This window comes from Zonotrichia leucophrys, chromosome Z, assembly GCF_028769735.1.
Source record: "Zonotrichia leucophrys gambelii isolate GWCS_2022_RI chromosome Z, RI_Zleu_2.0, whole genome shotgun sequence".
NCBI classification, from domain to species: domain Eukaryota; kingdom Metazoa; phylum Chordata; class Aves; order Passeriformes; family Passerellidae; genus Zonotrichia; species Zonotrichia leucophrys.
The window spans coordinates 2,713,623-2,785,032 of record NC_088200.1 but is presented as its reverse complement, the minus strand read 5'-3'; the positions used below and the strand labels follow the sequence as shown (position 1 = coordinate 2,785,032).

Below are 71,410 nucleotides of genomic sequence, written 5' to 3'. Positions count from 1 at the left end.
CTTTTCCACCCCAGCTCTTGTCCAACTCTCCTGCCCTGCCTTTGTCACTCTCCCGACGTGAGTGGTCTGAGACAAACACCCACTCAGATTTAGAGGAGTTTAGGGACAGATGAAACTGATGCTCTGATTTCAGATTCAGAGCCTGAAGCCATTGAGGACAAACAGTGAAGCACCAGAGCTGTGGGCACCTACAGCTCTCCCTGCTGCCATGAGCTGCCCCACAGGACTGCTGTGCAAAATCCATCATGGACCACAAAAACAGGCAGTGTGTAAAAAGAAATAAAATAAGAAGTTAATGAAAGGTTGCGTGCACAGACAGCACAAGAAAATATGGGTGAAGAAGCCTGAGGAATAGCCCTGTGCACCACGGTCTCCATCAAAAAACCTGTGCTGATTGAACCAGCAGTGTTCAAACTGGATAATGAAAAACTGTGAATCATGCAAAAAGCCCAGTGCTCATTTCACTGCCCTGCAGTTGTAGCACAAGGGCTTTCCAAGAGATAAATATTCCTATCATGATGAGTGATCTTTGAGTCTGCAGCTACGTCCCTCCCTTGAAAAAGGAAGTTATGGAGTGCTGTTAGCACTGCCTTGTGCCCCTTTGATTTCAGCTCTATAAATATTTCCCCTGTCACTGGTACTGGCCACAACAAGGACTGGCTAAAAAAAACCCTGTCTGAAAATCAAAAGAGCGGAAATCATAAGGAGCGGGTTTGGGCTTTGCAGTCCACCCAGGACACACAGAGCTTTGAGGGCCAGATCCTAGAAAGAGTGGCCTGTTTAAAATCAAAACACTGATGTTTTTATCACTTCTTAGTCTTGAATTAATGAAGAAAGACAAGAAGAGAAAAATAAATCTAACTAGGCTTTGAGTGGGACGTTGTCTTGAGATGATATATTCAAAGCTTTATTATAGAATCACAGAATGGTTTGGGATGGAGGGAATCTTAGAGATCACCCCATCAGGGACACCTTCCACTGTCCCAGGTTGCTCCAAGCCCCATCCAGGCTGGCCCTTGGACACTTCTAGGGATTGGGCATGCAAAGTTTTTCACCATTCCTTCAAGGAAGAAAGAGGACGTGTGAGTGAGAAAATGAGCTTGCACCATTGATGTTTCTTTCTTGTATAAAGATATAAAACTGATGGGTTTTTTTAAAAATATCTTATTTTCTATTTTTATTATGTCTAGTGTAAAGCACTATCTGATGACAGAAAGTCTACTAAAGTACAAGATAAGAAAAAGTAAAGTATCTAAAAGGGGAATTTTTTGTTGAGTGTTTATACAACACCAGTGCTTAACCTTTGGTCTTCAGAAAACCTGTCTTAATATTTAAATACTGGCACTTGAATTGATTCACACAGTCTTTACAAAACAGCTCAAAGATTATTCACTGAAAGTCTTAGCAAGGACAAGCAGAGAAATACTAGAATTGAAAATGCGAAAGCCTATTGCTGAGGTTCTGTTTGTCAAAAGGATGCACAACAAGAATTTAGAAACTTGTAAGAGAAAGAAGGACAATTGCTGAAAAACCCTCATAGGTTACCTCTATACACTGCTTCTCCTGTATGTCATAAATAATTCAGAGAGGAGAAGCCAAGTTGCATCCCTTTCTATCTTACCCCTTTCTAAGATAGAAAAGACTGTAAAGATTTCCATAAATAGTCATTTTCTGCATTAAAAGCTGCCTGTGGAGAATGTTTCTGCCCTGCTTTCCAAAGAAAACAAGGACTTACATGATCCAATTTATGTGTGTATCATCTCTTCTCATCTCTTCGTGTCCTCTTGACAACTTTTGAACCTGTTTCAACAAAATTTGTTAGAATTGTACATATTTCATGAAAATTTACTGCCTGGGGGAAGACAGGGACTTGATTAGTTGCACCAGACAGAACAAGAGAGGCTCCAGTTACCCTTTATCAAAATGTGGAGAATCTGTGTTGGGTGGAGACATTATTCATATCACAGCTATGGGAAAATCTCAAATTGGCACCCTAGTTTAACCAGAAAGTTCAAACCTGAGACACACATCCACAAGAAACATGGTTTTGTTAATTCTGCTGCTCATGGAACAGCTTGTTCCCACTTACATCTTTAGTTCAAGATATTAGCAAAGATGACACTTCTTCCATTAAAACTGTAGTTTCCAAAAGCCATCAGCTTTTGACAGCAAAAGAAAAAAAAAAAAAGCCTTTTAAAGACTTTTTAGATGTCTTTAAAAGGTGACTATTCTGGACCATCTATGCAAACGAACTCCTCACACAAGCATATGTCTGTTTCATTGTGCTAAAATATGAGTGGAGAGAATTTGGGCCAGCAATCCAGAGCTCCTCTGAGTGCAGGCTGGGTGTGCTGTACACAAAGAAAGGCACCAAGGAGTTTGTGTGGACTCTGAGAGATCCTTTGAAGTCCCAGCAGAAAGGAACTACTTTCTGTTCACCACCTCGGAGTGGAGATGCCAGAACATCACAGTGGTCCCAGCAATGGGGTCCTTTATCCCATGGGCCCTTGGTGCTTCTCAAAAGTTTTTTGCATCTAGACAAGTTGTTGGTGTCTTGCCCTATAAATACTTTCACATTTTATTTACTGATCTCCCATAAAGCCTTTGACACCGTTCCCCACAACATCTTACTCTTTAAACTGAGATGGACTTAATGGGAGAATTATTAAACAGATCAGGAACTGGTAGGATGGTTGCATCCAGAGGGTTGTGGTGAATAGCTCAGGGTCCCAGGGGATCCTTCAGGGATCCATCTGGGCACCAGTGTTATTGAATATCTTCATTAATGACACAGACAGAGGGATCCAGGGCACCCTCAGCAGATTTGCAGATGGCACCAAGCTGAGAGGTGCAGCTGACACACCTGGAGGATGGGATGGCATCCAGAGGGACCTGGACAGGCTGCAGGGGTGGCCCAGGGAATTTCATGGGGTTTAACAAGGCCAAGAGCTGGAGCTGCACCTGGGCCAGGGCAAACCCTGGGACCAACCCAGGCTGGGGCTGAGCAGGGGGAGCAGCCCTGGGAGAAGGAGCTGGGGGTGCTGTGGGTGAGAGCTGGGCCTGCCCCAGCCTGAACCCCCTGCCCTGGGCTGATCCCCAGCGTGGGCAGCAGGGCAGGGGGATCCTGCCCCTGTGCCCCTGGGCTCAGGTGAGAGCCCACCTGCAGAGCTGCCCCAGCCCTGGCTCCAGCAGCACATTCTGGAGGGAATCCAGAGAAGGCCATGGAGGTGATCAAAGGGATGGAGCCCCTCTGCTGTGGAGAAAGGCTGAGAGAACTGGGATTGTTCAGTCTGGAGAATGGGAACGTTCAAGGTGTCCTAATTGAGCCCTTCAGTACCTGCAGGGAGCTGAAAAAAAAGATGGAGAGAGACTATTTATAAGGGTCTAGAGTGGCAGGACAAGGGGGAATGGCTTCCCATTTCCCAGAGGACAGGATTAGATGGGGTGCTGGAAAGAAATTCTTCCCTGTGAGGGTGGGCAGGCCCTGGCCCAGGGTGCCCAGAGCAGCTGTGGTTGCCCCTGGATCCCTGGCAGTGTTCCAAGGACAGGTTGGACAGGGCTTGAAGCAACCTGGGACAGTGGAAGGTGTCCTTGCTCATAGAAGCGAGGTTTGGAACTGGGTGATCTTTAAGGTCCATCCAACCCAAACCATTCTGTGATGGTATTCTCCTGCTGTCACACTTGTCCTGTAGCTCTCCAGCATTTCAGACTCCTGTATCTCTTTGCTTTAGGAAGACGTGTCCAGGAGCCATCCCCAGTTATCAGCACACTGCAGGCTACACCAGACAGGCTCAACTCTGCAAGAGGACAGATCGTCCCACGTGTTCCTGGTGAGTTCAGGCTCCCTGAGTGTGAGTGGGTGTGTCTCCCTGTCCATTGAAGTATCTCATCAGAGTATGTTGTTCACCTCCCTGCTACACCAGACCCTTTCATAGAGGCCAGAAACTCATTTAATTGGCAGGGAAGGCAGTTTCTTCCCAGCTGCCTTCCAAAGTGGTTTCTCAGCTGTTCAGGGAAGCAGAAACAACCATACCCCTTCACTGGAGGACACCCTGGCCGACAGCACACAGGAGGATCCTTGATGTTTGCAGCACCATGAACACATCCAGGCCATAGCAAGGCTCTCAGTCCACCCTGTAGTTCTGACAACCTCAAGGTTCACTTTCAGAATGTTGTAAGGAGAAACTACTCCCCCAAATTAAAATATATTTAGTTCCTTGCAGGATATAGGGGAAATGGGGTGGCAGAAGAGCTATGCCATAACTAAAAAGCCACCACTTCTCACTACAGTTACTACTCAGAGAGGGGAGAGTTGTGTGCACACATTGCCTGTAGTAGCAGAGCTTCACAGAATGACAGAATGATTTGGGCAGGGACAGCTCCCACTGTCCCAGGCTGCTCCAAGCCCCATCCAGCCTGGCCTGGGGCACTGCCAGGGATCCAGGGGCAGCCACAGCTGCTCTGGGCACCCTGGGCCAGGACCTGCCCACCCTCCCAGCCAGCAATTCTTCATTCCCAATGTGCCAAAATCTGTCCCTGCCCTCTGGCCCTGGGAGCCATTGCCTGGGTGCTGTCCCTGCCTGCCTTGTCCCCAGGGGCTGTGCAGCTCTCCTGGAGCCCCTGCAGGCCCTGGCAGGGGCTCTCAGGTGTCCCTGGAGCTTCTCTGGTGCAGCTGAGCAGCCCCAGCTGTGCCAGGCTGGCTCCAGAGCAGAGGGGCTCCAGGCCTGGCAGCATCTCCGTGGCCTCCTCTGCACTGGCTGCAGCAGCTCCAGCTCCTTGTGCTGTTGGAGCCAGGGCTGGGGCAGCTCTGCAGGTGGGCTCTCACCTGAGCCCAGGGGCACAGGGGCAGGATCCCCCTGCCCTGCTGCCCACGCTGGGGATCAGCCCAGGATTTGGTTTTCAGGGCCCAAGTGCACACTGGTGGGCAATGTTGAGCCTCTCTTGACATGGTTTATTCTCTAAAAGGTAAAGCAGGGCATGAGCATGGAGGTTATTCCCTTCAGCAGGGATTCCATGAGGGTGTAACCCACAGCCTTTCAGGAGAAATGGATTCACCTCTTACAGCCAGTCCCTGAGGGATGCATATGGCCCCACTCAGTGAGAGATCCAGTCTGTGACTGCTAATGGTCACATCTGAATTGTGGATTACCTTAGGAAAGGCCATGCCCAGGGATTAATATAAATAATATATCACTGTAGCCCATCCCCCTCCCTCTCTATCAAACAACAAATTATCAATTCAAGAAGAGTCAAGAAGATTCCATTTAAATTGAAAACAGCAAATATTGGCTTATTTTGAGCTAGTTGGTATGAATTAGCAATCGCGTTAAAAATTTCTTATTTTTTTGGAAATACATTTCATCTGCCTTTGCATGATGGCAGCCAAGAAAATTTTGTTCAGATTTTCCAAGGTGATTCACTTCCTGGCTTCTAACAAACCTGGTAAATGTCAGGTGCCAAAAATTTCTTCAACAAGATTTTTGAGCTAGAATGAAAGTTCCATTAGAAAGAATAACTTTAATAATTGTTCATGCTACTGTTTTTCTATTTTTGGGTCTTCTTAAGAAGACTTCACAAGAAATAAATTATTTGGTTGATATCTTCAGTACATTTTCAGACTCCCAGGGAAAATGTCAGATGCCATTTTGATTTTGAAGTTCATTTAGGGACATGAACCTCACAGTTGTTGATGTCCTGGTTTTTCCTATTCATTCCTTCCAACACTGCAGCACAGAGGCAACACTTGCAATGTTTTCAGTGTCTTTTTAACCCTTCTTAAGTGCCTTTTTTGAAAGTAATTTCACCAAAGGCCCTAATTTTTGGAATATGCTAGCTATCTTCCTCATTAAACAGATTTGCAAATTGGAATTCCAAACAGTAGGGTGCATAAAAAACATCTGATTCCTTTTGTACCACTGATGGGCCTGAGAGACAAAATCCTCCAAGTGTGGCAATAAAGCAGAGACAGCAAAAGCAGGCTGCAGGTGAATAAAGGTGGTCTGCAGGTGAATAAAGGTGACCTCACTGTAGAGAAAGGAGCAGCTTTGCCATTTCCCTTCCCAGTAAGAGCTGCAGAGCTCTGTGGGCTCTCTTTACAGATTCCATTGCCATGTGCACTTGGCTTATTAATTAAAACATATTCTTTACTGTTTTCAATACATTAAATTGAATGTGTCTAATGAATATCCAGCTGCACTCTTCTTTCTTTATACATAACAATTTAGAATCATAAATTGCACTCATTTCAACCCAGGAACATTTTTCCCATTATATGGCTGCTGGTGATAATGTATCAGACAGCAATAATGATGCTTGATTTTCATAAGCTGCACTAAATGGTAAGTGCTCAGAGCTACATGTTTTGATTAGCAGACTAAGCAAACCATGACATGAGAATCCTTATTTACACTGACTACTGAGGATTTTTCCACAAGGTGATTTATTTAGGCAAAGGGACAGTTTAAGTGCGCCTGACCTGCCTTAACAGAGTTCTAGATCATCTCAAGCTGGACATCTGTGACACACAAAGCACTTGAGTGATTGTCTTATCTAAGCTAGATATGCAAAATCATATTCTGGAATTCACTCTGTGCAAGATTTACCAGGAAAAATCAAGTCTATTTTGATGCTGTGTGTGTAGAAGTCCAATCATATGCAGAATATACTCTGGAGAGGCCTGTAGACAAGAGAAAAGCTATTTTGTCCCAGATGTAGGTCTCTATGCCCTCCATTCCTTTTCCACCTCTCCTCCTGCAGCAGCCCCGCGTCCCTCATGCCCTCCCTTCACCGCACAGCCACACTGCTTCCATTTCACAAGTGCGATCCCTTCCTGGCACTCTAAAAAAAGCAAACACACCCATGAGTGCCTTCCCTCGCTCGCTGTGCCTCGTTCCTTCAGCTCCATCTATCGACGTGCTGAACACGGAGCGGCCGGGGCAGCAGCTCCGTCCCGCCTGCCCCTCTCACCGCGCTGGGCCAGCAGTGTCAGGGGCTCTGCTGGCCTCCGTGGGCTCAGGACAGCTGCTCAGGCAAGCTGGATGTTTATCTGGATATTAGGTCTTTGGGCTGTGACAGAGAGCTGTGATTTAGTTAAGAAAGCAGGATGCAAGCCGGCCAAAATGAGGAATTTTATTGATAGCATCGTTACCAGATTGCTTGGTCTGAAGGGTGTCCCAAAGCCTACAGGAGGCAATCAGTGCAAACTACAGAGAGGTGAAGAAATGAAGATGAAGGGATGTGTAGCCACATTAAATCTGAGCTCTTATTTGGCTCAAATTTACTGCTAGTGTTTGACCTTGATTGCCAAGTACTTTTTCACTTCCAGTATCTGTTAGCATCTTTCGCAGCTTTTCTGCACTCATGTTTGAAGGAGTGTGTGAGATCATCCCTATCTTACCTGGAATGGCACACACCCAAATAATTGATGGCAAGTAATGTGACAATGGAGAGATTTCCTCTTCCAGCAGTTGCAGTGCTCCAGTCCATGTCGGGAAATCACCTCTGGCTCCCTGGTCAGGCAGAGGTGGAGGTGGCAATGGGTGATTTCAAGGGGTTGCTCTGAAACACTGAAATTATTCATACTTCTTAAATAACTTCTTGATCCCTGGTTGGAAGCAAAATGTGAAGTTTTAAATATTCTTTTGAAATAAGGACTGGGAAACTTTTCTCCAGCGATATATTTGGTTTAAATTTGGTTTGGTAAATAGTCCAAACTACTAGAAGTGCCTCTAAAAGCATTACTGGATATGACTCTTGAGTGTTGGTTGTATTCAGAGACAAACAGCCCTGCAGGTCTCCAAGCATTATTTGAACCCTCCCTGACTACAGACTGATGCTGGGAGTCACAGAGAAATGGGCATTTCCATCATCTCTGCTAGGAACACCTTGACAACAGACTCTCCATTCCTGTCACTTGGGGTTCCAGAAACTTGAGATGGAAGTGGAAGGGAAGGGGGAGATTACAGGTATTTTGTTTCCTCCATCATAATGAAAGATTTTGTCAGATACATACAGCACATTCAGAGAACTGAGCAACACATCCATCATGGAGTTCTGAAGGGCAACATTACAGCTTTTATCTTCTCCCCAGCATATCTAAAGTTTATAAAGTAATTTGGCAAGCATTTCTGAAGATAACCTGTCACCTGGAAGGTTTACAGCCTCGCTTCTGCTCTGCACTACCCAAAGAGGGGAAGGAGGTGTACAAATCCATCCCTGTGAGCTCAGCTGGGCTGAAGAGAGGTAGCACAGGGAACTAGCTTGGCTTGCAGCTTGCTCTGTCTGATATGAGCTGTGAGAACTGATAGGATGTGATCCAGCTCAAGGCTCTGCAACAGCAGAGGCAAAAATTGCATGCAGGCATTTTGGGAATGAGAGACAAAGCTAAGAGAGAAAGTCTTGTGGTGGATACCCTGGAGAACTGGATTTGCAGCTCCTCCTGCTGCCACTAAAAATTGGTACTGTTCCTATGGGAGCCTGACATCTCCTGGGAGCAGTTATAACCCTAGAGACCCCAGTCTCTCCCCAGCAGCAGTGTGAGCAGCCAGAGTCCAGCCAGAACCAGACAGACAGGTACCAATATCACACAGCCATCATGCCCACAGAGCATGCTGCTTCCAGCCATCTATTTTCTTTATATCTGGGCCCGTGGTGCCTGCAGCTTGGAACTGTTGCGTCTCTGCTCAGCACTTCCCTGCTCTGAATTGCTCCTCGAGCATGTAGCTGTGGGAGCCACATTTTATGCCAAGATGCTGCAGTCGATAGAGACACGTCCCCACCCTGGGCACTTGGACAGAGATTTTTACTCACTCTTGCAGTAATTTTTTGTTTTTAAAGATGAAGCAGAAAAGCAGTTCCAATGAGAAGGCTGGTGTGAGTATGAAAAGAGGCAGAATATGCTTGTTCCACTGGGGGAAGCAAAGGCTGAGGAAATGCAATGTCTTCTGTCTAGGAGAGATGTCCCAGGAGCGAGCAGCACTCCTGGGCCCTGCACCATAGAATGGTTTGGGTTGGAAGGCACCTTAAAGCTGATCCAATTCCACGCCCTGCCATGGGCAGGGACACCTTCCACTATCCCAGGTTGCTCCAAGCCCTGTCCAGCCTGGCCTTGAGCACTTCCAGGGATGGGGCAGCCACAGCTGCTCTGGGCATCCTGTGCCAGGGCTTTGCCATCCTCACAGCCAAGAAATCCTTCCAATTATCCCATCTAACCCAGCCTTTATTCAGGGTGAAGCCATTCCCCCTTGTCCAAAGTCCATTTCCAGCACTCCTATGGTTTCTTTGGGTACTTGAAGGCTGCAGGAAGATCACCCTGGAGCCTTCTCCTCTCCAGGTTGAACAATGAGATATGGCTGTGGCCACAGGAACAGCCTGCCAAGGCAAGGCTTGGATACCTGCAGTCAGAAACACCAGATAAGGGTTGTCCTTTTAAATAGGTACAGGGTCCTGGAGCGCTCTCCAAGGCAAAAACCTCACAACCCATGTGTTTGGTTGAAGTCCAAACCAAACTGCCTCTTTATACAAGTCATGAGGCTGTGGACTTGTTCTGCAGCCCCACGCTATTTCTGCATTTCTTCACACACATTTAAGCAACCAGTGCATAATCCCCACAGCTGCACATTTCCACTGTAAATTTACTGTCTGGTTCACTACCCCCTCCTTACACACACACACTCACTCACACACACACATGCACATATAACTGTGCTCAGTCTGTGCCAAGGCTGCAAAACCAATTCATAAACCACTTAAAATTAACACAGAAAATTTTACCCTCAGCCATCAAGTTTCTGAAGAGTGACAGACTTGGTTCAGGTACAACACAGGGGCAGAAATGGTTTAGATTTTCATGTAGAAATGAGTTTGTGGGGGTTTTGTGTTTGCTTTGGTAGTGGGGAGCACAGCAAGTATTCCAGGAAGCTTCTATCAGAAAGTTATGCAAAACAACAACAATCATCTCACCAGCTTCCAAACCTTATCCTTCCTCTTCCCCCATCATCTCTAAGTTATTATCTGTTAGCCGCATTTTTAAACTGTAACAAAGAAAACAGAATAAAATCAATAGCTCTCTTTGCAGCTAGGAGGACAGAAATTTTCAGCTTCCCGGTGGGAAAACTGGTTCTTTCTTTCTTCCTTTCCTTCTAATTTTAAACTTCACTTAAGGTTCAGTGATTGAACAAAAGCAGACAAAAAATATTGCAGTTATCTGACGTACAGAAGTGTAACATGAAGTCTGCTCATTATGGATAATATTTATGGCAGATCATAACGTTAAATTACAACTCAGCCGCCTCAGCCAGAAATTTGTAACACCACACATGTGCTTCTAATTAAGGGCTTTTGAAGTTGCCCTGGATATTTATTTTCAAGGGATTTAGTGCACTGAACGATTAAAGTTTGCTCTTGTTAGGAGTTCTGCAGTCAAAAAAAAAATTAAGAGAGATTGCAACTGGACCTCAAACTAATATATACATTCATTTTTGCATGAGTGTATGCATGTACATCTGTTTATCTATTGCCATAAAAAAATAAAAACGTGTGTGCTAACATAGATAAAAAAATATATTAAAAGAGGGAGACAAAGGGCCCTTTGTTTCAAATGTGGTCCGAGTCCAAAATTTGTGACTGTAATTTTGTTTATAGGAAATCCTTTATAATGCTAGTTTAGTGTTTCCATATGGAATTCTCACAGGACTCTTTTCTCCCTCCCCCTCAACCCCCCCATGTCCCTCTTTTATTTGGATAAGGCAAGAGAAAAGTGAATGTACATTCCAAAGATGCATAGTCATTCCGGATCAAATTCAATGGATTCTGGCAAGAGTTGAAAAACACAGATGCAGTGTTTTAGGTCTCCTGCTGTGCAGCCTCCAGCCATGAGTGTCTGGTTGAAGCACTTTGTAAAATCATGAAAACCCCATTAAATTCATGAAATATGATATACTGCATTTTCGAGCTAACTTTCCATTGAACTGTCCATGAAGATGGAATTTGGCTGGCTCGCTTATGGTGCTCACACACACACACACACACACACACACACACACAGGCATCTCTGAGTGTGCATCCCTGCACACCAAGACACAGCCAGGAGCTCCTGCAGTCCTTTATCCTCTGCTTCTCCAGCTGAATCCTCCTCTCCAAACCAGCAGAGCCTGGATCAAAGCTCAGGAGTTCCCACCAAGCCTGCTCTGTCTTTGCACCACACGACTCACACAACGACCCCCAAAAATTAAAGAGGTCCTGATGTTTAGGTAGAGGGAAGCGAGCGTCCAACACAGCTGCCCCTCTTCCAACTTAAAACACAATCCCTTGCTAGGAAACTGAAAGCAGCCCGATATTCTTACTTCATTTCCTATTGGGTTTCACATAATAAAATTATCATATGTTTAGGATTGGGTTTCCTTTCTCCTCTTCTAAATGAAAAAGTGAGAGCAGTCCCCTGAGGAGAAAGGTCTTGCTGTTAAAATTGTCCTCGAGACACGGGCAGTTGCGGCCCCTTGCATGACTGTCAGAGTGAGAAAAATATGTATTTTAGTAAAGCTGGCCTGGCCCTGCTTATTTATGTCTAGGCACCCACGTGGCTGAAAGCTGTAATAAGTTTAATGAGATGTGGCTGTACCTGAGCTCACCACGTGAGGTTTTCCTTACCTCCGTGAGAGGCAGACGGAGCTCTCCCATAAAATACATTGTACTTCCAACTGTGTCTTTTATTCAAGGATCTGTAGGTACTTTGGAAACACTGAGATTCATATATGCTCAGGCCAGACAGGAGATTTGAGCATTCAGCCCACGTAACATTGACTGTAAACTTCATCCTGTAGCTGCTGTATTGAGCGCTGCAATGTTGACTTGTAGTTTTGAGATGAAAACTTCAAGAGAAGAGGGATCCACTGCCTTCCCTGGTAGTTTGCTCCAACAGCTAATCAGTCCCTCTGTTAAAAACATTACCATGCAATAAATAAGCCGTAAGGTTTAGGAGGATCTAAGTTGTATGTCTGTGGTTAAGATTATCTACAGGAGTCTTAACTCTGAAGTTTTTAAGTACAAATAGTGATAATGTGCATCCTTTTCTGTCCATGGTCTCTACCAAGTTCTGCTTCACCAAATCCATAGGTAGTTTTTAAGATTTTGTGTGGAAATGGTGATGATATTTGAATATCTCTTCATGATTTTGGCACAAGGTTTCCCATTTTTGTTGTATACATTTGCTGCCAGTAGATGATAGAAAGATGTAGGTTGGATGATTGTTAATTGCGTTCACATTTTCTGATGAACAGTGTTACTGCAAGCAGTAAATCAGTTCAAGACTAGAAATTGCTTTGCAAGTCAAATATCCAGAAATTTGTCCATGTAACTTTAAAATTCCAGATCCCTTTGGAATGGAAATAAAGGCTTAAATTTCAGGACCACAGCGCAAGTTTGACACATTTGCTGGCCTCAGATATGCCAAAACAGAGACAACAGGATGTCTGCTATTTCCCACTACAAATAAGAAGGGAAAAGGAATGCCTAAAGTCCCTTAAGTACCCACTTTTTTTGGTATAAATAGTTTTGAACTTGAGCTTGTTTCAATATTGTTGTTTGCTTAAGGGTTAGATGTGAATTCTATTAGGTTTTGATTAGATGATTTACCTTCTGTAGGTGCCTTTATATCTCTATTTACGAAAAAGGGAAGTCTAGACTAACTTATCTGGACCTCCATGTCTTTTTAGACATTTGTTTTGGGTGAGAATCCCTTTTTCTTTCCTTACAAAAACACATTGAAATAAAGACATTTGCCCAAGTCTTGCTACAGCAGTAATTGTCTAAGAACATAAACAAAAATGGGTGTATCAGAGATACGACTTTTTTGTTGATGAGGTTAGACTGTGTTATAATTCTATATCACGTACCAGCTAAGCTTTTTTACATGTCTTTAAATGTCATTGATATTATGATTCATAATACAGTGCTCTGTGGTCTTCCAATTTCCTTTAAAAACTGAATCATACATTTGCAGACACTGAAGAAACATTAATTAGCAGGGTTTGTGTTAACAGACATCTTGAGAGGATTAATGTGCAAAAATTAGATAACCAAGTGCATGCCATTAAGGCTTAAAGTGCTACTCCTGCTGTGTCATGTGAACATTTTATGTGGAAAAACACCTGTATTCTCCATCATGCAGCAAAATAATGGGGGACTTAATAAGCTTTACTAATTCGATATATAAAGTGGCAGCTACAGGAAGCATGTATTTACTGGCAAGGAAGACTGTTTAAAAGAAACAGACAGAAATGGCCTGGGAATGTTTTACTGGATATCTGTGATGGTGCTCACAGGGGTCTGAGGATAAGGGAAGAGACGAGGATCTGACTCCATATTTCAGAAGCCTTGATTTATTATTTTATGATATATATTATATTAAAACTATACTAAAAGAATAGAAGAAAGGATTTCATCAGAAGGCTAGCTAAGAATAGAAAAAGAAAGAATGAATAACAAAGGTTTGTGTCTCGGACAGAGAGTCTGAGCCAGGTGGCTGTGATTGGCCATTAATTAGAAAAAAACACGAGACCAATCACAGATGCACCTGTTGCATTCCACAGCAGCAGATAACCATTGTTTACATTTTGTTCCTGAGGCCTCTCAGCTTCTCAGGAGAAAAAATCCTAAAAAATCTTTTCTGAAAGGATTTTTCAGAAAATATCATAGCTACAGATATCCAGTGAGCAAGCTGAGTGAAAATAAAATTTGGTATGCTCTTGTCATAGCCTCCACACTCCAGCTCCAGCCCTTGCTGGTTGGAGCCATCATCACAGGGTGCAGATCCCCTTGGATAGGGACACATCTCTTGCAGGGATACCTTTGGTGGCAGCAACCAGTGTCCATGCCTTGAGTCCCTGTTATTCCAAAGCCCCCTGACACAGGAGGGAACATGAAACACAGGTGACAAAAGGATGCCTGGTGCCCTCATTTCCATCTCTGATCAAGATGTCACATCCTGCCTCACAGTGCCAGAGCTTCCAAATTCCCCAGTCGTGTGAGCCAGCTCAGACCAGAACCTCATGAGCATGGATTTACAGGCTGTTTCCAGAGATGTCATGGAGGTGAGGAACACAATCCACAGAACTTACAGAGGACTTTAACCTTGTTATTCTTTACTTACACAACAAAGTATACAAAAGGTCGTGGGCCTGTTGGAGCAAGTCTGGAGGAGGGTGACAAAGATTCTCTGCTCTGGAGCCAGCCTGGCACAGCTGGGGCTGCTCAGCTGCACCAGAGAAGCTCCAGGGACACCTCAGAGCCCCTGCCAGGGCCTGCAGGGGCTCCAGGAGAGCTGCACAGCCCCTGGGGACAAGGCAGGCATGGACAGGAAAAGAAGATTGTAGACTCCACATTCCTGGAGATGTTCAAGGCCAGGCTGGATGGGGTTCTGAGTGACCTGGTCTAGTGGAAGATGTCCCTGCCCAAGGCAGGGGTGGAACTGCATGGTCTCCCAATCCAAACCATTCTGTGATTCCAGGATTCAAAAATAAACAGAAAGTCCCCCAAGAAAGAGCAGATTACACACACTTCTGCAACTAAATTCTCTCCTCATTTCTGTATGAGTTAAATTTGGATCAAAGTCTCTTTGAGGAACCAGGATGCTCCTTACCTCTGGAAAGGCTATATCTTGGTTCTACATTCATGTAGTGTACTGCAGACCACCCAGCTCCATGACCAACACAGAAAATTTTACCACCATGCAAATAACAGTACCTGATAGAACATTATCATTAGGATTAGCAGCAATAGCCAATAGCTCCATACATTTTCATTTCTATACCCACAGCTGTTCATCGCTTCAAATCCCATTTAAGACACTTTTGGATCACAATTTTTCTTCCCCCTCTCCAACAGCAATAAGACTGTGTAAAGAGAAACATTCTGCTTATTGCTGAAATGCAATTAAATGCTTTATCCATCAGTACCAGATCCCAAATCCTTCCCTGCTGCCCAAGGCAAAACTCCAACAAGAGAGTTCAAAACAACCATATCATTACTGGCAACCATATCATTACTACACATCAGAGGGGTGTTTGCCATGGAGTAAAAGGGATGGCACAGTTCAACAGTAATTTCCTAAAATTCCCATTTTGAAAATTTGTAAGGTAAAATGCTAGTTTTTCAAAATACGATTCCCCATCCACTTGTAAATCCCAGTAAACAAGAAAAAAAAAAAAAAAAACCAAAAAAACCCCACCAAAACCCACAAAAAACCCCCCTACTTTAAATTAATCTGAACTTTCTTGTTGGTGTTTTATTTTTAGATGTAGAACTTGTGTTAGCTGTTCTAACAAGCTTATATTCTTCAGTATTATTATTCTTACTATTCATTCTTAACATTATTCTTACTATTCATACTGGGCTCCTTTTGGAAGCCTTAATAATATATCCCACTAGGCCACGTGTTCCCAGTCCAAAAAGATGGCTCTGCTCCAAAATAATTTGGGATAGAAACATGGAACAAAGGAAAAGTTTGATACAGACAAACATGTAAAAACATGAGCACAACACAAGGCCAACCTGGTCAGCTGAGCAGGCAGGAGCTCAGCACACCAGAAACTGCTACCAAATGTTATTGCTCACACCACTGGGCTGATTTCATTCAGTTCACTTATTCCTAACAAGACAATTATTCTCACCACCATGGCTCCAATTTCCCAGTGAGCCTGGAAGAAGACTGGGACAACAAGAGAAAGTAGGAAGGAACTGATTAACATCAAATTCCTCAAAGCTCTAGAACAGACTTTACTTTGAAATACCCAGGGAGAAACACAGCTGGCTCTTAGATGCAGAAGGGGCTTGTCTGTAGGGTTATAAACTGGATTTATGGGTGGCAACCAGGAGGAGGACTTGGTATCCCAACTTGTTCTGTGCATACAGCATAAATGGTAGCTTTAGATCCAAAGGAGAAAAATTGCATAGGCATATGTTTCAGAACAGCAAAATTATACTAAGAAAATAAAGGATATTAAAAACAAAATCTATACACGCAAAAAAAAATTACAGAGAACAGAGGCCACACATTACTGAAAAATGCCAGTTAAATTTATCACAGAATCATCACAGAGGTTGGAAGAGACATTCAAGATCAGATAGTTCCACCATCAACCACCACCATAATCACCCCTAAAATCCAGATGCCCCTAGAACAGTTCCAGAGATGGTGACTCCACCACCTCTTTGGGTAACTCATTCCAATTCTTGACCACTCTTGAAGTGAAAATGTTTTTTCTAATATGGATCTGAACTTCCTCTGGCAGGACTTACAGCCATTTCCTCTCATCCTTTCACTTTGGACATGGCAGCTGAGGCTGACCCCTTACCTCACTCTATCCTCCTCTCAGGGAGTTGTGAAGAGGGAGAAGGTGTCCTTGAGCCTCCTTTTCTCCCGACTAAACACCTCCAGCTCCCTCAGCTGCTCCTCATGAGACATTTCTTCTAGACCTTCTCACTCACAAGCTTATGAACAGCAATTGCAGATATACAGATGAACTGCAGATAGACAAATGAAACTCCTATTTTCTATCTCCAGCTCCTGGGACATGTTCAAGGCCAGGTTGGATGAGACTTGGAGCAACCTGGGGTAGTGGAAGGTGTCCCTGACCATGGCAGGGGGTGGAATGAGAGGATCTTTAAGGTCCCTTCCAACCCAAAACATCATGTGATTCTGTGATTCTGAAGTAGACACACTTCTGTTTGGTGCTTTGAAAGATTCCCAATAAGAACCAGCTACACCTACAGGTCCCACAGCATATTTGGGAATATGAATCAGTTAAGATCCACAGTGACAATCAGTGGCTAAAGTTTGCTCAGGTCCCAAAAATCCTGTGAGGCAGAGACCCTCATACTGGAACCCCTGAAGTCAAGGGAAAGTGTTCAAAATTAATTCAGTAGGGTTTGCACACAGCTCACAGGGATTTGATTTCTAGGGCTGTTGATCTGTTGCCTTCCATGAGCACTAATTTTCCTCACATATCTTTCAATGTAGTTCAGCTATCTCTTGGATAATTTCAAATCTGCCAAGTCAGATGGATGTGCTGCATGCCCTGGTCCATAAAAATGAAAGGCCAGCTATTAATTGGTTTTGCCTTCAATTTAGTGACTTTGGAAAAGTCCCTCTTGCAGCCACAACATTTAATTTATTGAGAGATATATTCAGATCTATTTATTCCAACAACGAAATTGTCTGGTTTGCTGCCATTTATTTTATAAAAGAGATAATAAAAATGTAATGAGCATGGAGATTCAAAAGTGGAAATGACACAAAGAAAGCAATAATCATTAAAATAAAAATATAAACAAGTCTATAAACCAAACCCTCAAGACATTTGCCATGTATAATGTAACTTTTATACCTCTTACTTCATAATGCATAACTTTACAAGAAAATTAATTTAATGCTTTTGCTAACCTTACTCAACCCCAATCAAGTAATAGGTAGCAAGAAAAACAATTATATGCACACAGAGTAAGCTTTCATTTAGTTCAAGTGGTGATTCAAGTATTTCAATAGCATAATAAAGACCTGAAATCTATTTAACCAATGGCAATACCCTGAAAATCAGTTTTTCACTAGAGACTCCTTGGATATTTAAATCCACATAAGCTTCTGTGTCAGGGCTGTTGTGGGATACTTATCTGTGCCGACCTCTATAAATTTCATCAGGTACTTCAGCCATGATACAGAAATAAACTCTATACACAGGAGGAACAGGGCTTATGGCCAAAACATGCTGTCAATAACAGCATGGAAAGGAGAAGAGAGGATCTTGAGTCCCAGTCTGAGAGGGCAGGAGGAAAGGACTGACACCCATCAGCCCACCCCAGCAGGATCACCCACAGCAGAGGGTTTGGCCATGGCAGCTCACACCACCGGCCCAACCCATCCCTGGAAGTGTTCAATGCCAGTTGGACAGGGCTTGGAGTAACCTGGACTAGTAGAAGCTGTTCCTGCCCATGGCAGGAGGTGGAACAAGATGTTCTTTGAGGTCCTTTTCAGCACAAACCATTCTGTGATTCGGTGATCAGAGGCCTGCTTGGGCTGGCAAATCCTCACCTTGCCATCCATGTGACATCATGACACCTCCCGTGGTGCTGGAAGGGGTTGTCAGAACAAAGGCTAAGGGCTGAAAAGCTCTTTAAACCCTCACCTCTCTCGCTGAGGTCCTGCCCCAAGCTCCCAGCAGCGTGATTCCCATTTCACCGCAGAGGGAAAGGCTGAATCGTAGAGGTATTGAAGTGGTAGGTTAAAATTGGGGCATTTAGTCCTTACATCTACTCAGAGATAATTGGCTTAATTTTCCCTGTTGTGAGGCCTTCCTGCCTCCTGCTGCCTTCAAAAGACATCAGACTGCACACACACAGATTAGAAAATAGCACTGACTGTTAAAATGTTTGATTACAGATATTTCCATAATCACAAGCAAACATGTCAGACTTAAATGATCCTACTCTTAGGCTCCCCACCTGTAAAACACGAAACAAGGCACTTCATCCACTTTTCCAAAGCAACGACAGGGTTATTTCTAGAGCTGACTGAGTCTTTAGGCAATGGAAGAACCATGCTCAGAAAGTGGAGGGATACATAAGTATATGCTGCAAAAAATATTTTAAGAGGCTTTCAGAAGCAGGAAGAGTTTCTCTGTACTGATCAATCCCTAAAGGTTTTGCTGCCATTGAGGTCAATGACATGGCTGAGATATCCATGGTCACATAAAGATTGCAATCCTCTAAGCAGCTTTTTGGGTAGTCAAAGGCAAGATCTACAAACCAGTCATTATCACAATTCATATCAATCACTTCTAAAACTGATGAAAAGATGAAAGCTTCAGCTCAGTAGGTGGCCTGTTCCAGAGCCTGATCCAGAGAGGACAACAGAGCAATCCATGTGTGCCCTGACTTCAGCAGGGCTTGGACAGGGACTTCATGTCTTTGAGTTACAAATGTTGGAGCTTTGGACAGACCCTGATGGGCAACCAACCTCACTGGGGACAGAGACTTCAGGCACTCATATTACTGCAGAAAAGCAAGAACTTAATGCAGGTCTGATAAAACAATGATGTTTCCTTCAGCTGCCCTCATCTTCAGCTCAACCAACAAGCACAACATTCTTCCACGCTTGGCTGGAAGACTAGGAGAAGTATTTTGTGATCAAGTCGCATCCCAGCTGCCAGCAGAGGTGGAGCAGCTCATTGTGCCTGGGACAGGCGTCAGGGAGAGGCAGCTGCCAGGCTGGATGATGTTTTGGCAGGCTGAATGCAGCACACAGGTCATTGTCCTCTGCCTCATGCACGCCTATTCTCCAATGAGTCAAAATTCCCTTGCACCAAGGGAAAGAACAAGGCAGGAACAGCAGCGCCCAAGGTCCCCTCACACCATCCCGTGTATCTGGCTGTGAATGACTGCTGAACTTCAAAATTAATTTTTTCCACATTCTCAGCTTCTTAAACTTTTACGACCTAAAATACTGATCTGTCCCATTACCTCAACCAGCTTGTTGATATGTCAGTTGGCAAATTGGATGCAAATGTTTCTTCTCCTTTCCCTACCATGTCTAAACCATACAGTTACACCATCCTGAACTCACATAAACTCCCAACTGTGTTTATTTCAGAGCTGTAAAGCTGATTTGACTGTTTAAATTGATACAAGGAAATAGAAACAAATCGCTTTACAGCCTCCAAGTTGGCTTCTGCTGCCCAAACATCCTTTTTTCTGCCTCAGGCTTCAACAATTCTCCACCAAATGGATCTGAGCACAAGTCATGTAGATGAGTTATTCCTAGCACATGTATTTTAGGGGTTTTTATACTCAGATGTTTTTTTCCTTCATTTCAATTCCAAATATCTGGTTTTCCTTAATCATTCATATCCTTATTAAGGACCTTGCCAATGTCCATTTAAAACAAATGATGACTTCTTGAATGGGTCAGACCATCCAGAAAGCTACGACTTTTTCCTCCAGTAAAATCTATAATGAGAATTGTGTGAATAACTCTTTTTTGTTGTTGTTTAATGCTTGAACTGAAAAACTAAAAAAAAAAATTAGTATAGAATGAGTCTTAAAACTGTTTCATTTTTCTCAAAGGAATGACAACAAGCACAAAAACACAATAAATGTTTTATTGTAGTACTTTTCTCCTTTGAAAAATTATCATCGAATTTAGCTAAACTAGGCTTTAATACATGCAGACTGTAACTCTTTTATTTTCCCTTTCTGCATTTGATCTTTTTTTATTTTCTTCTGACAAAGTACTCTGCTAAACACAGCTGTTACTTCTGGATGTGGAGTGACCTGAAACTGCTCTTTTAGCAATAAAAGGCATCTTTCTGTCTAAAATTATTCTTTTATATCCAAAGACAGAAAGACATCTAACCTTTTCCTCTCTCATAGAGCAAACCTAAGTATTTACTCATGGTGGGGCATTGGAATCAGCCATGGGATTTGACTTGTGCTGCAGCCATGGAAAACATAACCATGGCACAGAAGTGACATATCTAATGCTAAGGGCAAAATTATTTGAAGTGTGTTTCTTCAGTGACTATGTCACTACAGCATTTCAGCCCTTCCTGGAAACACAGGAAATCCCAGAGCAGCCTTGTGGAGAGGTATTTTGATTCACAGCAAGGAACCTGGGGTGCATCCCAAGCATAACCTCACCTCAGATGAGGTTCAAACTAAAGGACTTAAAGCAAGTGGAGGCAGCCCTTGGCTCTTCCCTTCGCATCAGGAAAGCTTCAGCCAAACCCCTGGCTTTCCAAATCAACTTTTCATGACCTCCAAACTAATCCCAACCTTTGCACTGGACTCGGTACAACTGGCAAATTTATATTGTAAGCCTCATTAAGCCTCCTTCGGTCTCATAAATCCTATATTACCCAAGAACTGGCTATGCAGAAAGCACTCAGGGTCACACAAGACTAGGAGTGTGGCATTTAAATAACTCACACTAGTTAGATGCTTCCTCTACATAACTGGAAGCCTTCATTGAAACAAAATGTTGCATTTTGAGCATTACAATAGAACCCGGCTCTAAACCTAACCTTGGCTGCAGATAAGGCATATCCCTCAGGGTGAAAATTTACTGTGAGTAAAACAAGCTGATGCAAACTCTGTATTTTCCTTCACCGCTGTGCCAAAGTTCAGCAGCAAGGTTCTGCAATGCATCTTTCAAATCCTGTAAAAATAACTCGTACTAATAATACAGAGAATTAAAAAGGCATAAAGCACATCAAGAGGCCAGAGCTTAAAGTATTCAGAGTGATATCTCCATCACAGGATTTGCAAACTTGAAAATAGCTCTGTAGTCACCAGTTTCACAGAGGTTGTCCCTGATCTAAGGGCAGGAATACATACCAAGAAAAAATTCAGAATAAGGCAACCAAATCTACTCAGAGCAGCACACAGTTTTTTTCTATGTGTGAACAAAATTCAACCCTAACCATCATTCTGCAGCAAATCATTTCATATTCATAATCCCACCTGAACACTATCTTTTTACATGCTCCTACTGCTAAACAAAAAGTAGCAACATTTTTTTTTAAATGCCCGTACAAATTGGCCTGAACCAATTCTACAACTCTGATACTGTTTTTAATTTTAAAAAATACTTCAACAGATAAATTTAAATTTTGAAGTCCTAATACCTACCTCCACGTTCTTCCAAATCACTTTGCACCGGCAGCTGACTCCCAGCCTCAGGCAGTGTACTCAGCTCAGCCTAAAGGTGATACCCAAATTCATTCACCTACCCAGCTGTGAGAATGAACCCAGTGTTATTCTCACACACAGGGTGAAATTGGGAGTACCTTACTCAGAGACACCAATACCACATTTCCACCTCTTTTCCACTTAAAGAATTAGCTGTTAATTGCAGAAATTGGCTATGACTTTTTCTCCAATTCCTCATTTCAAAGAGTCCAATCTGTTCCTATATCCCAGTCCCTCCATTCCTCTCTTCTGGAAGAGCCAAACCTTGACCTTCCCCTGGATCTCCAAGTTCAATTTGAACACATCTCCAAGCCTTGTCTGGGGAATTCACAGCGCTCACACTTGTAAATGATACACAGAAGGAGATCTGGCAAAACACTCTTTCTTTTTTGCTTCCCTTTCCTTTCCTCATGAACATGGGCATTTCACCTAAAATATTTGATTTCATAGATTTTAGTCCCATTTATCCCCCATAGAATGGGCACTAATTCCCATTCCCAATGCTAGATGTGCACAGGGCATCCACTGGCCCCAGCTGCCACCACAGCCACGAGAAACTGGTAAAAAATGCCCTCTGTACAAAAGTAAATAAACCACTACACTGGGATCTGCTGTGCTGAAGTTCACAAATCTTAACCCTGAGACTGTTTCTAAATCCATAATTCAGTCAGTCTCCAGAAGACAAAAGGCAGATTTTGGTCTGAGTTGAAGTTCTTTACCAGAAACATGTTTGGAAAGAGGAGACAGCACCACCTGCATTGGTGGGTAAGGCTGAACCTTAGACAGCACCTGACACAACTTTAGACAGCCTCAGATTGAGCCAGCAATGTCCCCACTCACCCTGCAGCCACAGGGCACATTTACATGTGACATTGTAGATAAGTAATATTAGCTTCTAAAAAAAAAATTAAAGCAAAATTAAACATTTTGAAAGATGTATATTAAATATATATATATTAAATAGCCATATTAATATTTTTGGTTGTTGAAAACATCTGTAAAAGAACACGTCTGCTCTGCACACTCCTTCAAAATCCTCAGCAAAAGGAAGAGCAAGAGAAACCTTGCTCCATCCTGCAGTAAACAAGTCCACACTTGAAAACAGCACTAGAAACATTTTTTATGTACAGCAACAAGAATCCAGAGCAGCTCCACTGAGACTGATGGATATGACCCTTCTCTCACTTATATAAGCGATGTTTTATTAACTACAGAGAAATGAAACCTGAGATGACAGCCAGACTCTATCACATAAGTTTTTATCTGCAGCCCTCACTCCTGTCCATCTCTCCATCTTAGGTCTAATGAAAAGACCATGAACATTTTAGGGGAATCCCTTGCATTGCACTTCCAAAAGACATAAAGCCATTTTTCCAGTGCACAAATCCAATCCCATGGCACAGGAGCAGATAAGATGCCACAGGGTGTGGAGACAACAATTAAATTAAAGAATCCTTGAAAAGTTTGATTTAGAAGGCACCTTAAAGGTATTTTAGTTCCAATCCCCCTGTTGTGGACAGGGGCACCTTCTGCTGGACTAGGTTGCTCCAAGCCTCATCCAACCTGCTCCTGAGTATCCTGCAACGTGCCACCACACCACACCATTTTATTCCAATAACTCTGGAGCCAGCAGCTTGGGAAATTTGTCCTGTCGTTTACAATCTTTGAAGTGCAAACTTGAGGCTCACACAGAACAGAGAGCAGAAGTCTCTCTGTTTGTGTCTGTGTTTTCAGGTGAGCAAAGCTGCAGACTTCAAAGGTTTCGCACTAGTCTGTGAAGCCTCTTAAAGATTGTCACCTGAGTTTATCAAAAGCTGGCAGAAAACGCATCCATACATCCAGATAAATGCATTCTTTGATCTGAGTGATAAAAACAACTGTTTTTCTTCATGTAAACTCCTTTTTTGTAAATGTTTATGAACTGTGGGAAATTATGTCTCTGCCAGAATTTAAAATAAAGTGATTCAATGGGTTTGCCTTACACTTACCATTCATTATGCTCACAAACATTGCAGGAATCCCAATGGAGTTTTCAAGGAAGGTTCACAATGTTGTAGTTACCAGGGAAACACATGATAAATTGTTGTTATCTGAAAAAGAAAATCCCCATTAACTTTCTATTAAGGAGCAAGCAATGTGAACTATATGGAGAAATGCCTTTACAGTTTCCATATTAAAATGCTGAGTCCTTTGTCCCAAGATTAACCAAATAATGGCCATGCTGTGACATTTCAAGCCACTGTGAACAGCACCTAGCACTTCACATTCTGTGGTTTACCATGCATTCCTAAAGACAGCCCAGTATTTAGCTGGATCAGCCCAGGAACAGCAGACACCATGTGATTGTGTTTGCAGTTAAAATATTTACAAGCAAATCTTTGCTAAGCTAAGCTAGAAAAAAAGAAAACAATGAATTTCACACCAAATTGAAGGGGTTTTGCCAGCTCCCCAAGGCTTGTACAGGATATCCAACCCCAGATGAAGAGCTTAAAGGTTTAACAACAGGGTAATTTTGCATATAATAAACAAGGTTTCTCAGTGTATGTTAACATCAGCCATGTGGTCATGGAGTACAGGTGTTGCAGACCACCAATCACCTGTCTGCAGAGCACTGATGGAGTCATGGATGCTCCAGCCCTGCCTTGCCCTTTGTGCTCCCTGGCATGAGAAAACCACACAGCACCACCACAGAGAAAACCAGAAAATATTCCTTGTTCAAAGCCCTCTTTGAGCTCTTGCAGTCTGGGTGGGCAGCTGAGGCAGGAATCATCACCCTTAACCAGTGCCCCTCTGACTGAGCTAATGTCCCTGCCATCCTTTGGTCACTCCCCAACCTTTGAGACTGACCACAAGACTGCATCCAACCTTACTGCAGCATGAGCAGGCTGCCTAAAATCACCTTCAGCAGAAGCTAAATTAAATCTGCCTTCTTCCGTACTAAAATGTCCTAAGGCACATTTCCTTCCCTGTCCTCTCTTTCACACCCATCAGTTATAGTATCTCAGCCTGGCAGAAGGTAGCCCTCAACAAAGAACAGTAATTTCTCTGGCAGCTCCAAACTGATTCACATTTGGCTGCCCATGTCTGTCACACTCAAGCCTCACAGAGCAAGACCCTGAATCACCACAGCGAGTTAAAAGGATTTATTCTCATTTAAGAGGTCACCTCTGAATTGAGGAGAGACATTCAGTAGCTGACTTGCCCAAGTTTTCACTGTGAATTAATAAGAAAGCAGAGACATTGTCCAGTTCCTTGCTGTATTATTCCCACCTCGCTCCTCGCTGGATTAAAGAAGGCATTCATTTCACTGGAGCTCATGTTAGGATGCCTAAGCTTTGCACCACAGGAGAGGATCTTTAGAAATGCTTCTGACAAGTAGAGGCAGCTTTATGGGATGTGGGAGTTAATTTTTCCCTCCTGATGAGACGGAGCAGTGACTGGTTCTGAAAATGAAGACAGGCAGCTCACGGTCAGTGTGGAGGAAAAAGACAGGGAAACATCAAAGTGAAACTCAGGAAGATGCTGACACAACAAGGCAGGTGTGACCAGCAGGACAGATCCTGTGCTGAAGGAAAAGAGATAGGACAGGACAAGAGGACACAGGAATTCTTCATGGAAAGGGTTGCTAAACATTGGAGTGCCCAACAGCACTTGGAGGTGCCCAAGGGAAAACTGGATGTGGTACTCTGGTCTGGGTGACAAGGTGGGGATTGCTCAAAGTTTGAACTTGATGATCTTGGAGGTTTTTTTCCGACCTTTATGATTCAATGAAAGAAAATGCAAGGTTTAGATACAGCCTGAAAATGAGGGTCTAGACCAAACTGAAAGAGCAACATGAGCTGAAGGTGGGTGACAGCAGAGAGAAACAGGAGAAAAGGTGGGACAGGGAAGGGACAGTGAGCCCAGGAGCACTATTGGCAGGGCTTTTCCTTGACATATCTGCAGGACCATTCCTGCTCCAGATCAGACAGGATATCTCACGCTCCCTGTCCCCTCTCTTGCAAGAAAAGGCTGATCCTGGTGATGGTCACATATCTAAGGGCATAATGCTCCAGGGAAGGAGGGATATTGGGTTCTCTCTAAAGGCCGAACAAACATCCAACCTCACTTCCTAGCTGTCAGGTCATCTGGCTGGTTTCTCATAATATCCAGAGGCACAACTTTACATGAATGTTTGACATCACACAGCTTCACACCACAGATTTAGCCCTCACTGTAAATCAGTGTCAGCAGGATGCAAAATAACGGAACAAAAGTCTCATTTTAGTCTGTTGACCTGTTTTCTTTTTCCTTGCCTTATTTTTACTTCTACTGCTCTGCTTCTTAAATCCATTCCTAAAACAAGCAAACCCTTTTTGTTTCCATTTGCAAAGGATTAAAAAAAATGAAAAAAAAAAAGGAATGAGAGAGACTCACAAACACAAAAAGCCAAAAAGAAACAGAGGAGAGGTATGTGTTATTGGACAAGTGTTTAATTTATGGAACTTGGCCGGCAGAACAAGAGTTTGAATTGTGCTTCAATAAGTGGAGCTCTTAGAATAAATGTGGCTTGTAAAATTGTTTTACAGTCTGCTTTGCTGAACAGCCAACACCTCATGGAAACCTTTGAAAAACATTCTGTTTAGAAGCTACGGTTTTTATATTTCATATTTTCTCTATTTGTTTTCCCCTCTGGTTTTATAACTGGAACCATATGCAGGAAAACAGGATTTTTGTGTCTTAAAATATCTACCTGACCTGACTACTTTTATTACTGAAAAACAGATAGCATTTTGAAAATTCCTCACGTATGAGGCACTTGGTTCAAACGTGAAGGTGCTCTTGTTTGATATCCCGGTGAGCTACAGATTTCCTGAATAACCTTAGGACAGTCACTTAGCTGAGACTCATCACGCCTCTCCCTGCGTACACGTGGTGCAGCTGTGTGCATCTGAGCTGTCTGTCTTTCCCGTTATAGACAGAAAATGTGACAGCATTTGGGACGTGATTCATCTGTGTAGGATGGGAGAGGATGAATCATGCTTTAGATGCATACGTTGACCAGCTCTTTGCTGCAAGTCAAGGCAAGATGCTCAGGTACAGACATCCACACTGCACACGCCAACCCTCGTAGGTCCCACCTCAGCCTCTCTGTGTCACTGCAAGGATGAGGGAACCACTTCTGGGAGTCTATCCATCCCATCCCAACAATGATGTCCCACACACCTGGGTGAGCACTCTGGAGATGATACTGATCATCTCCATGTCAGCCATGGAGAGGCAACAAAATGATAAGCCTTTAAATGGTTATAGAGAGTCAAGAGGAATAGAACAAGAGTCAGATAATATGTTACAAAGAAATCCTTCCCTGTGAGGGTGATGAGGCCCTGGCACATGTTGCCCAGGGAAGCTGTGGCTGCCCAATCCCTGGAAGTGTCCAAGGCCTGGAAGGTGTCCCTGCGCATGGCAGGGGGTGGGAGAGGATGAGCTTTAATGTCCATTTCGACACAAACCACTTTATGAGCCCATTAATCCCTTTCTAGCAACACCATTCAGGAGATCTGTGGTAAGGACGCCAAAGCCTCCTCCTTCAGAGTTACACACATGTGCACATGTGTGTGTGTGTGACTGGGGCGGTACAGACAATCCAAATACAAATGGTGCCAGCACAGCTCCTACCACAGACACCAATATAATCCATTAAATAAACTCTGTGCCTCCATTGGCAGAATGGGACATACTGCTGCAGCAGAGGGGGAAAAGAGAAGTAGTAAACTCGTGTCTTGGAGCAAAATATTGCATTACACAGTACAGAGACTGGGAAAGGAAGACACAGAAAGACTCCAAGACCACACTGTAAAAGCCAATTATCTAAATAAGGATGTAAGAATTATATTTAGCCCCATTAAACTACTCCAACTGCTAATTGTTGTAGCTGTGCCTGTAAAGGTATGATAGAACTGCTGCAGGATGTGGCTTCTTTTAATGACTGTGATAGGAAAAAAGGTCACCTGAGCACCTTTTTTTTCCTTTTGGATTTTTTTTTTTTTTTAGTTGGTTGGTTGGTTATTTGGTTTTTTGTTCTTTTTTTCTTATTTTAAAGGTCTCAGAAACTATTCTCAGAAACTGTGCTGCATGCATCCTCAGCAACTGTTCTGAAATGCCCTGATTTTTTCATTTGCTTTCAACATCACAGGTTGATCCCTGGTAGAGCCTCACTTGGCAAAGTCATTACGACTCAGCCAAGCGTTCTGTCACCATCCCAAAGTTTTTCCCTCTAGCTGTACATGGTATTTCTTCTCTATTCTTTTATGGCTTCTTATGAGAGAAATGTGCTTTTGCAAACTGTTTCTTTTCAAGGCCCTTGTGAGGCCACGTCCCTTGAAGTCAATGAGTTTCTGATGACTGTGCTTTCAGCACAGAAGTGGAAAGATAATTTATCCAGGCTTGGCTTCAGGTACCTTAACACATGGCCAAGCTCCCAACACAAACAGCAGCCCTGTAGAACACTTGGCTCAAGTGATACTCATCACCCACCACGCTGATCATACACCATCTCACTGTTCTGACCAAAATATTGGGTAGTTTTTGGTTTTTTTGTTTTTAATTTGCGTGAGGCCACCAGATCACTGAAGGCTTTGTGATACTGGTATGCTGGGAACGTTTTCTTTAGCAGCACAAGCCAAAGAGAAACCCAGAGCTTGATGTGGAAGGCTTTAAAAATACACATCTCTGCGCCTCCAAAGCAGGCTGCAGCAGCTGTCTGCTGGGATGAGCAGGCGCAGGTAGGTCTGGAGGTGAGGCCCAACCACCTGGCACTACCCTGCAGTCTGGAAAATGTTCTTAACAAGCAGGACTGCTCATTACCACGCTGATGAATTGGTGTTTGCTAACAAAAGGCCCTTTCTCAAGGAATTCCTCATCAGCCCTAGGTGTGCCGTAAGTGATTCAGGCTCTCATTAGCCCTAATTAGATAATTGTTAGAATGATTTCTCTGTTATTCATGCAGCCTGTGCCACTGAGCACCAGCCCATCGATAGACTGACAGGTGTTCCCTGCAAATAAATGGTGTTTTTTTCCCAGGGTGGAATGATCCTGCAGGGATCACTGTGCCCATCACAACCCTCCAGGGTCTCACCCAGCTGCTGCAGCCCCTTGGGCTGTTCTTACATAAAGCCCCACGATTCACCGCAGCAGCACTTCAGAGGCTTTCAGCACCCCCAAATCTCTCTCTCTTTTTTTTTTTTTTGGTTTTTTTTTTTTATTTTTTATTTTTTGCACTACTTCTTTCCCCCCAAATCTGGTGATTCTTCAGCCTTCTCCTCCAGCCATGTCCCAAGTTGCTCTGTGCCTTCTGAGGAGGGTGAGTGTGCTCCATCCAAGATGAGACAGTTCCCATCCAATCCATAAGAAGAAAGCAAGCAGGAATCATAAAAAGGGGCAAGTTTTGGCGCAGTTTTCTTAGCCCCAGAACTTCAATGCCCGACTTGATGTCGATTACAGGCCTGCTGCAGATGGCTCAGTGATTTAAAAGCACTAGCTTGGGACTACAGATCCCATTCCCAAAATATTCAGGGTTGACCTTGGCAAAGTCTCTTAGGCTGGAACTTTTCTTGCATGCAAACAGACCTCTAAAAGCTCAGCCACCAGGCTCCCTCTGCAGACAGTGGAAAAAGAGAGGCAGAACACCTTTTTTTTTTTTTTTTCCTTTTTCACAACTCAGTTAGGTATATTAGGAAAAAGAGATACCAATCACTCTCTGGAGATATTAATGTCTCCCTACAGAGAGGAATTGAGTGGAAAGGAGTCTCATATGACTACATTGCCCTTAACCCCTGACAGTTAAATGATGTGAGCAAGACAAGAATTTTAAAAATACACAGGTCCCACATCTCCATTTCAGAGGGAATTGAGCTATGCAGCCTTGTAAGTACAGGGTTTGGGAGCTCTGAAGTCATGTTTCTGCTTTGTAAAACCCCCAAGTAATTTTTCCTGGTGGGGTTTAAAATAAGCATAAGCTTTTCATATGCTGTGATGACTTGGACACAGCCCCTTGGCATTTATTCTCCCTGCTGGTAAGAGCTGTACTGCACAGCTCGTGGAGGTTACTGTTCACAGCAAAGGGACCACTCACCTTTCTTTATTGATGCATCCCAAAAAAACTTCAAGACTGTAAGGCATACTCTAGTCTTCTTTACATGCATCCAGAGCAGCTCTCTGAGCCCACCTCAGCCCTTGAAATCCTTTGGAAAACACTTCAGGGAGAACATAAGCAAATAAACAAAGCAGACAAAATGGAATAGGATCACAGAAGCAAAGAATTGTTTAAGTTGGAAAAGCACTCTGAGATCATCAAGTCCAACAATAACCCAGCACTGCCAAGGCCACCTCTAACCCATGTCCCCAAGTGCCACATTCACACAGCTTTTGATCACTTCTAGGGATGATGATTCCACCACTGCCCTGGGCAGTCTGTTCCAGTGCTCACCAGAGAGTTATCTCTGTTAGCAGATCAATGGCTAAACATGGCTGTGAATCTCAGTGACAGCCAGGTGCTGGCCTGGCATTGCTCTGGAGTCTCTTCCCTGCTCGTGCTGTTGACTTCAGACCCTGTGTCCCTCCCAAAAATTATTGGGTGCCCCAATAGAGCACCCAGGTTGAGCTGTCTGTGGGAATAGCAGGAACTTTCTGTTGGCAGCTGTGGGTTGAGATGCCCTGACTTCCACCTGAAGGCTACACCCAAAGCTACACCCAAGAAAATTGTGCATCTTACAAAGCCTCACTGCTCACTGGGATGCAAACAGGCACAAATATTTCCCAGAAGAAGCTGGTCTTTTCCTACCTCAGAGGGATGTAAATTCCCAATGTCTAACCACTGCAAATTCTCCCAGCCTAGAGGACACATGGGAGGAGAAGAGGAACTCCACCTCTGTGTTCCCTACACCAAAATCTTTCTGGCTAGCCACAAGGAACAGCCAAAAATGGCATCCACCAAGGATGCCTTAAACTGAAACGAAGAACTGGACTCAGCTTCTGGACAGAATGAGATTACAGATCAGAAAACAAAGCAGGATAATAAAACCAACCCCTCTTTCTTCTTTTGCTCCTTGTTTGTTCCTGCGCTGAGCACAGCTTTGCAGATCCTCAAATCCCCCTTATTAACAACCCCATGAAACACCTCTGGGCAAGGGCTGGAGCCCCTCTGCTCTGGAGCCAGCCTAGCACAGCTGGGGCTGCTCAGCTGCACCAGAGAAGCTCCAGGGACACCTCAGAGCCCCTGCCAGGGCCTCCAGGGCTCCAGGAGAGCTGCACAGCCCCTGGGGACAAGGCAGGCAGGGACATGACAAGGGAGAATGATTTTAAACTAAAACAGGGGAGATTTAGGTTAGATGTGAGGAAGAAAGTCAGCTGTGAGACTGTGAAACAGGCTTCCCAGAGCAGCTGTGGCTGTCTCTGGATCCCTGGCAGTGTCCAAGACCCATTTGGATGGGGCTTGGAGCACCCTGGGCTAGTGGAAGGTGTCCCTACCCATGACAGGGGGTGGAATAGGATGGGCTTTTAGGTTCCTTCCCACTTAAACCAATCCCTGATTATCTGATTCAAGGTTTGCAGGTGTCTATTCCTTGCACAACCACAGTATTTTTTCTTTTCTTTTTTTAGACTATTCAATATCTTCCATAGTATTATAGAATATAATAATCCTCCCCCGTTTGGCTCAAACAAACCGAGTGACGCCTAGGTTTTGTTAATACACAGCACACAGCAGCCTCTCTCGCCGGTGCAGCCCTGCCCAGGCTGACGCCGATGCTGAAGGTCACCCCAAAGAGTGCCGTGGGGAAGAGCTGCCGGCAGAGAGAGCCAGAGCGCTGGGAACAGGAGCAGCACACCGCCTGTGCCGGGCTGCGCCCAGCATCGGGCTGCCGGGGGCTGGGGGAAGGCGGCTTTCCTTGCTCAAGGACCTTCTCCTGAGGGCGTTCAGAGCCGCGGCTGCCTTTGCCATCTTCCCGTCAGTGCTCCTCTCTGCAGAGCAGCCTTTCCTGCATCCGAGCATCCCTCCCCGCTGCTGCTCCAGGCTGCCGCGCTGACAGCCCGCCCGGCCGAGCTGCCCAGCAGCAGCTCCCGCCGGAAGATGGTGCCCATATCCCACAAAACACGGGGCAAGCCCTGCACAGCACTGCCCGCTTTGGGGCAACACCGGCAGGAAACCCAGCCACGCTATAACGAAATCACCAGAGCAGATCCCACAGCTGATGCCAGGCTCCCTCAGGCAGCAGGGATGCAATTTTGAGGGTGTGACCTGCAATGTAGCTCACCGGGCTGCAGTGCAGTGTATTTGTGTATTTTTTTTTTTCTTTAATGTTCGTTGGTAATAGATTTTTAATGAGCAAAGCCCCACAACTGTAATTGGAAAATTAATAAACCTCTACTCCTGCTGAATATTCACCTGCTAACTAAGCATGCAGCCCTGAGCCAATGCTCCTATCCTTGTCAAAAGCCACATGTGGATGCTGATTTCTGTGCAATGCTTTGATGCTACCCCAGGTTGCTCTTGCTGGTCTATCAAAGCAGATGTGGAATGAGGAGCATCATACATTCCTGGTGGTATACAAAAGCACAAACTCACAACATCAAAAAGGACACACACTTCAGCCTCTCCTCTTGTATTTTCTTGTCCCCTACTCTCTGCTGCTGTACTGGCAATTTGCATTGTTTGCCTCCAGCTCACTGCTGGACAAACTTCAGCAGGCTCCCTTCTCAGCATCTGCCACAGCAGCTACACTCAGCCAAGCATGGTCAGCACACAGCTACTCAGTCTCTTGGCAGATGTCATGTCTCATGTCCAACCAGCAGCTTGCCACAGGCTGCATCAGGAGCTGGAGTGAGGGTGGGATGCTGCAAGGCACCCATGCCACGTCTCTCTTTCCCCCTGCAGCTCTGTGTGTGTGCCACATTCCCATGACAGCAACAGGGCAGTGCCTGGTCCCCATCCCTGAGAGGAGATGCCACTGCAGCACTCACCCCTCCCAGCTGTGAATCTGGCAGATCTCTTCTCTATCAACATCCTATCTTTGATAAAAGACACCACCACTGGGTTCTGAAGGTTGTCAGAGCCCAGCCCAAAAGGTTTTTCTAACACATTGTCTCTGTGATTTACAGTTACCTTTTACCATCACCCAAAAGAGGATGGAGCTAGGCGAGATCGTTGTGACTGAACTTCCCAATGAGAGGGAGCTGTACAAGAAAGACATGTCAAGAGCCCAGGACCTGCTGTGGAGAAGTGGAAACTGGATCCACCATAGTTTTGGGTATCTCACAGGAGAAATGAATGAATATGGAGAGTGGATGAAAAGTAAGGAGAAGGATGTGTTTGGGGATATCCATATCACCATCAGTACTTCCAGTGAAATGTGCTTTACCCCCTGAGGCAGAGCAGAAGCAGCATGGTCCAAGCTCATGGCAAACTCTGGCCTTTTAATTGTCCCACTCTCAGGCAGACAATCCACTGCATCCTCTGGCCATCAACATGTCAGCAGGCAAAATTTGGCACAGTCCTGAGATGTCTTTCACACTCAATCAGTTATGTGTCATTAGCATCACGTCTCACATAGCAGTGCCAGAATCACACAGCAGGGCTGGGCGTTGAGTCTCCTGCCTTGGATCAGCCACTGTCTCTCATCCATCTGTGGGCTGATGATGGGGAATTGCCTCCTGATCGAGGCAGAGGCTCTTGAGTTCTCAGCCTTGGGGGAGCAATAAGCACTGAGAGGGTGTTACAATGCCATAAGACAAAAGCCTGTCCAGACTGGAGCAATGCATGAGCAGACAGTCCAAGATACCCATAATTACTGGGGATTGGGAGGCTGTGTAAGACTGTGGGTCCGCTGTCAAGGCTGAGGTTGTTAGCAGTACACCTCCAGCAATGGGAGAATAAAAGGAGGCATCCATTTATAGCCAGGCCAGTGTTATCCCCAGACACAGGGGAATATCTCCTCCTGCTTTCTCTTTACTCCAGTGATCCATGCTTTGTCAACAACTTTTGTTATTCAGTGTTCTGGAAGGCTTTGGCCACTGTCCTCTGGTTATATTTGAATTTTTACAGCTAATACTTGTGTCTGAGACTAAGTGTATTGCTGATACCTGTTGCATAGCTCAACACCAAATATTACTTAAGATTATTTCAGACAAGCCTGGTCATTTGCCTCTAAGGAACCTTTTCGTCCCCCTTGTTCTTCCTCCTTAACCCTGCCTGGAAGGAATTCTTAGGAATAAGTTATTGCTCATATTCAGAAAATACCCTGGCACCTTAAGCTGCATCTAATGAACAACCAAATTAAGATGATTAATTTCAAATCTTGAAGAACATAAAAGCTGCATATGCACATTGTATGACCATCTGAACATCTTGTACATGGAAGTAGCTCCCCTTTCCCATCCATTCTCCTTGCATCATCCTTTAATAACACACAGCAGTTTAGAAATGGTTGCAGTTTTCCCAGAAGAGAGGCAGAGGAAAAACTCAAGTCAATTTGCAGTAGGAGAACAAGCAGCAAAATGTTATTGCAGTGCCTTCATCCCACCTTCCCCCTGCACTCACCTGAGGTATCTGTGCTTGGTGTCTGTTTACTCTGTCCAGGTTCAATAACCTTCTCCAAAGAGCAATAACTCTTTGTCCTCTGGAAATGCCTCTTTGCCCTGAGTATTGTCCAAACTATAATTACTGCTTTCTAATTTAGGTTCTTTAGCTCTCAGAATACTTTTTAGAAACCTTTCACCCCCATCTGCTATATACACCATACCTTCATGCTCAAGGTTGATGATTTTCTTCCTAAAACAGCAAAATCATTTCCTTTTCCTATATGTCTTGTATTTCCCTATATACATACAAAGTATTTTCAGAGTCCACTCCTGCATTTGAATTATACACCAAAAAGATCTGTCTCATTATTGATTTTACAACAGAATCTAAAGTGATCTACCATGCAAATAATCCTTTGACTACTCTCTGACAACCATAAATAAATCACTTGTGTGTTTGGCCCTCCATAAATTTTATAGCAGTACCCAGTACATCCCTATTAATTCTCAAGTGCCAGATAATATGCAGAGACAATAATCAATCAGAGACCTGTTTTACAGAAATGTTAATATTTCACCTCTGTTCTATGCCCAGAAAGGGGCTGGAATGATTGTGCTTTGCTAAAATGATGCATTTCCAACAGTTTTGCCTTTATCTCCTCCAGGCAAGCCCTTAATGGTTCAGCTGGTGGACTGGATCTTGCGAGGGACCTCTCAGGTGATGTTTGTCAACAACCCTCTCAGCGGGCTGATCATTTTAGTGGGGCTTTTCATCCAGAGCCCCTGGTGGATGCTCACAGGCTGCACTGGCACCACTGTGTCCACGTTAACTGCGCTGGCCCTCAGCCAGGACAGGTAGGTGGCACCTCATGTCCTCATGCACTTAATAAAAATTGATGGTTGCGATATTATTTGGAGCTCACTGATGGGTCATTGAGCCTTGTTAGAGACAGAAGACTCAGGTGAAGACAGAGCTGGGGTCCAAGAATAGCTGGCCTGTCCCTGTGGCTGTCTGTCTTCCTGAAAACACACAGTTCTTTCTCCCTGACAGCCATCCTCAAACCATGCAGGTCCTCTGAGTCACAAGGATCCCCCTCCATCATCCCACAGCCCCCAAACTTCCCCCCTCCCACACACCAGTGCAAGGCAGTACATAAGTAATCTCACTGCTTTTTCACAGGGGCAGGGCACTTACAAATTGCATTTCTGTGGGCACCAGAGACGGGCTGCCTTCAGCAAAGCTTTCTGCCTCGCAATTGTTTCCATGGCAGGTCGTCCATCGCGGCTGGGCTGCACGGCTACAACGGGATCCTGGTGGGCCTGCTCATGGCCGTCTACTCTGACAAGGGCGACTACTACTGGTGGCTTCTGCCCCCCGTGGCTGTGATTTCCATGGCCTGGTAAGTGCCACTGCTCCTCATGTCTTCTGAAGGCTGACCCAGAACAGAGCTAAAGAAAAAAGTAGAAGGCCCCTATTTATTAGAAGGCCTCAATGGATGCACCTCGGGCAGCACAAGAGCCCAGCCAGGATAAACCAAAATGGTCACAAAATGGACTGCCAATCACGGGGTCCCCTCATTTTTATAGGTTTTTGTCCACTTGCCTGTTGAAGTTAATTATCCAAGTCCCATCTTTCTTGTTTTTCTCTCTTCAGTCTTCAGCACGTTGTTTATGCTCTCGGGCCTGAAATTTGGATCATTTGTCCTTGGTCCCCAGCTAGAGAAGGAGTTGTTTTGTTTCTCTGCTCTGTGAAGAGAGCTCACCATCCCCTAATACAAAACTCAGAATTACACACTAAAGCAGTACAAAATCTGAAAATAAAAGCCAAAACCTGAGGCATCACTCCTCCTAGGGACAATTCCCAAAGGACAGGTCTGGCTACAAGCAGCTCAGGCACACTGAGGGCCCCTCTGCCCTGCGCCAGTGACTCCAGACTTGATGGCACTGGAGGGTTGTGTTTGTCACCTCACAGAGCTCGTGGGGAACATGGTAGGAGCTGAGGGCACAGAAACACCGATTGCAGCACACAGGCAAAGCAGCACCATGCCAGGCCTCTGAAAATGGCCCTCAGCAGCAGCACACACATGGGATGGAGGTCATTGCACCCAACACCACAAAGCATCTTCCTCATCCAAGCTCTGAATCAACCCTGTGCTCATCCTGGGGCTGAATTCAATATTCTCCTTCTCAGATGTGCAACCAGTCATGAGCAGAATTAATTCCTCCAAATAGTTCCAAAGGGCAGGCTATGTCCATCCAGGATTAAATTTTGCCGTTTTTAAATAGGGATCTGAACAGCATTGCAGAATCTGTTTAACAGCCTTAGCTGAAATTAATTTAATAGTCACATTTTATCACTGTAAGCAGTAAGATGCTAACCATTATTGGATTTTCACTGCTTTTAAGATCAGATTTGTTTTTATATTTCATTTCTTTAGTCATTCTCAGCAAAGGTCATTTTATAACAATCTCTCAAAACCCAGGACATGTTGCAAGAATGTTTAGTTTGTCTCATCTGCCAGAATTCCTTGAGGCCTTTTGTTCAAAATTTTCTTCATTGTTTAGTTCACAAGTCTTGAGGGTAGAGCTGAAATATTTTAAAATCAGACACTTCAGTGATTTTTTTAACTGATACTTTGACTTTCAGCTTTAGAAGTCAGCATTTATTTAACTGTTTCCTTTTTTCCTGACAAGATGTGTAAGTGACAGAAGCTTTGTATTTCAGCACAGAAATTAGGACACCATTTTCACTGAAGTACTGATTTATTTTTTTTCCCCCTACAGCTGCAAGCAAGGAAATTCGTAAACTCCTTTGGGAACCAAACTTGTCAAAAAAAGAATAGGCTTCATCTGAGATTACACAGGGAGAACAAAGCATTTTGCCCACTGATAGTATCTGTACAGCAGGACACAAGATGTTGCTATTGAAATGTCAAATAACTTGGATGGAGTTGTTTTTTATTATAACCAGCTTAATGACCTTCTAGGGCTCAAATCCAGTTCCTTGAAAAACTTAAAGTCTTTAAATTGATTTTTTATTCACTGCTACTTGGAGTAGACCATAAGAGCTATTCAGCTCACCTGTAGCTGAAGAACTCAGCTGGAAGGAGAACACTGGCCATTTGCACAAAGGACTGGAAATTTCTTCTCTTCCTTGAGCTTTCTGAGACCCATAAAAATCAGATATTACCTTGCCAATATGCTCCCATACAGTCCTTCATGTAGGACACACACTTCAAGTGGAAATCAGGGAGTCTGGAAATGTCCTGAGGAAAGCAGATCAAAGAAAGATTATATTTCAGGTTCTACAGACAAGAACTTTGGGAAAGGCCATGGTATTTCAAGGTTTATGTGGTTTTTGTGTTTTGACTCTAGGTTGAGTCTCACCCCAAATACTTTACATACTAAAAACATTCAATTAAGCTACTTGAAAACAAGTCTCAGTTTTCAGTAAACTGTGTATGATTTCAGATGATACCTCAGCAGCACAAAATTACATCAGTCAGGGTCTGAGTGAAGTCAGGTACCAGCACCTTGCCCAGCTCTGCTACAGTGATGATTTCATCTTACACTCTGTTGGGCCTCAGAGTCCCCAGAAACAGTGTCCAGCACAGTAAATATTTTTATCTTTCTTAATGGAAGATTTTCCACTGCCTTTGATCACTTCTTCTGCTTTATTTCTCTTCCAGGCCCATCTCCTGATACCCTTCAAACTGTTTAAATGAGAACAAAACAAAACAAAAAAAGGCCAAAAAAAAGCAAATTGGGTAATTTCCAACTCCCTCCTGCCTCCTCAAGACAGAGCTTTTTTAGACCACCTGAAGTTTTCCCCAGTTCTTCACGTAACATTCCCAAAATTTCCTTTTCTGCTTTTTATTCAAATTTTAAACTGAATAGTAAGTCAGATTCCCTGTCTCTGTCCATGCTCAAATGCTGTATTGGATGCATACATGGATGTGACATTATTTTCTTCAGAAAGACAAACAGCTTTTGACAACTCTTTGTTTGATGCAGATTAAGGTATTAAGGTATTATTAAGGTATTCACCACCTGGCATTGCTACAAGGAACTGTATTGGCCTTTATTTGCCAAAGTTATCATTTTGTGACCAAAGAGGCAGGCTGTCTCACCACTATAAATTGTGATGAGCAAGTTATAATTCTATTTCTTCTCCTTTTCTCAGCCCAGTACTGTCCAGTGCTTTGGGATCCATCTTCAGCAAATGGGACCTTCCTGTTTTCACTCTGCCCTTCAACATTGTGGTGACCCTGTACCTGGCAGCCACAGGACACTACAACCCATTCTTCCCCACAACCCTCATCAAGCCCATAGCTGCAGTGCCCAATATCACCTGGTCTGACATCAGTGTGCCACTGGTAAGCTTCACACCAACAGGTTTGTGGTATTTCACTGAGAAGGTGAGCATGAAGGCATTCTCCTCTGGGTGATGCTTTTATGTGGGTCAGAATTCACAGAAGTACATGGGTTGGTTCAGTGCCACAGAATCCCCAGGGATGGTTCTGGTTCATCCAGCAGAAAGGCTGATGGAGCCTCAGGGAGCAGAGAACCCGAGCCTCTCATTCCCCTCAAACTTGGCTTGGCCCAAAACTAGTCTTGAGTGTACATCCAGCACACACCTGGATATGACCTCGTCCTATACAGGTTAAAAAAAACATCAGCAACACTGTCAGTGGCAATATGAAAATTCAGAGGAAACATCAGGATTTCAAAGTGACAGAAACTCATTTGTACCCAGTCCCCTCATGTCTAGCTCTAGCTCTGGAGGATCACCTTCCCAGAGGAGAACAGGGTAACAGATCCAGAGGGTTGTGGTGAATAGCTCAGGGTCCCAGGGGATCCTTCAGGGATCCATCTGGGCACCAGTGTTATTGAATATCTTCATTAATGACACAGACAGAGGGATCCAGGGCACCCTCAGCAGATTTGCAGATGGCACCAAGCTGAGAGGTGCAGCTGACACACCTGGAGGATGGGATGGCATCCAGAGGGACCTGGACAGGCTGCAGGGGTGGCCCAGGGAATCTCATGGGGTTTAACAAGGCCAAGAGCTGGAGCTGCACCTGGGCCAGGGCAAACCCTGGGACCAACCCAGGCTGGGGCTGAGCAGGGGGAGCAGCCCTGGGAGAAGGAGCTGGGGGTGCTGTGGGTGAGAGCTGGGCCTGCCCAGCCTGAACCCCCTGCCCTGGGCTGATCCCCAGTGTGGGCAGCAGGGCAGGGGGATCCTGCCCCTGTGCCCCTGGGCTCAGGTGAGAGCCCACCTGCAGAGCTGCCCCAGCCCTGGCTCCAGCAGCACAAGGAGATGGAGCTGCTGCAGCCAGTGCAGAGGAGGCACCAACATGATCAGAGGGATGGAGCACATCTTTTATAAGAAAAGGCTTAGAGAACTAGATTTTTTCAGCCTGGAAAAGATGGCTTTGGGGTGACCTAAGGCCTTCCCATACCAGGAGAGATTGTGTAGGAAAGCTGGAGGGAGACTACTTACAGTTGGAGGTACTTTTGAAGGCATTCCCCTCAAGGAGAAATGGCTACAATTTGAAAGAGAGTAAGTTTAGATTAGATATTGGGGAAAAATCCCTTTCCTGTGAGAGTGGTGAGGCCCCCACAGAGCAGCTGTGGCTGCCCCTGGATCCCTGGCAGTGCCCAAGGCCAGGCTGGATGGGGCTTGGAGCACCCTGGGATGGTGGAAGCTGTCCCTGCCCATGGCAGGGAGTGGAATTAGGTGATCTAAGGTCCCTTCCAATTCAAACCATTCTGAGATTCCATGAGGTGCTCAGACTCCAACAGAGCCAGGATTTCTTCCTTCCCTGTTCAGCCAATATCTTGGATAGAACATCTGCTGTGTCCCTCAGGGCACAGAGAGACAATAAATAACAAGCCCTTTTCTGCCATCTGCTGTAGCTCTTACAATCCATCCCAGTGGGGATTGGTCAAGTGTATGGTTGTGGAAACCCCTGGACTGGAGGGATTTTCCTTGTGGCTCTGCTCATCTCGTCCCCACTGATTTGTTTGCATGCTGCAATTGGATCAGCTGTGGGGATGTTTGCAGGTAAGACACACCGACCAAATTATTTTTGCAACCAAGGTATCTTGATCCAAGGCAGATTCTGTCCAGACTTTAAAGTTGCATCATCTTGGCCGTAGTGGGGACAACACTCATCTTTCAAACTGTCTCTAAATTTGAAAGCTCTTAGCAAAGGTCACACAACAGAGTGCAAGCAACAACAGAAGCAGGTTTTCTTTAAACTTTGCATTTTTTGTTAGATTTGTAAATCAGACAGGTGGTTTGTTCCACCTTACTTAACTCTCTAGCCACTGGATGTGACAAATCCCATGGAGACCATAAGGAAATCTGGAGAAAGACTTTCAGAACTGATTTCTTGCCACCACAATTGCTTTAAATGATGACCACGAGCAAAGGTCTGCCCCAGAACTAATCAGCCAAGGAAAAGAAACAGACTTTACTGGGATGCAGTTTGCTCAGCCCTGCTGTGGATTTGTCAAAATAGCAAAATGAATGCCACTAAAAATGTCCTGTCTCTCCACTAACCAGAGAGAAACAATATTGAGAGACAAGAAGCAGACCCTAGAGTTTAGATAACATTAATGCCACTTAAGAGACCAATTTTAATAAATACAGATGACAGAATAAGTGTAGTCTGATTCCTTGGTAAAGGCAGTGATCCAAAAATTTCTCTGTGCTCTGAAGCACTTTATACATGATGAAGCTGTCTTATATTCATGGTTTTAAACAAAACTGTCCACAATTTGTATGGCTAAGAGAATATGGCAGGACTTGCAGAGGTGTGACATTCAGTCTAGAAGGGAAAGGTCAGGGGAAAGTTCTGGGGACAACATGGTGCAAAAACAGAGGACAGATGAGGACAATACAGAAGGAAATGCATTACTATTGCTAGTGGTCTGTACACTACATATTGAACTCGCCTTTTTACTGGTACTCCTGAAGCCTGTGAGAAATCCTACAGAAGTTTCTGAGAGGTCAAATTTGGGGCAGACCCCCCAGCTCCCATTCCCATGGAGAATTTCCACTGCACAGGTGGAGCAAGCACCTCTAGTAACTAGACCATATCTCACAAAGATCACTAGGAAAAAATTGAAAACTCTGCTTGCTCCCACAAGAGACATGCAGTTGTGCCTCTGACATTCAAAATTAGGGTACATATGAGGTGTAAACATTGTGTGTGAGCACAGCTTTCGCCAGGAGGACACCCAGGTGAGGTTTTCCCACACTCTGGCTGGATCCTCCACCTGTGTGTGTGGATACAATACACAGGAAGTTTTGTCTGAATTAAGCCTTTGAGACTGGGCCAAATTCCACCACAGGGACATTATCAGAGCTCCAAAATAATGATCCTCCTTTGACATCCTCCTTTTCCTGCATGTGTGTGTGTGTGTGTGTGAGAAAACAGACAAACCCACCCTGATGTTATGAGGAAGAGATGACAGACTCCTCCTGCCTGTTCCTCTCACACCTGAGCTCACAGCCTTGCCTTTGTCCTGCAGCTCTGAGCATTGCATCCCCCTTTGACAGCATCTACCTTGGCTTACACAACTACAACTGTGCCCTAGCCTGCATTGCCATCGGAGGCATGTTCTACGCCCTGACCTGGCAGACTCATGTGCTCTCACTTGCCTGTGGTGAGTATCTTTTATATGAAGGGAAGGCAAAAAATTGGGCAGTTTATTAAGAGCTGTATTGGTTTGAAAAGACAGGTGTCCTCTAAGGAAGGCAGGAGCCTCCCTTGAAATGGAAAACACAAACCCCCTTTCTCTGAATTATTGTAGTTTTGAAATTAAGAGGCTCTCAGGTAATGATATGGGAGTAGGAATAAATCTTTATTAGGAAAAAATAAAAATTAAAAGAAAAAATAAAAATTAAAAGAAAAATAAAAATAAAATGCAGTAATACAAAACAACACTGACAGAACATGCCCAGCCCCCTGTGTGTCAGGGTGGTGTCCCACAGTGCCAGCTGTGGTTCTGCTGGAGCAGGGATCCTGGAGAAGGGTGGAATTTTCCTCTGAAGTTCCAGGGGTGGTGTAGATGGGCCTGGTCCTCCTCTGGGAATGCAGGGGAGGAGAAAGCTGCTCCTCTGGGAATGCAGTGGGCAAAGGCTGCTGTGGTGTCCCAAACCTCAGATTGTATCCAGGTAGGAATGCTTGGCTCCTCCCCCTGGCCAGAGCATCTTCCAATAGGATGATGGAATTTTATCAGTCATGCAGGGACACTCAGTGGCCCATGAACAGAAGATATTTCCCAGAGGGAGGATTGGTTGTGGAAGAGATAAACTGCCTCACCTGGTTCTAGCAGGTGGCCCAATGAACAGCAGATAACTGCCCCACCTCTAGCAGCTGGTGATAGAATACACACCCCAAGCCACATCTTGCACTTCCAACCTAAGACAGGAGCACAGACTTAGAGCCAATCATCACTCTGTGTGTCCCAAAAATAGGTACTGTGCAAGACCTGTTTCTCTGGCAGCATCAGCATTGGGCATGATTGTATGAATTCAGAGGGAATAGTGTTAGACCCTGATAATGTGGAAACATCTAGAAAGGGTGGAAGTATTGTTTGTGGCATGAGCTCAAATTAATCCATGAGCATGTTTAACCAGTTAGCAACTCAACAGATTGACTGATTGTCCTGAGCACAGTTTCTGGGTTTCTCAGTAGCTTTTCCTTCCTTGATTTAACCCTTGGGTGCTTGACCTTGCCTCTTGTTCTGCCATTCTGGCATCCTGGTGCAAAGAGACCTTTTGACAACTGGTTGTGGTATGAAGGCACAGGGCAGACAATTTCTGAAGAATTCTGGAGAATTTCAGCAATTCCCACTGCATGTGGGTCAGGTAGTGCCAAATTAAAAAAAACTTTCTGTGAAGAAATTTTTCCCTAATATTCAACCTAGATCGCCCTTGGTGCAGTTTTAGGCCACTTTCTCTTGGGGCATTTCAACTAATTGTTGAACTCTAGCAGTGATCCTCACATTAGGTATCTGGGAGGATATTTTGCTGTGCATTTGGATAATGTTGCTTGGGGTTTTTGTTGGGTTTTTTGTTGTTGTTGTTGTTGTTTGGAGTTTTGGGGGTTTTTTGTTTGTTTTTTGTTTGTTTGTTTGTTTGGGTTTTTTTATAATTAAGAATTGAACAATGTTTTTCTCATCCTGAGCTCTCTATGGTCTTCTCTTTTCAGCATTATTTTGTGCCTACTCTGGAGCAGCTCTTGCTAATGCACTCTCTGTGGTAAGTGTGGGGGTTTCTGTTTTACCTGAGTTTTTTTGTTTTTGTTTTTTTTTCTTAACTGCATCTTGATTTGTTCAAATATAACATTAAGGAAATGCCTCAAAATTCTCCATATCAGCTTTGACAACACTGAAATGAGAATGCGGCAGCCAGCTGGCAGGTCTTGTACAAACCCTGTGTCAGCTGAATTGTGCCCCTGAAGACTTTATATCTGATAATAAGATGTCAAAGACCTTTGGAGCATGTTATCCACAACAGGGTTGTGCATGTATATGAGAATTACAGCAACAGCATATGGTTTGAGATTAAATACTTAGTTGAACATTATCTTTCAGCAATTCCAAATTATCTAAATTTTCATTTTCTTCTTTAAAGGTCTTTCTCCAATACTGCCACAGATATTATTGATGTTTGAACTGGGTATGAGAACTAAAATGAGGGGGAGACTGTTCTCTTAAGTACAAAGTTATTATATTTGGACAAATCAAGAAAGGAGTGAAGACAGAAATGCCAGGCTCTGCTTCTTCTTTAAGATCTGAGAGATTAAAGCAAAACCACATTTTAATTAAATTGATTTACTAACTTAAAAGAAAAAAGATTAGAACTAGCAGCTTCATGCACTGAACATTTTCATCTGGCACCCTCTCAGTACTGTGTAGGTCCCCACATATGGACTGCTTTAAGCACACCTACTTTTGGGACGCATCAGGGAAAAGGACACCCACTTTTTGTTCCTGTGATGTTGCTTTTGGAAGACCTCAATTCAGATTCAGAGGTGGGGGAACAGAGAAGTCTGAGGGTTAGATGTGATGCCAGTGTGATATTGTCACTGGGGAATGGGAATATGCATGAATAATACACTCCATACATATTTTACAGAACAGAGAGGGTAGAATTTGGCTCTTCTGTTAGAGAATTCAGGTGTCCATGTGTGAGCTGGGTGTCTTGGCTTTCACTGAAGTGATCACAGCTTCAGAGCCTGATTCAGTTGCTTCAATGCTGGTGCCAGGTTCCATCCAGCAGTGGGATTGAAGCTGCACCTCTGACAGGACTGAGGTCTGCAGTGTCAGATGCTTGGTGCAGCCCTCCAGCTGCAAATCAGACCTCTTTGTGGCCAGCTGAATCAGCATTTGGTGCCCACTGTGCCTTCAGGGAAACCAAGGCTCTCCCAGCTTCCCACATGGAAGAGTGTAGCCACAGGCAGGCATAAGCACAGAGACCAAAAATGGTACCAAAGTGCTGTTTGTGTGTTTTGTGTCCCCTGCCAGCTCGGGCTGCCAGTGTGCACCTGGCCCTTCTGCCTCTCGGCGCTCCTCTTCCTGCTGATCACCTCCCAGAACCCGGCCATCTACAAAATGCCCCTCTGCCAGGTCACCCACCCAGAAGCCAACCGGATCTACTACCTGAGGATGAGGAGAAGGGCCTCGGAGAGCAGGAGGGAAGAGCAGAAGCGAAGGGAGCAGAAACCCTCTGGCGGCTCAGGGGTTAACAGTGGGGGCACCCCCCTGTGCACCCCCAAGAGCCGCCACGCTCACTGATTGCAGGCACCCACAGCTCTGCAGCCTGGGGCAGACTGGGGGCAGCTTCTCAGGCATCACCCAGGTGCAGCACAGCCACAAACACCACTTTTGCCAGCAGTATGCAGGCTGGGGATTCAGCATTCCGCGCTGGAGAAATCACGGTTTGCCCTTGAGATAAGCTTTCCAAAAAGCACTCAGGTAACATAATAACAGCTGCCTTATCAATCCACTGGCTGTTAACTTGAAAGTCACCTCTTATCAATAATAATTATAAGAATAGGCAGAAGAACATTAAAGCTGACAAGAGGCTGCATTTAATTTCAGAGGTGTAATTTAACAAAATAAATATGCTGAGAAGGCATTGGTGTCTAATAATAATAAATAATGTAAAAACTAAGTCAAGAGCTGCACTTCAAATTAAGAGCATGTGTATTTGAAAGTGAAATAAACAGACTGTTCTCTTCCTTTCTTGTGTGCCATCAATGTCTAACCCATTTAATACCTCTTAACAGCTACAACACACACAGGTAAATATTCTTACAGAGCACATCCTGTAGCACTTCTGGTGCCATCTCCTGCCTCCTCATTAAGTGCCAAGGCAATGAATATATATGCTTTAATCAGACTAGAAGAGTGACTAGCTAGCAGTGATCAAACATTCTTCTTTTTCTTGAATAATTTTCTGTCTTGCAAATTGAAGATCTCTCTCTCCTGCTGATTGCAGGATAGCAAGTCTGAATCCATACACACATTCATTGGGAAATGAAAAAACTTCATGTAAAGAATGGGATAAACATTTACTGCTGGTGTCAATTCTTTCTCTCCCTTTCATAGAGGAGCAGATCCTTTCCATTAGACCATGAGAAATTAACAAGGCAAAGGTTACCACTGCCACTTCATGCCTCCTCAAAATCCATACAGCAGGGAAGCTCCAACTGCCCTAAGGAGTTGGCAAAGGATTTTCTCAGGAACCTTTGCCAAAACCTCTGTGAAGAAGGCCTGACAGAAAGGCTTCCACACTCTAAAGTTGTTTTACAAGGTCAGTTTAAAATCACAGGCCCAAGGGATGTGAAGATTTAAAATCCAAAGAGACTATGCAACCACAAACACTCAGACCAGAAGCTGCCCTCTCTGCCTCACGATGCTGGGCTGTTTTACAGATCCATGTGAATATTTTTGAACAGGTGGGATCCCACCTCCAAAAACCACTTTTTAAAAAGGTGAGCCTGGATTGTGATCATGGGATTATTTGTGCCTTAATCACCTAAAATCCAGCAGCACCAGCATCTGCCACCCCTCTAAATATCCCATAGAACAGCATCCAAGAATGAATTTATCCTGGAAGACAAAAACACGGTGCTGTTTAAGTTCAGATGTTTGGGTTTTTTTAAACAAGGGAGGCCATTCCAGGAATTCTGGTAAAATTTAGGTCCTACTTCCTTCCTTTCTTTTCCAAGACATCCTTTGAGCCATGATATCAGCAAACTAATGCTAGCACCAAAGCAGTCTCCTGAGGTCACTGCAAACTGCAAGATCAGGGACATCCCCCTGTTGCTGCTGCTGTAGAGAGACAAAGAGAGGCAGAATAACACAGGAGGTGACACACAACTGTCTGAAAACCTTCTTTCTACAGCAGTCTGAAATATGAAGCACACAGAAACTAGGAGAGCTTATTCATGAACAGTTTAATTTAGCTCATGCACAGCGTTAGAGAAATATTTGAATGCTAGAAATGCAAGGTCACTGGGAAAATTACAGCAAAATAAAGCTTTTTTTCATCATGTATGTGAAGAAAAACCACAACTGCAGTTAGGTATGCCAAACATATTGTTTGTTTTCCTAAAAATAACAGTGAAGCCCAGGCACAATACGGCTATTGGAAGGGATTTGTCATTTAAGTGCCACTGCAGGCATTAATTCCTCAGCCACATGAAAATCCATCCTAAAGTCAATTAGTAAAGCAATTTCTAGAGCTGAAGCCTTCCATAAAAAATAGAGTATAAACAGCTTTTTTAAGTCTCTAGCTAATCAAAAGATTTGAGTAACTATAGCCAGTACTCATAATTCTTGAAAACAGGCAAGACAAATCAAGTGTCTCCTGCAAGGGAACAGCAGACAATAAAAGCACTAACTGAAGCTATCAGTGGTAGCCCAGCAGTCTGATACCTAGAGACTTCTATAAAAATTTTCATTAAGAGAGAAAAAAGGTACAGATTTCAGTGGGACTAATAATTTTGCAACAGCTCCCAGAGGTCTAACATAAAACAAATATGACCATTAAAGGAGAAAACAAAAAAAGTTTCTTCTGCAGTTAGAGTCATCACTCCACCCAGCTCACCTCTGCCTTGAACAGCATTAAATAAATGTTCCTGTACAAACCAACACCTGGCCTAGCCATACCACATGAAAAAACCAACTCCCTAAAAATTTGCTTTAAAAAGTTAAAAAGCAGAACAGACTTAGCAAAGTGAAGGAATTACAAGAGAGCTCCCCAGTGAATTAAGACAACTCTAAGTGGAGGTCAAGGTAAAAAATAGTAAATAATACACTATGCAGCTCAAGAAAAATGCTTACTTTATTGCTTCAAATATTACTTTCAAATATTATTTTTTCTTACTTTTGCATTTGCTTCATACCCCTTAAAAAGGAAAAAAAAAGGCAACTTTGATTTTTGAGGGGAAGTTCTCGACTCTTCTCCTGTAGACACAGGTGCTTCTGTTGGTAAGATCAGCCACAGATCTCATACAGAAAAATCTGGGGCAAGCCCTTTAGATATCTTGGCTTGGGCATTGGTGGCTCCAGGATGACTGAGCTGGCAATGACTCCTCATGAATTATTAGCAAAGCTGCAGGGAGGGAAGGTGGAGGGAAGGGATTTGCTTTCCCAGTGGACATTTACACAGAGGTCAGAGCCACGCTGCCAACCTGCACTGGAGCATCCTCATTGCTGGAGCACAGTTTCCCTCCTGATTCACAGAAGCACAGAATCCTATAGACTGGAGAAGCCCCCTAGGATCCTCGACTCCAACCACTCCCTCAGCACTGCTAAACTTGCCACTAGTCCATGTCCCCTTGTGGCACATCCACATGGCATTTAAATCCTTCCAGGGATGGGGGCTCCATCACTGCCTTGAGTAGCTGTGTCAGTGTTTGACAGCCCTTTCCAAAATGAGTTTTTTCCTGATCTCCACTCTAAAACTGGTTTCCATCATCTGATCGTCTTGGAGACTTAATCTGTCTTCCAAAAATCTCTGCTCTGCAGAACCACCCAGCCAGAAATCAGGTAGAGACTTTCGTTCTTTGGAGAAAACCAAAAACTCAGGGGTCAAGAGCTGATGGGAAGAGCAGCACAGGGGGAGACCACAACAGGGGGTGGTGACACCAGGGAGGTGCAGACCTGAAAAACACAGTGCTGTGCTTCCAAACAATGATGGGGAGATGTGGCTGCAGCACCGCTTGGCCCTCCCAGCCCAGCAAAGCACAGTGGGTTAAAGCCTGATGAACAAATTTCCCTGTTGGACTCCACTCTCAAGCAACCAGAGCTGCTTTGCTGCAGAGCCTGGGCCCTGCTCCTTGTTCCACTCAACATTGCTGTGAGCTTAAAATAAATATTGTCCTTTTCTTCAGCCCTTCTGCAATGTGAGAGCTCTTCTTCCCATACCTGCAAGCAATCAGCGCAGACCTGCACTGATTTAGGAGCCCGAAACCACCAGATACAGGGAGAGTGTGCATCTCTGCCCAGCACCCAGGCTGCTGGTGCAGGGAGCCAGCCAGCATCCCAGCAGGAACCAAAAATACCAGGAAGGGGTCTGTGTTCCAGGGGGGCAGTCAAGCAACATGGAACCTCCCTACAAGCTGAAAAACTCAAAACTTCAAAACTTGTCAGAATAAGATAATTCCTAAAAACATCCAGCTGCTGGGGAGTTGCTCTGTGCTCTGTCCGTGCCAGACATCTCCAGTCTGCAAAGACAGACAGCTTGTCCAACACTACAGAATTATTTAGGCTTTCTGTAGATCACATCTGCCAGGGTTACAGAAATGTCACCACTCTGAGGAGGAAACCTGTTTGCTGAACGCTTTTTCTCTTCCTCTACATCAGTTTTAATTTGAGATGGAAGGAGCTCAAACAGGAAACAAGCCCTTGATTGCAGTTGATTTTACAGTTCTCAGGGGGCTTTTACAGATTCCTACAGCTGTTGCCACAGCTGGAATTCACACATTCCAGTGGTGGGATAAGACATGGGATGGCTGTGTGGCAAGCAAAGGTTTCTCCCACCACGTTTTGCCTGGCAATGAGTTTGGGTGTCTCTGACTTGTCATTCAGCATCTTCTGAGTGCACTCAGTAACCTCTGTGCATTCAAGAGCTTGAAGTCTCACAGAGCTGCATCCTCACATCCTCACATCCAAAAAGGGGCAGCTTTTTGCATAGACAGCTGGGGCAGATCCCTGCTCCCAAAATGCGCATCTTCACACAGCACACACAGCAGGGCTGAAGCATCAAGCGTTTCCAAAAACATCCAGCTATGTCACCACCCAAAATGCACAGTTCTTGGGGCTGTGCAGCACATCCCAGCCCCTGCAAATTAAACTCTGCTGGTCACTGAATTGCAAAAGGCAAAGGCAGAGAGGCAGAGGCATCCTTGACCTGTGCAGCACAGGATGGTCTGGAGTATTTTTCCCCCAGCACATCCTGTCCTGTACCTGACACTGCTTTTCCACACTTCCCTCATTTCAGCCAAGTGCTGACAGGTCTGTTGCTCTGTCTTCCAAAAATCTCTGCTCTGCAGAACCACTCAGCCAGAAATCAGGGAGAGAGTTCCTGTCTTTGGAGAAAACAAAAAGTCAGAGGTGATGACAAACTGTCAGCCAGCAATGCTTTCTTGCTGTTGCCAAGTGAGCTTCATTCACTTGTGCAAATTAAATCACATTTAGGACATCTTCCTTCACAGAAACTGAGTTACCCAATAGATATGCCTTTTTTTTTTCTTTTACCTACCCCAAAATGTGATTTTTTTTGCAAATGGATTTATACCTATTTGTGCTTTTGCATGAAAATGTCACTTGGTAGCACTGCTTGCAAAATCCCACAGCCAGAGTAACTCTCCCTCTCTCCATTGCCAGGGTAACTCTCCCTCTATCCATTGCATTGACTATTAGTTTTCAGTTGTTTCTCCTGTCTGATGCTTCATTTCTGGAGGCTACCAGTCCTCTTTCTCTTGTTGATCAGCAACCCATGCTGTGTACAGCATCCTCCACTTTTAGTAAGAACTACTTGGCAAGAAAGTAGTAATCACTGGGATTTATAGGCTGGAAGAGTTTCTTGCTGGAAAAATTATAGCATTCTGCTCTATGTTAAGGCCTAATACATACATGTCCTACAACACACAGCTTTGTGAGGATGGATTATTTCCTTGGAAGCAGCCATACCCTGGGTGAGACTCACTGCCCTACCATCAGGGCAAGGGAAGTAGAAAGGGCAGGGAAGTTCATTAAGCTGAGAGTGGAGGCAGGGAAGTGAATTGATCTCAAATTGCAAAAGCAAATGAAGAAGCAGAGAAACATGTGTCGTAAAAAGAGGCAAGTCTGGCCAGCTTTGTTATTTTTAACAGGATCCTGCAGTCTTGAGGTGGGTTTAGAAAAAGAGCCTTTTTGAATTTGGGCTTTTCCTTGGAGCCAGGAGAACAGGAGAGGGCTTTGAAGCTGAAACTTAGAATTATTTCAGTTTCAATTTCCCACCTTTACTGAAATACAGCAATACAATCAACCTCAGGCTTTCAAACCCCTCCAGTATTTCAGACTGATTCAATATAATGGTTGGACTCAATAATCTCAAAGCTCTTCTCTGAGCAACTATTCTATAATGCTGTGATTCTAAAGTGGATGATCCAGTCTGCCATGCTAGAGATGACCAGAAAAACAAACAGCCTTGAGGCTCAGACTCAGGCATGAACCAGAGAGTCTGCACCTCTCTCTGAAGTTGCCATTTATTTTGGCAGAGCAGAGCTTTTTTACACACTGCTGTAGCTGTAATACCACCACAACCTGCTCTTCACACATTCCTGCCCCACTCCTATCCCAGGATGCAGAGACTGTCACTCCTAATCAATAAGCTGGTTTCCAGGTATCACTTATGCACTCTTGGAGCTGCATGGACTGAGAAGGTGAGTTATGAGATCATGTCCAGGTGGACAGAAAGGACAGTGGGTCTCCAGAGCAGGCAGAAGAGGAGGGAAGCGATGTGTATGCATTAGGAGAGCTGGAAATTTTGGGAGCATACACCATTAGGAGCAGAGCACAGAGCAGCAGATAGAGCACAAAGAGTTTGGACTGTGCCAGGGCAAGGGAACTGCTGTTTGTGAGCCCTCTGAACCTGGAGATCTGAATATTTGCTGCAATTCCCACAGCTGCACATGTGGGTGTGCTGGAGTCACACCACGAGAGGGAGACGGACACCGGAGCAGAGCACAGTCCATACCCAGCCCCATCCCCTGCCACACAGGGAATGGCAAACAGCAGCCTTCTCTAGAGAGTTTCGCAGGCCAAAATGCAGGGATAGACCTTCCCATTCCCATCCAGCTGTTGGCTTTGCGTAAACCCAAAACTATTGCTCTTAGCAAACAGGTCCAAGATTGTGACAGACCTGTGGTGCTCTGTGCCGAAACAGATTTTAACACTCTTCACTCACTCATAAAAACAAGATGATGAAAAGCAAGGTGGCCACAGATGTTGGTGGGGGCTGACCTGCTCCTCCAGCCTGAGGGACAGGACAGACCATGGCTGTGACACAGAGCAGCTGTGTCCCCAGCCAGGACACGGGCTCTGTCTCACTCCTGCCACGCTTCCATCACCACTGCCATCTCTGCACACACCTCCACAAGAACCACAGACTGGCAGCACTTCTGGAAGTGAAACATTAGATTTGCTCACAGCCAGCCCAGGTGAGCTGCAAAAGTCCCTTACCTCGCTGTAGCAAATTTGGGGCATCACCTCGTTTTGAGACTCTGTCCCATAACATCCTCACAGACAAGTTACAGGAGTGTGGGCTAAATAAATGTGAAGCAAGTTGGATCGAAAATTGGCTGAATGGTTGGGCTCAAAGTGTTATAATCAGTGGCACAAATTACATGTAGAGTCCAGACATTAGTCGTGCAAGCCAGGAATATTAAGTTTAATTTCTTAACTAAGGATCAGAATGTTGGCGCACCCTCAGCAAATTTGTGGAAGGCACAAAACTGGAAGTAGTGTTGGGAATAACCAGAGGGCTGTGTTGGCATCCAGAGGTCATCAGCAGGCTGGAAAAAATGGGCTGACAAGAGCCCCTTCGGGTTCCAGAAGAAGTGTGGAGTCCCACACCTGGGGAGGAACAATTCCATCCGTACATGCTGGAGGGCCTCCAGATGGAAAGCAGCAAAAGAAGAGGTCTGGAGGATCCTGGTGGTCACCAAGGTGACCACAGTGCAGCAAGGTGTCCTTGCAGCAAGACAGCCAATTTCTCTGTGGGCTGCCTTAGGAGGAATGCAGCCAGCATTTCCAGGGAAGGGATCCCTCCCTTTCTCTCACACACACTGGGCATGTATCACATAATCCACACCCCAGCCTGGCAAAAGCAGACCAGGACTTGGGGTTTAGCCACCTGCAAAGCTCCTTACATGGATTTACACTGTTTTAAAGCACTTGTTGGAGTCCAAGAGCTGATGCAGCTCCCTGAGCAGGCCTATTCCCATCGGTAAAAGCTGAGTCAAGGAGTGCAGCCAAAAACAGCAGTAAAAGCCAATCTGCTACCAAGTGGTTTTAATGGCCCACTTCAAGGCCACTTAGGCTTGAGAAAGGAGTGAAGCCAAAGCGTGTGAAGCTGAATTAGGGCCATTAGAATCTTTCCTGGCACAGCTGACCAGTTCAAGCTTTGTACCCAGCTGATGCAGCCAGGCAGCTCCTGCCGGGCGAGCTAAACCAGTCAGGGATCATTCAGCTTTTTTCTGGTGCTATGTCTGGTTGAGATCCAGTGGTGACATGGTTCTGACCACATCCAGCACTGGGCTTGGTCCAAGGGATCTCCTCAGAGATACCTTCCCAGAGAGCACAGAAGAGGAAACATCAAGCATCTTCTCCAGCGGAGCTGGTGAGGTAAGTCACAGATTTAGACCTCCTGAATCACACAGAGCTTAGCTGTCAGACACCAATACCAGCTGTCCTCAGCACCAAGTCGTCTTCACATATGCCTAAAATCAAGAGGAAACTCTCTAGTGCCCTGTGTCACCTGCATGATCAATGTGCACACATTTACCTGCTCTCCCAGAGCTGGTGGCCCACTCCCAGGCAGGTGATAAGTGATAACTCATAAGTGACAGCTACATGACATACAAGTGGCACACCTCAATCCTTTTGCCTAGGAATGGCCATTGCAAGTTCAATTTTCCCACCTAGAACCCCAAAGGATACCTACATCACAGAGGGACCAGCACTGGGCACCAGAACTGGCACTGAGTTACACCTGGGAGGTTTTCTATCATTCCCACCTTTCTACATCTATCCTATACAGGGGGAATCTCAGTCCTCGGGCAACCAGGAGGGTTTTCCTAGGGCACACAGCTGCAGGGAGGCATTCCTGCATCCACCTTTCCAGCAGCTGGCTGCACCTGGGATCCAGAGATTGTCACATGGCACTGGAGGCTTTCCCTGCTCTCCATCCCAGAGCAGGCTCTGCCAGAGACCTCACTCCCACCAGCAGACTGTGATCCTGTCACTGATTAACCAGCTCTGATAATCCAAACAATGCTCCACTCCAAGATATCCATCACTGACCCGACAGCCACTGCCTCCTTTTTGTGTCACTACAACCTGCCAAGCGGCTCATTAAGGCACCAGAATCAGACAGAGCAGTCCTGAACCTGGCTCCCTTGCACAGGTGGTGACAGCACAGGTGGCAGTGGCTTCATGCAGACAGAGGGCAGATGTGAGGAAGAGATTGTTCCCTGTGAGGGTGGGGAGGCCCTGGCACAGCCCCTGCCTGCGGCTGCCCCATCCCTGGAAGTGTTCCAGGCTGGGCTGGGCAGGGCTTGGAGCAACCTGGGGTAGTGGAAGGTGTCCCTGCTCAAGGCAGGGGGTGGAATGAGGTGGGCTTTAAAGTCTCTTCCAACCCAAAACATTCTGGGATTCTATAACCAACCCAAATCCTCATTTCCCATTCCCAGGAACTCACCCAGAATTCCCTATTTCCCTTCCCTATTCCCAATAACTCCCCCAGAATTCCGTTCCCAGGAACTCACCCAGAATTCCACGTTTCCATTTCCCATTCCCACCGCCAGTTAAATCCTCATTTCTCCCTCTCCATTCCCAGTAACTCCCTCAGATTCCCATGTTCCCCACTGCCATTCCCAGTAACATCCTCTTGTTTCCCACTCTCATTCCCAGTAACTCGCCTGGAATTCCTCATTTCCCATTCCCTCACCCGGAATTGGCTCTGTTGGTCAGAGCATGGTGCTGACATGGACAAGGCTGTGAGTTCATTCCCTGTAGGGGCCATTTACTTTAGAGCTGACTCAATGATTCTTGTGGGTCCCTTCCAACTCGGAATATCCTGTGAATCTGTGATTCCCTGGAGGGAATAAAATACCCTACAGCCCAGCCCAGGAGTGAGCCCTGCCTGCCCCATGTGCTGCACCCCTTTGAGGGAAAGCTGAAAAGATGCTGCTTGAAATAATTTGAAGCCAGGCCTGGGCATCCCTGAAATATGAGGGGAGTGAAGATCAAAATTCAGCCTGAACAGATGCGAGGCTCTCCCATCCAAATCACCCAATGCATTTCCCTTCTTTGGACATGCAAGGATTCATTTCACCAGTCAGAAATCAAAGGCAGCCCGAGGAGAAATTAATGGTAAAGGGAAAATATGTTAACTGCACCAGAGTGGGGCAGCTTCCCCGGCAAAATTTCATGTTCTGCTGGGTGCAAAGGTGTAGGATGGCAGCATCTGGCTCACCCACAAGGGCTGCTGCCTGTTTGATCAGAGGAACTCTAGCTCTTGCAGCAATGCTAAGCTGACAGCTTAGATCAGATGCCATCCTCTGAGGGGAGGAAAAATATCCAGTCTGCTGTGAAAAACATCTCCATCAAAAGAGATGCGCCCTGGGAATGAGTGCAGGGAGAAAAACATCCCTCCAGCTCATGTGCATGCTGAGGCTGCTTCCACAGGGCTGGGGGAAGCAAAGTCATAAAGCTAGATGGGTTCTGGTTTAACAATAAACCATTCTCTCCAGCACCCAGCTCAATTTGCAAGGTTGCTTCTCTCAGCCATCACTGTGAAAGAGTCCTAAAGTGAATTCTACTATGGATTAAATTAGCCTGTAAGGTCCCTTAAGTTCACCATCTTCTTCTCTGCCCTTTCTCCTGCATTGCTATTCAAGACTTCCCTCTCCAGCCCCTTCTCTGTCATTTGCAGCACTTTCACAGCCTTATAAACCTCTCAAATATGCCACACTTCTGATATTTCAGATTCCTCCAGTGAGATGGGGAGGATAGGTTAAAAAAAAAAAAAAAGGAAAAGAAAGAAAAAGAAAGGAAAAAAAAAGAAAGAAAAAGAAAGAAAAATACAACCTGAATTTCTCAAATAATATATAAAAGCTATTAAACATTGGAAAGTCACCACGTCTTCCATTGCATTTCATTAACAGAACAGTGCTTCTGAAAGGTACCCAGAAACAGGAAAACTTGATGGGTTGCTGAACACAAAATGCTGTGTTGCAAATTCTCAGGTCAGAATTTTGGTAGGGAAGGATGCTAAGTTGTATTGGATTAGGAAGATAATGCTGAGGATGAACTTGAGGTCAAGCTCAGGTATACTGAGAGTCCATTTTAAAACCTTCTGTTATTTTAAGTGGTAGAGAAGGAGAAAGGACAGAGTTAAAGGAGAATTAATTATTTTAAAAGAAGGAAAAAGTAAAAATTAAATCATTTTAAAAACTTTAAAAAAAAAACTTAAAAAAAATCCAGCAGGAAAGAGGACATTTGGATAGATTGTTGGCAAGAGACCCAGGACAGAGCAAGAGGAAAGGTGGAGAATTCAAAGGGGAACTTTCTTAACATTCACTTGGAGCTCACTAAGTGGGAGGAGAAACAAATCGGTAATATCAGGACAGGAGCCATGCTAGCCTATATAAGCTGGTGGGACATTTTCTTTTTCCCTACTTTCCTTCTGGCCTAACCAGCAAACCTACGGCTCCTCCCAAGCTCGTCTGAGAGGTAAGAGCACTCTGTTCTTTCCTTTTAATGCACCCTTTTACTGACTTACCTGGGTCTTTCCTCTCCTCAAAACACCTGGTAAGCAGCATTTGAGCAGCCCTGCTGAAGGAGAGTAGCTGAGGCTCAGGAGGAGCTCAAGAACATGAGTTATCAAGGAGTTTCTAGCAGGGTGAGGATTTATTTGTACTGCATAGCCCAGGTGGCCGAGCCTTGAAGGAAATAGAAAAAAGAAATAAATTTTTAAAAGAAATAACCAGAACTCTTTAACACTTCTTTTTACTGCCTTTCCATTCTGCCAAATGAAAATGCCCAGATAGTAATAATACACAGCTGATGAGATAGTGTCTCTGTGTTTCTCGGTCCCTGAGAGACAGGTCTCTGAAAACTGAATTGCATGTGAGCTTAATGAATATTTGAGTCTGAGGTTTAAGCTTTCTTTTGATCTTTGAAATATATCTTCTATGGGAGAACCTGAGCTGTTTTCTTCCAGTGAGGGTCAAGTGCATTATAACCTGTTTCAAGGATTGTGCTTGTTCTTGCATGTGTTCCTATGCCTAACACAATATTAATCCAGCTTTACTACACCCCTGGTAACATCACACGGGCTGTGCTGGAATTAGAGCTGCTGGGAGTCTGGCCCTTTCCTCCTATTGTGCTTGGATGCAGGAATTCCTCTAAAAACAGGCTGCTCACAGAGCTGGCCTGCCCGCAGACTTCACAGCAACAATTCGGAGAATGCAAGATACAATGGCCGCGATTGTGCAGTAGCAGGTCCTTGCACAAACAAATGCCTCACCATAAATTAAACCCTCAGAGAAACCTGGATTTTGGGAGGGAGAGAGGAAAATTCCAGAAAGAAGAGAAAGCACTAGATAGCTTTGCTGCGTTTCCACAGGTAAAAGCCCCGTGTCCAAGCTTGGAAGCGCCCATTACCTGGAATATTAATCAGCCAAATTAAAAGCTCTGTCCCTCTCCCAGCTGCAAGCACAACGCTGCTCTTACCATGCACAGCACAAAACCAACCTGTGGCCAGACTTGTCTCCTCCTCAGCAGGTGGATAAAGGAGTGTCTGCAGGGCCAGGTGCTGCAGGAGGGCAGCCCCAGCTCTAGAAGGCATGACTGGGATGCCGTGGGTATGGCCTGACAGGGAGGAAGTGCACACCAGTGGAAGGAAAATTGATTTAGGGAGACACGGGGTTGCATAACGTCAGCACTTTGCTACAGGACATTTATTAACTCTGAAAGGATGATTAGAGAAACACGGTAGATAAACATCTCGGCCGTGTGATGATTTCACCTTCATAAAAGAGAAACATCTTCTACATTTTCTGCTTTGTTTCATGGGAAGCTCTCGCTTCCCGTGAAAATGGTTTTCAGTAGTTTCTCTGCACTTACAGCACACTACAAACCACTTGCACTTACAGCATTCAGATGAAAAGCGTGTTCAGACTGGCTCTGCTTGGGTCCTGCTGCTGCTCCTGTATCTCACCGGTTACACACCAGTACTGGGAGTTTGCACTGCAGGGCTGGAGCACCTCTCGAGAGTTTATGTGAGACGAGGCAGTGTGCTCCAAGCTGTCTGTCTGAGAACAGAACTTAGTCTTTAATTTTTTTCTTTTTTCCTTGGACTAATAGAAATCAAGAATACAAAAATTACCAAACCTACCCCCCTGCAGAAGCCAAGCAGTCTGCTCCAGCAGAACACTCCTTTTGCAATTATTTCCATTTCCTTGCTTTGTGCACTAAGAAAAAATAAGGCTTTCAGTGAAAACCCTGTGTTTGCATAACTTCAGCTGCAGGTCTTCAAAAGACCTGCTGCAGACCAGCACACATGAAATCCCCATCAGAACATGTACACTTCAGTCTGCATTATTATTCAGACATCATTGTGTTAAAATTCTCTGAGCATATCCACAATTCTAAGATAAAACACCTTTTGTATTCTCTCCTTTCCTAAATTCCTGCTATCACCTACTCCCTGAAGGAACATAATGTTAACAAATCATTAATCTGTGCATATATGTTGCAGGTACTGGTTTGTAAAATCACTAAAAATGCCTAAAAAAGTTTATGCTGGTGTCAGTTTCCAAGTGCTTCACTACCTCTTTATGCTCTTATTGGACAACTCAGTAGTAGTAGTGCAAGTCCTTCATACTTTGTGTTTGTGAACAGATGGGACAAGCCTCTGGGCTGTGGTGACACCAAAACCCCCTCAGACAGGATGTAGCCCCCACACAGTGCCTGGGATGGGATTCAGGGAAGTCATGAAATCAGCGGGGCTGGATCTGGGTCTTCACTGTGTCATGAGGGCCCCATCCCAAACCAAAGGTTTCCTTGGCCTACACCCACTTCCCACCTGGCTGCTCTGCAGGTGAGGAGGCTGTTCAATAATGATTTCACTCTCCCTTAGCATAAAAAATCACAGAATGGTTGGGGTTGGAAGGGGCTTTAAAGCTCATCTAGCCCCATTCCCCGCAATGGGCAGGGACACTTTCTACTATCCCAGCTTGCTCCAAGGCCTGTCTGTCCTGGCCTTGAACACCTCCAGGGATCCAGGGGCCACAGCTTCTCTGGGCAATCTCTGACAGGGAATCTGACATGGAACAATTTCTTCCTGATGTTTAATCTCACCCTGCCCTCCCTCAGTTTGCAGCCACTGCCCCTTTTCCTGTCACACACCACAAGCTCTACTGGACAATGAAATTCCTGTGGTCCCTCTAGAGAGACCCATGCCCAGCTCAAATGGGAGTGCCTGAGGGGTTGGAATAGGGGAGCTTTAAGGATTCCTTCCAGCACAAGGTACTCTATGATTCATTCTGACATAATGAACAGGAGGTGGACAGCCCTGCAGGACAGAGGGTAACCAGGATCGCCCTGCAGCCTCTGTGGCTCGGAATGCTCCAGAACGCGCTGGGCAGGCACTGGGTGTGAAGCTGGAGGCAGATCAGTGCCAGTGACTCACCAGGTCACCTGGGCTGCTTGCCGTGCCAGCTGCAGCGAGCTGGCTTTATTTCTGCCCCTGGAAAGGGCAGAGGAGCGCTGCCAGCTCACTCTTGCCTTTAAATGGCAAAGCAATACATCCATTTTTTGGTGAATTCAGGCCCTCGGCCTCTTCCATATTTTTATCTCCACTGTACAAGGGGAGTGGACAGTGACGGCAACACTTCACAGGCACATTACATCCCATCCTGCAGACCCCTGAGCGCAAACAGCTCCTCACCCAGCGTGCAGGGGAACACCCAGGGTCTCACAGCACTGCTCTGCACTGCAGCAGCAATTCATTTTACAGGCTGGCAACAGAGAAAGCCCAACCTGCATAAAGAGGGAGATCCTTTGAAAGGAAAATGTAAATGCACTTTCACCAAATGGAGAGTGTTTATATTGGCTGGAAATTTTGATTTAACTGAAAGTACATTCCATTCACTTATTCCAAAATAAAGTATGAAAAAAGTGATGGTTAATGAATTAACATAGAAAATTATAACAGCCACAAAAAAAGCCTTTCTGTATCAAGACACCATCTCTAGCACCACTCTTTCCTCCTCTTCTTTTCTTCCTTAGCCTTTTTATTCCAGGTCCTTACCTTCATGTCCTACACAAAGCCAAACTCAATACTCTTCTGTATTTACTGGTCCTGCAATCAGCATCTCATATAGAACCTATCCTTTTATTAGCTGAGCTCTTCCAGAAGGCAGAAAATGTCCATGTTTTATTTGGGCAAGTATTTACTGCTTCCTGAAATGTCACCACCATCCCTCCAGTACCACAGGAACAAGAAAATGGCCAGGATTAACCAATGGTGCATTGACCAGGCTTTCCCCTACACAGACTCAGAGCTGCTTAACCACACTGGAAGGGCCTGGAAGGGCAATGCCCAGGGGTGAAGCACCTTTAGTACTCAGCACCTGCATTTCTGAGCTACGGGTTCTCTCCCCACACTGTTTACAAGGCCTTTAATAAAGTTTTGCGAGAGTCAAGAACTAACACAAGACCTACGTGTCTGTATCATCCTATTTAGACTATCAGCTCCCAATATAAATTCATTACTTCTTGCACAAGCTGGCACTCACCAGCGAGACCTGAAGCACCACTGGTTCTGTATTCACACAACAACACACTTTGTCTGGTGTTTGCTTGATAATCACCAGGAATTAGTTCAGGAAACAGAGTATGCTCCAGGCACAGGGCTTCTTATTTATTTGGTGACTTCATATTTATTACTGGCTCTTAGACAAACAATAAACTGGCTATAGGCACTGATTTTTACTGTTAGGTGTAAGCCTCTGATCCATGTGCCTGAACAATGCTGTCTAGGTGTATGAGGTGCCAAAGGTTATTCCAGCAACCCCTTATGCAAAGGGTGTGTGTCCCAGAGGGGATCCCATCTCCCAGTCCTGCATCCCAAACACCTTATTTAGACCTAAACACCTTTTCTGGGCCTATAACAGTCCCCTATTTTACTTAAACTTTTTATAGCACCTGGTAAATTTAATAAGTGTATTTTCATTTATCTTCAAGGGTTTCTTATTACAGCTTCCAACATGCAGTCCCCAAAATTGTCTCAGCAGAGAAAAAAGCAACAGGACTAAGGCAGAGTGGAAAGCAAGAACTGTGAATTCTGGCATCAAACTCTTGAATCAATGCTGGGTACTTCTAAAGTTTGGTCAGGTTAAAGTGCAGTTCAAATGAGAAAAAGGAATGTATGCATGCATGTGAGTTATGGAATAAGACACCATGGACAACCCCAGGCTAAGCCTGTGCTCACGAGAAGGGTGAACTGATCCCAGTTTTATAATCTATAGATGATTATAAAACTGAATTTAGGTGCCTATTATTGATGGCTGAGGGATGAATTCAAACTGGAAGTATGGGTTAAGCAGCAGAGAAGCTTAATAAATGAGAAATATTCTTATAACTGCGTGGAAGTCTGGGAGGTCAGGGAATGCGAAGAGGGAATGTGGTCATGGAAACAAAAGAATCAGATGCTCAGAGTAAGGATTTTCCTCCTTCTGGTTCCAAAGTAACATGTGGTGAGAAGTAATGTGGCAAAGAGAATAAACAGGGATCAGAAAGAGACATTGTAATGAACTTTCTTTTTTTTCTTTTCCCTTGAATTTTAGCAAAGGTTCAGAACATCAACATGGAAAACTGTGTTGATGTCAAGATAGAAACCAAGGGGGAAAGAATGCCAATGAAGCAGAATCCACTGAGCACGGGTGGGAAGAATTTCTGCAGAGCTGTGGGTTACCTCACTGGAGACATGAAGGATTTTGGAACCTGGCTGAAAGGTAAACCTACTTCATCATGACTAATGACAGCGGATTCCAAAAAAAAAGTACATCAAAGGAGTAATAACTAACTTCTTAGTGATGTGATTCAAGTTAGAGTAGTATAGAAACTCCCTCTACACTGATTTATGTCCGTTTTGTAGGGGGAAAAATCAGCTTTGTGCAGAGATCCACACAGTGCTTAAATCTTGGGGATGTCTGAGATGACATTTACCTCCCAGCATGCCATGTACAAAGTGAATTTAGTCCCACAGAACATAGTCCTGGATGGTTATTCTGTACTCTGCCATTCTTCTTAACACTCCATGTCCTTTCAGCTGAGCAGTTTCTGTCAAGTCTAATGCCACTGTGAAGTTAAATTACACATAGGTAGGTGTGTTTGGTCCCTGTAATAAATCAGCAGTGGGATACACACACGGTTTGCCATCTGAGCCACAGACATCATAAATTAGCTGGTTCATATGAATCTGGTCCAGGGTACTTTATAACACAGAGTTCTGGCAACCTCACTGTTCATCTCAGTTTTCCAGCTGTAAGCCTTCACTGTGGACCATAATAAATCCCTGTCAGGTTTTACAGTCTTGTTGATTCATTGCTTCAGCCGTGGTGCCAAGTCCCCCTGCCAAAACTTTTCCTGAGTTTCAAAAATACACCCCAAATCAGTACCATCTGCAGACTTTAGGGGGCTTGTTTTACGGCTGGATTTGATCTTTTCCAGACAAGCCCCTCATGATCCAGCTCCTTGACTGGGTGCTGCGTGGGATATCCCAGGTGATGTTTGTTAACAACCCCCTCACTGGGCTGGTCATCCTGGCCGGGCTCCTGCTGCAGAACCCGTGGTGGACACTCACAGGATGTGTGGGAACGCTTGTCTCAACTTTAACTGCACTCATTCTGGGTCAGGACAGGTAAGTCCATGCTTTTCCCCCTCAGGTGGCCACTTCAGTGCTGATTTATGTGTCAGACGTTTGGTGCGGATGAGGAGCCTGAATTTAGTGGGAGATGTCCTTGCCCATGGCATAAGGTTGGAACAAGGTGGTCTCTAAGGTTCTTTCCAACCCAAACCTTCTGTGATTGTGTGGCCCAGCCTTGGCTGGGCATGTGTCTGGCCTGGTAGGGCCAGAGAGATCTCCCAGCAGCTGCACCTGGCACAGGGGGACACTGGACAAACCTGCACAAGGGGAGTAGGTGCTGACCCAAGTGTGAAAAATTGAATTTCAGTGCATGAGTTAGAGCAAGTCATCCCCAAACAGAGCCACAGCTGGGTGGGGAGAGAGGGCTGATGCCAGCAAAGCATCCTCAGGGGAGAAGGCTTCAGGAGAGCTGTTCCCTCCCCACAGATCAGCCATAGCAGCAGGGCTGTACGGATACAACGGGGTCCTGGTGGGATTGCTGATGGCCGTCTTCTCTGCTGATGGAGACTACAACTGGTGGCTCCTCCTGCCTGTGGCACTGGTGTCCATGACCTGGTAAGACAGATGGCTCCTCTGCTTCTACTTCCACCTCTAGAGTCTGTACTCATGAGTCTGAGCTGCTGCATTTCTGTGCAACCAGCAGTGGAAAGGCAGCACAACTAACACATATGTACTGTTAAATCTGTGCTGTTATTTACACTTTTAAACTCAGATGTAATCCAGAAACAAATAAAAATACCCACATAATCATAAATAATCCCAGTGGGGAAAACAAAAATCAGTGGCTGATCATGTGTAATTCAATGTTCTGAACGTGAGTCATATTGCTGAGATGCATCAATTCATTTCTGTTTCAAGAGGAACATTATTTTCACTATTTCCTACCATCATCAACCACAAGTGTTTCATCTATTTAAGTCACCATATAAAAATGTCATGAAAATTTACTTCTCCAAACACAGAAGCTGTTCAGTGGTCCCAAGACATGACGGTTGACACTAATCAAAACAAACAACTAGTGATATTTTACTCGTATATATGACACCATAATCCACTAGGTATCTGGCCAGCAAAATATTTTGAAACCTGGTCTTTGACCCCAAAATGTCTAGCTGCAGATTGCTAAAACCACACATGTAATTTGTCTGCCTGAATTTCATGTGGTGTTACAGTCACTTTGATGTCAGCTTTTACTGCTGATCCACAAGCTTGAGCAAGGGCACACAGCCTCATTCACAGTTCACTCAGACCCAGCCTGGGCATCACAGTCTCAGTCCAGCTCAGGTGCTAAAAATAAAAGGTAAGCACTGAGACTGAGCTGGGGAACAGCTCCATTAAAGCACTGGATCCTGTGTCCTTCACCAGATTCTTTACCAAATTCACCATACATAACACGACAGGAATCTGTACATTGATAATTGCCTTTGGAGGGGTAGCAAATTTATGGAGTGACCCTTTCTGTCTCTGATTTGATCAGACAGATTGAGGAAACTAAACAGATAGAAGGAGGAGAAGGTTGTTTTGGTTCGGTTTGGTTTTTTTGTTTGTTTAAATAGACTAAATTTGCTGCAGCTGGGTTTATAGTTGGATGTGGTTCTGGTGTGATTTTTGCCTATCTGACAAGTTTCGTTTTGTTCTCCTTTCAGCCCTATTTTCACCAGTGCTTTAAGTGCAGTTTTCTCTAAGTGGGACCTGCCTGTTCTCACGTTGCCTTTCAACTTGGCCCTGACCCTCTACCTGGCTGCTTCAGGACCACACAACCTCTTCTTCCCCACGACTGCGATTCGTCCTGCAATGGCAACACCGAACATCACCTGGGCAGATGCTGAAATCACAATGGTAGGATGTCTTAAGGGTCACAGTCCCCTTCATTTACAGTTAAAAACACTACAAAAATATGTTGTCTTCCTTTATAAATTCCTATGGACTGGGTTGGCTGGGACCTTAAACCTCATCCAGTTCCACCCCCTGCCATGGGCAGGGACAGCTCCCACTGTCCCAGGCTGCTCCAAGCCCCATCCAGCCTGGCCTGGGACACTGCCAGGGATCCAGGGGCAGCCACAGCTGCTCTGGGCACCCTGGGCCAGGGCCTGCTCACCCTCCCAGCCAGCAATTCCTCATTCCCAATGGGCCAAAATCTGTCCCTGCCCTCTGGCCCTGGGAGCCATTGCCTGGCTGCTGTCCCTGCCTGCCTTGTCCCCAGGGGCTGTGCAGCTCTCCTGGAGCCCCTGCAGGCCCTGGCAAGGGCTCTCAGGTGTCCCTGGAGCTTCTCTGGTGCAGCTGAGCAGCCCCAGCTGTGCCAGGCTGGCTCCAGAGCAGAGGGGCTCCAGCCCTGGCAGCAGCTCCGTGGCCTCCTCTGCACTGGCTCCAATGGGTCCACCTCCTTTTTTGCTGCTTTATGGCCTGGCAGTACAAAATTTGATTTATAAGAAAACTATTATCCAAAATATAAGGGTTTACTCTAGGAATGTACATTTTTTGATAGCTTGAAAAGGAGAATCCTTTCATGTGCAGTTGGATCCAGTTGTATAGATTGTAATCTTCAAATACTCTCCTGAATCTAATTACCAATTTCTATTTCTATGCATATACTGATCATCTCCCCATAGCTAAGGTTGTGCTGAGAATTCCATTTAACTCACTGGGTAATTTTTAATTTTTCAGGTACAGGCTGTTTTTAAAATTGCATCTTTCTGATTAGACCATGAGCAAGCAGATATTACTGTGCTGGAATGGTTTAAAATTTGGGCGCAGGTACACATTCACACATTTTTAATTTATATTCAAGTGGGACCTTTCCAAAGGAACGTTTTATTCTCCTGGATTACACCATAAACAATACAGAGTAACTATTTTTTCCTAAGGCTCAGCTGACTATTTTAAGGGGTTCCCAGGGAGTGATTAAGAAAAGTAAGTTAATTGACACTAAACAGAAACCCACAAGCGACATTTCTCAAAGAACATTTACCATGGCACACAGTTTTATGGAGACTGTATACAAAAAGGGCCTCAAAACCATCTCTAAGCTGTGACCAAGCTGGGCTCTGTCCCACCAGACCAGCAACTCTTGCTCATATTCCTAGTGGATCCCAACCATCCCCTAAGTTCACTCCCATGGTCCCTATGGATATGCAAAAATCAGCAGATGCAAAGAGGATGATTAAACCCTTTCACAAAATCTTTACCTTTCATCTTAGAGCAAAAACCTGGCAGAGGAGCTCAGGGCAAGGGAACAAGCCATGAGTCATTTTCATGGAAGGGGAAACCCTGTGGAAATGCCCTGCTGTCTCCTGAGACCTGTCCAAATATTCCAATTAAAAAGAAAGACTGCATCCAACAAATGCCAAACGTGAGCCTGGCCAAGAAAAATAGGTTTAAAAAAAAAAAAAAAGAAGGTTACAAAGCTGATAACAAATTGTCTTGTCTGGTTTGTTAATTTCTACAGCTCCTGCAATCCATCCCAGTCGGTGTGGGCCAGGTTTATGGTTGTGACAACCCCTGGACTGGGGGAATTTTCCTGATTGGTTTATTTATCTCCTCTCCACTCATTTGTGTCCACACAGTGATCGGCTCAGCAGTGGGGATGATGGCAGGTAATGGTTTGGCTTGTGCCACAGATTTATATAAAAGCATGGGGAGTAAAACAGGAACTACAATGACTGCAGCAATTAAAGTCACAAGTATTTCATCCAGTGGAGAATGGCTAATTGGAAACAAAATGTACTCAAACTTCTGCTTCAAGAATTCTTTTGATTCACTTCCCCATTCTCTTACCTTGTTTTATGAGGGTGGAAACCTTCAGAACAAAAAGTGTCTGTTGTACTGAGATTAATTTTTACCACAAAATGCTTAATTTTTGGGTGTATCCTGCTGGGTTTAGGGACAGATCAATCAAAGTCATAGCCATCAGCCTGAACGTGCAGGCCTCAGGGATTCATTTAGGTTCACATGTAGGCTCATTCACTCATGTGTGTTCTGCTGAAATGAAATCACCAAAGCCAGCTCAGCAGCAACAGGAAAATTTTGCCATGATTCCCTTTTAGACCCTAGCAACACGACTACAAACAGCCCGATGCACAAGTGCTGGCTAGAACCTTTGAAAATCTGGATTCATGCCACCTCTGCACCGCTTTCATCCCTTTGGCCAAGGAATGACACATTTCTCTGGCTTTATTTTCCAGGGCTAAGCTTAGCAACACCATTCAGCCAAATCTACTCGGGGCTGTGGGGCTACAACAGCTCGCTGTCGTGCGCTGCCATCGGGGGCATGTTCCTGGCTCTCACCTGGCAGACACACCTCCTGGCCATGGCCTGTGGTAGGTACCTGGTGGGTTTCCACCTCTCCTTGAAGTGAGACAGGGTGAGAAGAGACCTCTCCTCACAGCAGAGGTGTGCTGGAGCCAGATGGGCACCCCAGGCAGGCAGATGGATGTAGGTGAGGCTGACGAGTGGTGGGGCTGGGTGTTGGAGCCACGGCTTTCACGCACTCTGTGCTTTCATTTTTGGCCAAGAGCTGTGTTGAAAGAAAGAGCTGTGGTCGGTGGGCACGTGTTAACTGAGGTCTTTGAAATCAAATCAGCTTTGTTTTGAGTCATTAGTTGTGTTTGCTCGCTCGTTGCTGGATGAATCATGGGTGGGTTTTTTTTCCAGCCATAGATACTGGCTCAAACTCCTTCTTTGAAGAGGGACATGCCTAATCTTTGAGAAGAGTGGGGCTCTGCTCTAGTTAGACAGTACACATTCCCCATTCTCTTGAAATGGATCAAAGGCATGAGCTGGGCAACACAGCAGGGTTGAAGAATTATTTATAAGGCAATTCCATATGAAATTTCAATATCAGAGCGAGCTGGGAGTGAAACTATTGCTCATTCAGTGCTCATATAAGAGAGATTTAGCTCTGAATGTCATTGACCCACCTTCAAGCCCTGGAGGCAGGACAGATGAGAGTAGAAGGGTTATTTTCCTATTTAACCCCATCCATCAAGCTACATACTTTCCACGTCAGTGCATTTTTCAAAAGCCCATTATACAATTGCACATTTTTCATCACTCCAGTTTTGTTTGTTTGTTTGTGTGTTTGTTTGTTTGTTTGTTTGTTTTACCCCTCCCATAAGCTCCAGTTTGGAGGGGACACAGACAGGGGCTTAGCAGGGTTGTGCCCAGACAGGGTCATAATAATTGGTTGAGCTCTCCAAGGCAGAAGGAGAGATGTTTGTCATTGCTGTTGTACCCCATGAGCAGCTGAACTCACCAGGAACTGCCTTTCCTCTCCACAGCACTCTTCAGTGCCTACCTGGGAGCAGCAGTGACCCACATGTTGTCTGTGGTAAGTAGTGTATCAGCTAAGGGCTGGTTTCCTTGGCTTGTCAGACAAAACACCAAGATGTGGAGAAAAACTCAGCCAAAGGCAGAAATGGTCTGGGACAGGGGTTACTGTCTGCCTAGGGGGTTGGTGTGATTCCCACTGGAACAGGTGATTTGGAATTATCCCTTGCCACTTTCCATTCTTGGAGTTTGCATGAACTTCCACAGCTCAGCTCCAGACACTTGTGAGATCACAGAATCAGGAATGGTTTGGGTTGGAAGGCACCTTAAAACTCATCAAGTTCCACCCCCTGCCATGCGCAGGGACACCTTCCACTGTCCCAGGGTGCTCCAAGCCCCATCTACCCTTGAACCCTTCCAGGAATGGGGCAGCCACAGCTTCTCTGGACACCCTGTGCCAGGGCCTGCCCACCCTCACAGGGAAGAATTTCTTCCCCATATCCAATCTAACCCTGCCCTCTGTCAGAGGAAAGCCATTCCCCCTTATCCTGTCTAGGTCCTTCCCCAAAGTGCCTTTCCAGCTCTCCTGACCTGCTTTAGGCACTGGCAGGCTGCTAGAATATCTCCCCTCTTTCAGATATTTACTTAATGCCTGAAGCAACTGGAAAAAGGGCCCTGCACATGTTAAAGAGACATTAAATTTGGGTTAACTTCTTTTTGCATTTGCCAAAAGTCAGTCAGTACCACAGCCCAGGGAAGAGCTGAATGTTTCTGGTATCTGCTCTCCTGTCTCATCGTCGCCCTCTCCTACCTCACGTGCACCCATGAAACCTTCCCCATGGCAGATGAGGCAGCCCTCTCACCAGAGCTGGCAGATGTTTCAGGCTGATGCACAATGTCAAGACATCATAAAGAAACCCAGCCCCCCTAAGAAAAGACTCAAAGCAAAACCGAGTCTAGACTTCCTCCAGAAACCTTGCTTCGAGGTGGCTGGCTGTGGGTGTTAGTCTAATAAAAGACACGCAGTAAATGGGTGGTTTGTTGTTTTTCTTTGCAGTTTGGGGTGCCATCTGGAACCTGGCCCTTTTGCTTGTCTGCCCTGACCTTCCTGCTAATGACCACGAACCACTCTGGGATCTGCAGGCTGCCACTCTCCAAAGTCACCTACCCAGAAGCCAACAGAGCTTATTACCTGATGATGAAGAAACATGAGAAGTCCTGCTGTGAGGCATAGAGACCCAAGATGAGAGAAACTCAGCTCATTTTAAGGCAAAAGCATGAGGTGTTTGCCCAACGGACTGTGATTTGTGTGCTACAATGTCCAACACCACTTCTGCATGGAGAGACTTTTCCCACCACAACTGTTTGTTCTATTCAGGAGATCTCTATTAGGTAGGACTGGGCTGTGCTGGAAGAACCATTTCCCAATATCAACCTGTTATGATTGTAAAGCACACATGTCTGAAAAGACACTTGAATTATAAGCAATGGGAAAATTACTTAGAAGCTGAAAAGAAAATCTCTCTGTGAAATTGAAGATGCCGAAATCAGACGAAAGAAATAAAGAGCATCTTTCAGCATATGAGGGGACTTCAAATTAATGGCCAAACATCTTATGACAGCAATAGGAGGCATCCTAGAGAGTTTCATTGTAGCAGAGAAATGGAATAAAGAGCACTCCTTGCCAAGTAGAAAATAGGTTGTGAAGAATTCTACCTGGAGGACCTCTCAAACCCCATGGAGGGCGATGTTTATTAGCAATCAACAAACATAAAATAGACATGATTTCTGTGATTTTTGTGTTAATCTCATGATTTCTTTTAATACTTGAACTTGGTGATGGGTTAGCAAAGGAGGGGGCAGCAAGAAAGCCATTGCTGTCCCTTTCCTATGCAATAAAAGGGCTCTGTTCAGTGAGTGCACAAATAGAACTAATTTGAGCTGATTTTCTGAACTCCATTCCCTACACTGTCCCATTCAGCCCAGGAATATCAAACAGCAAAATGTGGCACTGTCCCAGCCTGCTGCTGAAGCTCAGGGGGCTCGTGGGGACCTTGTGGCTCTGCAGAGCTCCCTGACAGGAGGGGACAGCCAGGGACAGCTCCAAGGGAACAGGACAGGAGGAGAGGGAATGGCCTCAAACTGTGCCAGGGGAGGTTTAAATTGGATTGGATTACTGGGGATAATATTGGATTGGATTATTTGGGATGAATTGGATTGGATTATTGGGGATAATATCTTTGTAGAAATAGTTATCAAACCTAGGAAGAGGCTGTTTGGGGCAGCAGTGGTGTCCCCATCCTGGGAGGGTTTTAAGGCCTTGTGGGGGTGGCACTTGGGGGACAGGGTCAGGGTGGCCTTGGCAGTGACTCTGTGGTTCTGTGAAGATGCTGCTCTGCCTTTCTCTCTGTCCCACGGTGGGAAGGGCACATTTGAGATCAGAGCAGAGCTCTGCAGGGCGCCAGCCAGGTGCCACCTGTGCCAAGGCTCCCCGGGTGTGCAGAGAGGGAAGAGGGAGCTGTCCCTGCACCCAGCAGTGTGGATCACCCCAACAGGCATCAGCCTTTCTGCAGGGCTCACTGACATGCTCTGTCTCATGTTGAAGCTCATATCTTCAATGCTCTGTCTCATGTTGAAGCTCATATCTTCACCAAAAATGTTCCTTGTGCTCAGGTCCTTCAGCTGACAGGAGCCTACATGCATTAACATCACACCAGGAAAAGCAAACCAAAACCTGTTTTCCTTGTAGCAGATAAAATAAAATCTAACATGATTTCTGAGTTTGGGAAGGGGGGGGAAAAAAACCAAACCATGTATTTTTGCAAACATCACAAAGGCCTGAGTGTAAAATATTTGTGGTGAACTGTTGGCAGTATCTTCTGGTGAAGTTTTAGGTTTTCAGATATTCAACAGTATTTCTGTATGACTGACACTCACTTGTAAAATGTAGCATTTCCATGATTTACTTAATAAATATCTACATAATGTTCTGTGGAGTCAATTTCTAGAACAAACATTCATATTTTTTTGAGTTTGCTATAAGTTCCTCTCTCTTTATTATCATTAAGTTTTTCCCAACATAGGTTACCTCTTAAACAAGTAGTGTAGAAGACACTGAAAAATAAAATTTTTAAATCAGTGTGTGGGGGATATACAGGAAACTTTTAAATTCTGCTCTTTGTGCTTATCACAGAATCATGGAATCAAAATTGTTTGGATTAAAGGGTCCTTGTTCCACCCCCTATGCCAAGGGAAGGGACACCTCCCATTATCCCAGGTTGCTTAGGCTCCATCCAGCCTGGCCTTGGACACTTCCAAGGATCCAGGGGCAGCCACAGCTTCTCTGGGAACTTGGTGCCAGGGCCTCACCACCCTCACAGCCAGGAATTCCTTCCCAATATCCCACCTATCCCACCTTTCCCTCTGGCAGTGTAAACCCATTCCCCCTGTATTGCCACCCAAGACAGCCAAAATCCTCCCCCAGCTCTCCTGGAGCCAGTCCAGGCACTCCAAGGAGCCCTAAGCCCTCCTCAGAGCCTTCTCCAGGATGAACAGCCCCAGGTCTCTCTGCGCCTTGGCATTTTGCAGTCCTTTGGCATCAAACCTCCTTAAACCTGCAAG

At 45.0% G+C, this 71,410-nt stretch overlaps 2 protein-coding genes across 2 annotated transcripts; both read left to right on the top strand.

Annotated features, from left to right (window-relative positions):
• The first annotated feature begins 32,898 nt into the window (after window positions 1-32,898).
• On the top strand, window positions 32,899-45,327 carry LOC135459363 (urea transporter 2-like). Its single transcript, XM_064735311.1, has 8 exons — window positions 32,899-33,064; window positions 34,956-35,145; window positions 35,562-35,690; window positions 38,474-38,666; window positions 40,210-40,357; window positions 41,833-41,967; window positions 43,518-43,567; window positions 44,836-45,327. Exons 1-8 carry the CDS (start codon window positions 32,899-32,901, stop codon window positions 45,103-45,105), a joined length of 1,281 nt encoding a protein of 426 aa, XP_064591381.1. The 3' UTR covers window positions 45,106-45,327.
• Window positions 45,328-56,202: 10,875 nt separating this feature from the next.
• SLC14A1 (solute carrier family 14 member 1 (Kidd blood group)) lies at window positions 56,203-70,647 on the top strand. Its single transcript, XM_064736330.1, has 9 exons — window positions 56,203-56,322; window positions 61,443-61,610; window positions 62,329-62,518; window positions 62,951-63,079; window positions 64,171-64,363; window positions 65,970-66,117; window positions 66,706-66,840; window positions 67,801-67,850; window positions 68,847-70,647. Exons 2-9 carry the CDS (start codon window positions 61,463-61,465, stop codon window positions 69,021-69,023), a joined length of 1,170 nt encoding a protein of 389 aa, XP_064592400.1. The 5' UTR covers window positions 56,203-56,322; window positions 61,443-61,462; the 3' UTR covers window positions 69,024-70,647.
• The last annotated feature ends 763 nt before the right edge of the window (window positions 70,648-71,410 follow it).

What these genes read in the sequence shown, in the direction of transcription:
- LOC135459363 (XM_064735311.1), top strand. Translation starts at nt 32,899, where the DNA reads ATGGAGCTAGGCGAGATCGTTGTGACTGAACTTCCCAATGAGAGGGAG. An exon ending in GCTGTGATTTCCATGGCCTG is followed by an intron (nt 35,691 to 38,473) that starts GTAAGTGCCACT and finishes TCCTTTTCTCAG; the next exon opens with CCCAGTACTGTCCAGTGCTT. An exon ending in CTGACATCAGTGTGCCACTG is followed by an intron (nt 38,667 to 40,209) that starts GTAAGCTTCACA and finishes CATCTGCTGTAG; the next exon opens with CTCTTACAATCCATCCCAGT.
- SLC14A1 (XM_064736330.1), top strand. Translation starts at nt 61,463, where the DNA reads ATGGAAAACTGTGTTGATGTCAAGATAGAAACCAAGGGGGAAAGAATG. An exon ending in AGCAGTGGGGATGATGGCAG is followed by an intron (nt 66,118 to 66,705) that starts GTAATGGTTTGG and finishes TTTATTTTCCAG; the next exon opens with GGCTAAGCTTAGCAACACCA. An exon ending in CCTCCTGGCCATGGCCTGTG is followed by an intron (nt 66,841 to 67,800) that starts GTAGGTACCTGG and finishes TCCTCTCCACAG; the next exon opens with CACTCTTCAGTGCCTACCTG.